The sequence below is a fragment of the Gossypium hirsutum genome, chromosome A12 (assembly GCF_007990345.1).
Source record: "Gossypium hirsutum isolate 1008001.06 chromosome A12, Gossypium_hirsutum_v2.1, whole genome shotgun sequence".
In the NCBI taxonomy this organism is placed as follows: Eukaryota; Viridiplantae; Streptophyta; class Magnoliopsida; order Malvales; family Malvaceae; genus Gossypium; species Gossypium hirsutum.
Genome location: NC_053435.1, coordinates 96,137,023 through 96,209,111, shown reverse-complemented (window position 1 = coordinate 96,209,111; position 72,089 = coordinate 96,137,023). Strand labels below are relative to the sequence as shown.

The following is a 72,089-nucleotide window of genomic DNA, read 5'->3' as shown; positions in this document are numbered from 1 at the left end:
TCAAAAGAAATCAAGACACATCTAATAAGGGATGTCCAAGTGTCACAAGGCTAAAACTTTAGTCTGACAAAGCACGCGGTCTTAAATAATTTCTTTACTTCAAATCCGCCTAAGTTAGTCTAACTCTTGAAAAATGAGAATTCACACAGAATCTCTTTAAGGCACTGAAATAAAGTGGAAGCAACTCAAAATGACAAAGAGACTTTGAATCGAACAGAAAGTCGCAATAAAATAATATCACACCAAATGTTTGAGTAAATGCTCTCAAATATATTCAATAACTATGAATGAAGTGATTACAAATGAATGGGGGAGGGCTCTATTTATAGTTGAACTCCCCCAAATCCAACAGTACAGATCGAATTACATCAACGACTGAGATTAGTGCCTATCTACAAGATGAAAGTTCTAAAGGATTTAAACTCTATATGTTTTTATCCTTTAGGATTTACAATAATTACCCTGGAAACTCTAATTTTATTGGAGTGTTTCACTGGGCCACCAATGCTTCAAATAGATGGGTTTTTTCGTGTGTTCCACGAATCAAACCAGTTCAAGTGGGTCAAATGAGCTCCATTTAATTAGTTGACCTTCATGGGACATTCTGTGTGCATTCGTCACAGGTTTTGATCCATGATTTGTGATATTCTCCTTGATCCATTATCGTGATGCCCTTGTCACGTCCTTGAAATGACATTGGTTTGACTCGTCTCAGAATTATCTCGATGCCTCAGCTGATTTTTAATTAGTCTCTTTGTTGGGTAGTTCTATCCCTCGGAACATTTGCCTCGACTTATGTCTTCGCCATCACCTAACTCAAACCATTTCTCTCTTTTGTACAACTCGTTCAAAAGAGCCCACCACTCTTACTTGCCTCTATTGTGACTTGCCTCGATCAAGATCTCCTTGACTCTAAAATCTGATGCACAACCCACTTCTCTCATAGGTGTAGCCTCACTAATAACTCAATAAGCTTCATATCGGCTTTCTACGCCTTTAGCATTTCCAAGGGAGTCTTCGTAGCACTCTGATTTACCAAGTCAATGTTCTTGCCACAATGAACATTCTCGGCAAACTAGATTGCCGATAATACTTTGGTTCCACCTTTCTTATCACGACTCACTGACACAACACATTGTCGTTAACGAGTATCCAAGATACATATACAATTGATGAAATGAACCAATAGAGCATTAATATTTTCAAGAAAATTTAAACCAATAACAAAGTTGTAATCATTTAAGTGAATTACTTCAAAGTCATCATTGTCTTTTCAATCCCCAATTTGTACCTTAACTCCTTGTGCTACTCCCACAGTTGAGACCTATTTTGTGACAGCCCTAATTTGACCCCAGTCGGGAAGTGGTTTCGGGACCACTAAACTGAGTCGTGAAAATAATTGAATGATAAATTTTGTGCTTAATTTGTGTGAAAATGCATAAGTGAATTTGTGGTGCTTTGATTTTTGCCAATTAAGGTGAATTTTATTGAAAGGGACTCGTGTGAAAAATTTAAGAAATGTGCTAGGTATTTATGTGATGGCTTATTACTATGGTTTAAAAAGCATAAGGATGTGCATGTCAAATTTTCATTTTTTTATAGTGGTCGGCCATGTGGTTGAGTAATTGAAAAAGTATAAATTTTATATGTATTTATATATATAAATGTATTATAATATGTAATAATAATTTTTATATTATAATGAAATAAGTAAGTGGGTGAAAAGAGCAAGGTTGATAACTTTTGTTCTTCATTGCCGAAAGGGGGGGATAGGAGAGACCAAACTTTCGGCTATGTTAGCATCAAAATTAAGGTATGTTTCATGTGCTATCTTCAAAGTCTTGTGAAAATCTAGTTAATCACATAGTTTCCTACATAGCCCATGTTAAAAACTTTAGTTTTGGTTGAGGATATAGCATTCGGCCATTTACCTAAGTTTTTGCTAAATTATTGATAGTTGAATATTAGTTTTAAAGAATGAATAATTGTGATTGTAATGGAGTTTCATGTTGCTTAGGTGGTGAATTAAGCATATATGTGCATTAGATGCTAAGTAGGAAATCGGCTAATGTGTTGGGTGTACTATGGCCGATTGTGACTTGGATAAAATTTAGTAATGTATGTGCTTTAAATGTGTTATGAACTATTATAAGTTAAATTAAGTTGAAGCTTGGTAAAATTGAATAATTGTGGTTTAATTTCTTATTCTGGTGAAATGCAAATGTTAATATTTAGTTACTAGTGTTTATCTGTGTGCTAGTCGGATTTGAACTTGAATGATGATTTGAGCACAATGTGTTGTATTGATATTATGCTTAAGTGAAATTATAGATATATATGATGAAATTTATTGGTGATATACATGTTTGAATAATATGTATGCAAAGAATGTGTGAAAGAGTGAATTGGTAATAATCTGTTTGGGACAGTAGCAGTAAAGTGATTTTGGAAAATCACCATAAATTGTGAGAGTTGAGTTAGAAGCTGAATAAATTATTTAATTAAAGCTTAATTAGTCTAGTTTCTTATAAAAGAAACCATGTAAGCAAAATAATTTCCGATAATAAGATATTTGAAGTGATGTGGGACAGGGTCAAAATGACTTCTAGATCATCTGTTCTGTTTTTATAAAATCATTATAAATTGTACAAAAATGGTTATAAGATGAAGTTTATATGCTTAGACTCCTTAATGAGTCTAGTTACAAATGAAATAAACGAGAACATATTTTTAATTCTGTACAATGAGAATTTTGATTCGTAGTGAAGAGTGGTCAGATTAGTCAAACAGTGAAACAAGGGAAACTTTAAGAAAAATCTGGTATTTATTTGCCAAACCAAAAATTCTAAAAATTTTATGGATAAAATCTATATGAGTCTATTTTCAGGGAAAATTAACGACACTTGATTTGGAGTTTCGTAGCTCTAGTTATAAATGATTTAGTGACTGCTGCTCAGGAAGACAGCTTGCAGTAAAATTATGATTATGTGGTAAACATTGACAAAAAATTCGTTAATGAGTTGCTTATTGATTTCTTATAAGCTTACTATGATCAGTAAGTGTGAAATTCGAATATATATATTATATTTATAAAGTGATGCTTGAATAGTCGAATAATGACTAGTTTAAAATCTTTGAATTTAAGCTCAAGAGCATAGAGGGACAAATTCGGATAAGGGAAAAGAGAAAATAATCGAATAGCCGTTGTAATCATTCGGTAACATTCGAGGTAAGTTCTTAAGTGTTTAAGCTTGATTCCTTTTTATATGCCTGAGAGTTAAATTAATATGGCAAAGAGAATGTAAATTTTATTTAGTTAATGTGCCGAATATGTAATGATTTAAGGCTATAACCCGATTATGGCTATTATGCTTAAGTTGAATTGGATTTGGAAATTTGATGCACTAAATGAGTGTTACAATGAGTAAACTATGTCGTATGTGTGTTGGTAGAGATATCACGATTTGTGATTATTAAATATCTAAAGGAAACCATTATGTGTATAAATTATTATTATTAGTCCTTTGTGGTAGCCAAATATGGCTTGGCACCAAAGTGATTAAATGTGAACTTCGATGAGGTAAACTATTAAAAGTGTGGTGCTTTAAGACTATGGGCTAATACGATATGTGGATTCGTTCCGTAAAGTAAATTATTCAGGTACGAATAACCTAATTAAGTATATATGAATTAAATGAATTTGATGATTGATGTGAATCGAACATATAAGAAATGGTTTCATGTTTATGTTCAACTATGAGACCTTGTGTTAAATCGACAATCGATTTCGTTCAATACATTAAGTTGGTCAGGTATACGATATGTACTTATGCATGTTAAATCGATTGGAATTGAATCATGAATGTGAATTGAGAAGCATAGGTAAAAATGCCTATGTCATATATGTGAGTAAGGGTAAAACCATCGTAAATTATCGATAAGGATGGGCTATGTGTGGAACCAACTTATAATTTCTAATTTGAAAGGTTGTGTGCGAATTGGTGAGCAATATGTATATATAGGTGAATTGTGACCTTTTGGTTCTACTTGAATTAAGTTGTGCGATAAATAATTTATGTATATGACTTATAGTCGAATGGTCACTATGGGTTAAGCTTGAATGGTGAAATGGATATGTGATATTTATGTATGACTTTTGAACCGAAATGTAAATGATGGTGTTCATATGGAGCTTATATCCGAATGTAGCAAATGACTACTAATGTGATATGTTGAATGAGATGTGTTAATATATGATTAAAGATGCATGATATTTGATGTGTATCCGGGCTTAAAGACCCGCAGGCTTCGTGCTGGTATTATATCCGGGTTAAATCCCGCAGGCTTCGTGCTGGTAATATATCCGGGTTAAATCCCGCAGGCTTCGTGCTGGTGTTATGTTTGGGTTTTATACCTCGCAGGCCAAGTGTTAGTGAATTTGATAAAGTATATGACTACGAGATCCTATGCTAAGATGATAAATTGAACTCGTATTACACATTAAGTGATTCAGGTATGTGATATATATATATTATATGTGAGATTGAACTGACGGGAATTAAGAATGTGTAATGAGAATCCTATGAAAAGATGTTGTAAATTCATATGTATAATTGTATATGTGTGCATTCAGTTATTATGCAAAGTTACAAGATAGTTTTTGATATGCTATTTAACTATGAATGTTGAAAGTAAGTGTGGGTAAGAAATGATACACTAGTGAAATTTGAAAGAATTAAAGTTAATCCGGAAGCTTGTAAATACTATGTTTATATGAGTTTGAGTATAAACGGAGTAAAATGATATGTGTTTGTGCATAATCAGCCAAATAGTATTGTACTCAGAAAGTGTTATGTGATTTCGAACAGTTGGTTTGTTTTTAAGTTCAACTGTTTAAATTGCTTAAGACTTACTAAGCTTATGAAAGCTTACTTTGAATGTTATGTTTCTCTGTTTATTTTTGTAGATCGTTGACTCTTACTATTAGCTCGGGGATCGTCAGCACTTCGTCACACTATCTACTATTGTAGTAATCATGTGATTTGGACTTAGCTTATGGCATGTATAGGATAGACTATAAATAGAATGATATTTTGACTATTGTATATAAGCCATGCAAATATGGCATCTTATGGAAGTTTACTTTTATAAGTTTTAAATTCGATCTTTGTTTGTGTCTATTAGTTAAATAAATAAATGATCTTTTATTTAAGAAAAGGTTTAAAGTTTTACTGTTCTGATCCGATTCCTAATTTCTAGTAATGTCTCGTCCTATTCCGGCGACGGTTACGGGATAGGGGTGTTACATGTTTGAAATTTTCAATATCGATCTTTTAGTCGATTTACTAACTGAGAGACCAAGTTTACCTACGACCTTTTCTATGAAAAAGTTTGATGCTCCATATCAACAAGATCACTATTTTTTTGGCCTGTGATGTTGATGTCTACAAACATCAACTCATTTTGCTTGTAATCCCTCTTCACTTTGACAAAATCGAATACCATTGACTCAAACTTTAAATCCTCACTCTCTGGCTCTACTTTATCTTCTCTATGGGCCGTAGATAGATTAGGTCGCTCTAGACGGTCCCGTATCCTATGCGGACCACAACATAATAAGCACTTCACTGGTTTCTTTTCATTCTTTTTGACCCTCTTTTTTGGAAAAAAATCGGTTCAAAAATAGTTTTATTACACAGCAAAAAAATAAAATTTTGAATATCAAGTCGGTTTGTGATATTTATAGTAATAAACTTTTCTTGAAATCGCATCTATGTTTTGGGCTAGATAGATCCTTTTCATTCCCAGCTTTCAATCGGACTACCTTTTTTGCTATCCTCGTACCACGAACTACTTCTAGTGTGGGCTCGAACAAATTCGAATCAAACACAGAACCATATATTAATTACTTTACTTTCATTGGGAAAGTAAAACTTTCTCTCAAATATAAACCGATAGAATTACTGTAACACCCCTAACCCGAATCCATCGTCGAAACAAGGTTACGGAGCATTACCAGAGATTTCAGAACAGATAACATACATTTCATATCATACAATGTTCATATAAAAAATCAATCATAAAGTCCCTTATAAGAGCCCTCAAGGCCCATAATGCACATTAGAAACAAGTCGGGTCTAAATCGGGTACTTAGAAATTTTTTTGCAAAATTTTAAAAAAATTTTAAGTGCAGGATACACACTGTGACAGCCCTAATGTGACCCTAGTCGGGAAGTGGTTTCGGGGCCACAAAACCGAGTTATAAAAATAATTAACCGTCATAGTTGATGCTCATTATATGTATATATGCATGTGTGAAAATTTCATGTTTGAATTTTGTTAATTGTAAGTGAATTTTATCAAATAGGACTTATGTGAGAAAATTTAGAAATGTGCTAGGCAAATGTAAAGAGGCCTAATAATGCATGTTGTGAAATGGTAGGTTTGCATGTCAAATTGCCCAATATTTGAGCTAGTGGCCGGCCATGCTATGGGGCATAGCATATTTTAAGCATGGTGTGCTAATGTGGTATGTAGGAAACAATAAAATAAAAAGCTAGTAATAAAGAAATGGAAAAAGGAGAATGATGAAAACAAAGAAAAAAAAATGTCCATCCTTTTTCATTCTTCTTGACCGAAATTCAAAAGGAAAGAAAGGAGGAAATGTTGAAGAGATTCGACCATGCTTGTAGCTAGGTTAAGGTAAGTTTGATGTTGTTCCATGAGATTCATGCATATTTTTGATGTTAGTTTGAGTTCTACCTAGCCCATGGTTTAAATCTTGCTATGTGATGAAGATGATACTCGGCCATGGGTGTTGTTTTCTTGGTTGGTGTTTGTTTCATGCTAAATCTAGATGAACAATGGGGGTTGTCATTTAGGTTAAGATCAAAGAAATTAATCTTGTTAAAACTTTGAACTAATAATGCCCATATGTGTGATAGCCGAACATGGACTTTGTTTAAAGTCTTGGTCAAAGGCCGGTTAAGTGTTTTGGAAATGATTAAGCTAGGTGTTTGATCTTTTTGGTTCGGCATAGTACATAAAATGTTGCTAGATGGAGAAAAATTCGGCCAGCAAGATGTATGCTAAGGCCGAATATAATTTTGTATATTAATGAGTAATGCATGTGTTGAATTGATGGAATGGAGAGGATGCTTTAATAGTGCATATTTGTGTATTAGCCAAGTTTTGAACTTGAAACAAAATGGTATTTGGTCAATACAAGTGACCATACTTGTAGAATGTATTAAGTATGCAATCGGCCTCAACATAGACATGCATGTTCGGCCACACGAATGAATGCATAGATTGATGTTGTACATTCGGCTATAGGTAAGCATAATGATGATCCTATCTTGACTTAGACAATCGGCTCAAGGAGAATTTGTTAAGTGCTTAGTTAATTGATATTAGGTTAATGATGTGTGTATTTGGTCATAAAGGTGCACATGAGGAAATGTTTGACTAATTGTACTAAATTGCTCAATGTGATTAAAAATGCCTATGACTATTTTGTATTTGAGTTAAAGGTGGCCATATGACCTATCAAACTCCTTGTCATATTTGGCCATAAGCAAGCATAATGAGACTTTAATAAGTTAAATTTGTTTGAATTAGCTCAAGAGCTTAGAGGACCACAGTTGGATAAGGGAAAGGAAAAAGTGATTGAATAGCCGCCGAAATTGTTCGACCGCCTTCGAGGTAAGTTTTCGAGTAATGGAACTTAGATTATGATTCGATTAGATTATGTCACAAGCAAATCAAAATCATGCTCTTTGTATGTGGCTATTAAGCCGAAATTTGTAAGTGTGATAAGTGTCTTGTGTTTGAGCTTTGGTAATGAAAATGAAATATGGATGTGTCATGATTTATTGATATATGTGCATGGTTATTCGAATGATATCCGGGCTAAGTCCCGAAGGCTTTTGTGCTAAGTGACTATATCCGGACTAAGATCCGAAGGCATTTATGCGAGTTACTATATCCGGGCCAAAACCCGAAGGCATTTGTGTTAGCGACTATATCCGGGATAAGTCCCGAAGGCATTTATGCTAGTGACCATATCCGGGCTAAGACCCGAAGGCCTTGTGCGAGTGGTTATATCCGGCTAAATCCCGAAGATACTTGGGTTGGGAATGAGCGATCTTGCTGTAATAATTTCAATTAATACGCTCGTAAAATCCCAACAATGAGGTATGTTTTGTACATGCATTGGATTAATTGATTCCTTTTAAGTAGTATTCGCTCAGGCGATTAATGAACTTCCGGCCTTTGGCTAAGTTGATCTTTTGTGTATGAATATAAGGGTTGGTAATGTGAAGTAAGTATGATATTGAGAATTTGTGCATGTGAAATTATCCGTTTAGCCATATGAATGCTACATTTTAGTTGTGTCTAATTTTATGGCTCAAAACTTACTAAGCATTAAATGCTTACTCCGCTTCTTTGAACCTCTGTTTTATAGATTTTGGTTCGTCAGCTATCGGACTCGGGATTATTGAAGTTGAAGTCGCCCACACTATCAAAGCCCCTTTTGGTACACTTTTGGTTGAACTTTGAAATGGCATGTATAGGACTACCCTTTTTGTTGTTGGTCATGTACCCTTGGGTTTTGTATAAATTTGGATAGCCATGCGAAAATGGCTTAAATATAGTTTGATCATAACAGTATAATCGTTTTGTATGTTGTTCGTTGAGAGGTATGGAAATGTTTCGTAACGATTAGCCATTGGAATGGTTAATCATGATCACTTTGGTGCTATGTATGACAACCTCTAGTTGATTCATGGAAAACCATGAAATAGGAAAAGTTTACCTTAAAAACAGATGCTGACAGCAGCAGTGGTGTGGATTTGAAAAATCACTAAAAATATTAGAAATGGAATTAAATAGTGAATAAATTAGGTAATCGAACCTTGATGAATCTATTTTCATATGGAAGAAACAAAATGATCATATGAGTCGTATGTTAAGAGATATTTAAGTTTTCGTGAAACAGGGCCAGAACGGTTTCTAGATTCCCTGTTCCGAATTTGGAAATTCATTATAAATTAACCAGAGATAATTAGAAGTCATGACATATATGTATAGATTCCTTTTCGAGTCTAGTTTCTATAGAAACAAACGGCATCAGTATTGAAGCCCTGTACAGGGAGATGTCCAAGTCGTAATGTGTGAAGGTCAGAGTAGTCAAACCCTGAAAAAGGGGAGAATTTAACTAATAAACTGTACTAATTGGCTTGACCAAAAATTCTAGAAAAAAATTTGTAGATTGATATATGAGTCTAGTTTCAGGAAAAATTTATGAAACTGGTTTTCGAGTTTTGAAACTCAAGATATGATTTTTAAGGCAACAGTGACGCAGTTAGCCAGCTCGTCTGGAAATTTAAAATGGACTGTGGAAATAAATGTATTATGTCTGTTAGCACCTCGTGTCCAACTCCGGCAACGGTCTCGGGTACGGGGTGTTACACACACACCCGTGTGGTCAGGCCATATGGCTGACATGGTTGAGAGACACGCTCGTGTCTCAGGCCATGTGGGCATTTGAAATAGGGGCATACGACCGTGTCCCAGCCTGTGCCTAAATTAGGGTGGTTACTGACTTGGGTCACACGGCTAAGCCGCACGCCCGTGTGCTATGCCGTGTGAACATTTTAATTTACATTAATTAGGTGCAGGGGCTATCACAACTGAAACAGACGCCCGTGTCTCTACCCTTGTAAAAATACCTGAGCATTCTGTTTTGCAATTTTAAGGATACAGGGGACACCAAAACACACGCCCATGTGCTAGGCCGTGTGTCATACACGGCTGAGACACATGCCCATGTCTCTACCCGTGTGGACAAAATAAGGTCATTTCTAAGCCTTATTTCTCACCCAATTTGTCTTCCACCTACATCAACACTTTAATACATTCACCAACCAATTCAAGATATTAAACCAAGCTAAAAGTAAGTCTTATACATGCCATATTATCACATATGTTTAAGTGTTCAAACTTACCAAATCCACATATGTGCATATAGGCATATTTTACCAATTATGCTATCTCGAACTAATCATCAATAGGTCTATGTACTTTCTACCATTTAACCATTTTAAACACACACATCAAACATGTTTAGGCCATATATCTACATATCAAAATATACCTAACATAAGCCATACCAATATCTAGTTTCAACCAAATATTTATATGCCATCATTTGGCCAATTTAACCTATACATGCCATTATACCCAAAAGAAAATTTTCTATTTATACCAAAATGAGATGAATGATAGTGTGATGTTGCTCCGACCCATTTCCAACCTTTACGAGCTTCTGAATACTATAAAACGGACGAAATAAACAGGATAAGCATTTAATATTTAGTAAGTTCGTATAACATGAAATTTAACTTACCATTTAATTACATTAAAGGTAAACAAATAAAACATATTCCAAACAATATGGCCAAAAGCCTAGCACATATCCTCAAAAATCATGTTAGTCAAGTAATCAACAAGAAATATATATGAGCTCATCAATATTCAATTTCCAAATACATGTATTTATCAATTCAAGTTTTCAAGAACATGTACATATAATATCTTTGTATTTCAAGTATTTATCATAATAATTCATTTTAAACTCTTATCATCTCACATCAGAACTTTACCCGTTGAATCATTAAAAATATCGATGGATATAAGGGTAGTACACATGAAGTGTACGAGTCTGAAATTTGTCAATTCATATTCAGGAATACTTATTGAGCATTTAAATAGGAAGTTCTTCCAAGCCAAATAACAGAAAGCCCATATGAGGTTGTAACGAGAAACTTATCTGGGTTTAATAACAAGATGCTCATAAGAGCCTAAATCAGAAAGCTCATGTGGGCTTAACGGGTAACTTCGAAGAGCTATTATCAAGAAGCTTATGAAAGAGCTTTTAATCGAGAAGTTCCAAATAGCCATATATCAGGACGCTCATAAGAGCTGCGGTGTGTCCGCAACACATGCAGGATTATTACCGATCAGAATGCTCATAGGAGCATATAAACGGGAAGCTTGGTAGGATAATGTATTAAAAAACTCAAGAGCGATTATATCGGGATGCTCATGCGAGCTATAACGAGATGTTTTTGTGAGCTATGGTGTGTTCGTAACATATGCAGAACCACAACCACTCTGGGAACCTTGTATCCATTTAATTTCATTTGTTTAAATGTGATTTATTTCTTGCTGGACCTTATTGGATATGTGATTTATTTTCATACTTAGCAATTATACAAATCATATACATATAAATCAAACATATCACATAAATATACAATTTAGTTATACGAACTTACTTGGACAATGTTCGTGTTTGTGTGGTACTAATTTGATACTTTTTTTTACCTCGATATAGCTCCGTATTTGATCTATCTAGATCTAATTTGGGCAAATTAGTTTTCTCTTTCTTCAATTCTCAATGACTAGGGTTTTCATATTTTATTTAGGAAAGATGATGAAAAATGATGATATTTTCTTATTTTATTAATTTATCATCTTTTCATCTTTTACTTTCCAATTTCATCCTTTTCTTTAATTAAAATTCCATGGATGAATCATCATACTTATCTACTAACTCCACTTAATGGTCTAATTACCATATAAGGACCTCAAAATTTGAATTTCATAGCTATTTGATACTTAAAGCTACTAAAACTCAACTTTTACATTTTATGCAATTTAGTATTTTATTAAATTATACATGTAATCGGTAAAATTTTCTTAATGAAATTTTCATACGTTATTCCTATCATAATGCAGACCATGCACTAATATTAAAATAATTTTCTTTTTAACTCAGATTTGTGGTCTGAAACCACTGTTCCTATAACACCCCAAACCCGGCCTGAACATTATGGCCGAATCTGGCGATATCACATGAGAGTGTTTTTTTAGAAACTGTTTCGAATAAGGAAAACCGTTCAAATTGTTATCTTTTTCGTAGCCTATCGTGTAATAGTCAAATTATTTGAAAACATTTCTTTATCGCGGAAGCTTTTGAAACCAATTTATTATTTATTTAGAAAACTCTTAGTTTGTTTTAGGAAAACCATACTTGGGCGTTGTAGCTTATAATCCATGTTCGCAGTTCAAAAACCCAAATTAAAAACCAAAAGAATAAGTATAAAATTACATCAAAATATTCACAAAATAATGAATAAAACAAAAGCAGTAAGTCTATAAACCAAATGTATGTGAGCGTGGTCACCATTGAGTCTTCCACTGTACCGATCCGCTTACTGCTGGGGATTACCTAAACAGATAAAACAAACAAGGGTGAGTTTTCACAAACTCAGTGTGTACATACCCACAGTTCAGCATGCATACAGACAGATATTAGAATATAGTCATAACTCGGGCCTAAACCTTTTTTACAGAATCGGTATGGCTTTGACCCACTCAGAAACAGAATCAGATACAAATTTAGGGCCTTAGCCCATCTCAAATATAGCATGCATAACAGATCAAAATAACTGAACATGACCACTAACCCTACACACCAACTCCGTCCAACCCAATACACCATGTGGGATAAAATCAACCTACCTATCCCTGCACACCAAATATGGGGATAAAATCAACCCATCCAACCCTACACACCATAAAGTACCATAATGCGGCACATATCATAAATATGCAGCTTAGCTGCCAGATAATAGGCTTATAAAGCCTTCAGATACTTCCTTCTCTTTATCAAACCCACCCCGATGCAATGCATCATAGAATATGGCATGTTATAATGCAGATAAATAGATCATACATTTATATTCAAAATAGTATAGATGTATATGCTAAGTATAACATGGTAACACATACATCATAATATCATATAACAGAGTAGAGGTCTAAGTATTACTTATTGACCCTTTGACAGGTCACAGTCGACTTGGGCAACCCGTGCAAGCTTACAGAACATTTCAAAAAAATGGGCTCACACGCCCATGTGGCCTACACGGCCTAAATTGGCCTTCCACACGGCCTGACCCAAATTCTCACACGCCCATGTGGTTCGTCTTTGTGGGCCCACACACCCATGTGGACCATACGACCCAATTGGCTGAGCCTGTGTCTTTCATACGGCCTCACCAGTCATCACACGACAGTGTTTGTCGCGCCCGTGTCACTTGTGCACGGCCTAGTTCGTCGACCACACGCCCGTGTACTTCTACATGGCCTACCACAAGGGCGACTACACGCTCGTGTGGCGTCGACAGAAAGTTTTTTGGCTTTCACCGATCCCGTTTTCTGTGTAATTGGAGTACACACCTGTATTATTTTGTAACGGCCCAAATTTCAGTGATATCGGAATAGTGATTCGAGATCACTAAATCTAACATGTGAGTTTAGATATTAGTAAGTAAATGCTAAGTGTGGTTTTAGAAATAATTTTTAATTAGTGAAATTATGAGTTAAAAGAAATTTGTAGATTAAATGAGATAAAAATAAGGTATCGAGACCTCAAATTCATAAACCGAGCTATAAATATTTTTAGAAATATTTATGGAGTGTTAATAAGTTAGAATTAAAGTTTCGTCAAGAAATTTTAAGGTTTTGGTAGTCAATTGGGTAAAAAGGACTAAATTGAATTAAGTACAAAATTATGAGATGTGATTAAATAGCTCTAGTAATAATTAAATGAGGACTAAATAGGCAATTAAACACCTATTATTAGGCTGGACGGCAGGTGTGTGCTGGAAAATAAAAATCAAGTGTGAACAAGGGGCAAAATTGGAATTGGGTAAATATTAAATTGTAAAATATGATATATTAGGTAAAAAAATCTAGAGTTTTCTTCAATTTTCTTCATCTTCTCCAGCAAAAACACCATTGAAGGGTTCTTTTAAGCTGGTGTCTCATATTTCTATTACATATCAAGAAAACGAAGTGAATCGAGGAAAGGAGAAAATTCAAGAATAGTCCCTAAATTTCTACGACTTTTTCAAATTAGCCCAGGTAAGTTCATATGGCAAACTTCAATGTTTGATATGAAAATCTTATGATTATTAAAGTATTTTATTGTAGATGAATATTATCAAATTGTATTAACTAATGAATAATGTGTAACTAAAAGAACAAATTAGTTGGAACAATGGTTTGAGTGCTTTTATTTTATGACCATAATGAATTGACGGAAGAGATGTGATATATGTTTCTGTATAAGACCATAGCCGGGCTATGGCATCGGTACAATGTGATTCGCGTTCTCGTATAAGACTATAGCTGGACTATGGCATCGGTGTGATGTAATAATATGATTCAGTATAAGATCATATCTGGGACATGGCATCGGTATGATATGTGATCCGTGTAAGACCATGGCAGGGCTATGGCTTCGGTGTGTGATGTGTGACAATGTGAAAGTCCATAGTTTACTATGGTAATGTGATAATGAAGCACTCAATTCCATTATTGTTCCCTAATTTGACAATGAAAATAAATAATAAATGGGCCCAAAAGAATTAAGTTCGTGAATTGCATCATGAAAATCATTCAAATGAGTTTATTAATGAAGTTGTGATTTGCAGGATGAAATAGTTTAAATAATACATGTATAATTATGTACAGTGTTCGGTAAGATTTGTGTTATTATGCCTATGAGCTTACTAAGCTTTTATAAGCTTACTTGTGTATGTGATTTGTGTTGTAGATTGACTTATATACATACGGAGGATCGGATCTACATCAAGGGTCACACTATCCAGATTTACTCCGGTAGATTTTGTTAAATAACTTTTTGGTTTATATAACATATATAGTAATGTAACTATATGAATAATTAAGTATGCAAACTATTTTGAATGTGATGTTTTGTGATTGGAAAATGAAATATACTTGTTTTGGCTTGAAATAATTGTTTTGTTGAAATTTTTTAGGTATAAATGTTATATAATATGGCTTGTGAAAATTACCTCTAAAAGGGGTGGCAAATTGGCTTAAATCAAGCCTACATGGTGCCACACGGTTAGGGGACACGGGCGTGCCTTATGGCCGTGTAAGAAACTCAGTAACCTCCTAAATATTACACGACCTTGACACACGGGCGTGTCATTTGGCCGTGGCTTAAGTCAGTAGCTAAATATGTATCACACGGCTGCAGCACACGGGCATGTTCCAGGCCACACGGGCGTGTCCTAAGCCACACGGGCATGTCCCCCTATCTTCAAGGAAAATTTTTCAAAGTTCCCGATTTAGTTTCAAATCACTTCTAAAACATATATAGGGCCCGTAGGCCCATATTAAGGACTTTAAGATGAAATTTGATAAGAATTGATCTGAAATGTAAAGTTTCTCTCAGTTTTGTATAAATATTAGTGTATAAGTCCGGTAATGCCTCGTAGCCCTATTCCGGTGACGGCTTGGGGTTAGGGGTGTTACATGTTTTCGATACGTAACCGCTCCCAAGCTTCCATAACCTAAAAATCAACCAAAATCCCACTCAATTAATCACTTATTTCGATTCTCCATCAACTAAAATCAGAAGGAACACTCCCTAAAGTCTAACGAAACCCTTACCTTCGAGTAAGAACAGCGATTCCGCACACCGGAGCACCGACTGGCTGACACAGCCCCTTAACTTCTACCTAAGTACCGAAAACAAGCCTCTATTAACAAAATATTCATTAACCAATAAAAAGCGCACTTAATCAAACTTACCTAGTTGCACGAAAACGATAGATTGAAACACCGTATTTAGAAAGGATGCAAAAAGAGTATTAAACAAAGAGGAATAAAAAAAACAGTTGAGAAGAGAAACAGAAAAAACAGAAGGGGACGTTAGAAACTTTAGAAGAATACCGAAATTTTGGGAAAAGATGAGGTAAAAATGAAAAAAAAATTAAAAGATGAGATAACCACCCCTTATTTTCCTTCCACAAATCCACTAAACTACAACCACTCCAGAGTCCCCACTCTGCCGAAATTTTTGCCCATTACCGAGCAAAAATTAAAACCCATACTCCTGCAGGGATTCGAACTCCAGACCTCTAACACACTAACATACAATTTAACAACTAGACCAGTAGGCCCATTCTGATAAACTTTTACAAATAAGTACTTATAAGCCTAATAACCAAATACCAGGCTTCATTCAGATAAAAACCAAAATTTACCAAAGCTAGGTCTAGAACTTGGGACCTCTTACACACACCCAAAACACTTAACTACTGAAGCAAATGCACATTTGTATCAAACTCTAACAGAATCAGAAATATAAATTTTGGGGCGTTACAGTTCTGATTTCACTAAAAACGATTGTTACAATTACAATTCTCAGAAAGTAAAATTTATTCTAGAAAATAAATTTTCACTACTTTTTGGCAAAATAACAATATTAAAAAAATTAAGAGACTTGTGTTTCTCTCTTTTTCGAGGTGTGATTTGAAGCCTACCAGTACTATCTATTTATAGTAAAAGTTGAGAGAATCTTGATTGAATCGATAGAATCCAAATAATATTAAATTAATAGAAAAAACCTAGCTCTCTATTATTTAGGGAGAGAGGTTGGCAACCCTAGGCAAAAATAATAGGGTTTTTAAGCACATTGAAGTGATTACAAATGAAGGGAGAGGGTTCTAATTATAGTTGAGCTCTCCCGGATCCAACAATACATATTAAATTACATCAACAGTTGAGATTAGTGACTATCTACAAGATGAGAATACTAAAGGATATAAGCTCTATATATTTTTATCCTTTAGGATTTATAATAATTACTCTGGTAACTCTAGTTTTACTAAAGTGTTCCACTAGGCCACCAAGATTTTAAGTAGATGGGCTTCTCCATGTGTTCTAAAAATCAGTTTAGTTCAAATGAGTTAAATAAGCCCTATTTAATCAATTGACCTCTGTGTGATGTTCTGTGTGCATTCATAATGGGCTTTGATCTGCGGCTGGTGACACAAAAACCTTCTTATGTACCTAATGATCTTCTATTTTTCTTTTCGATTTGAGATTAGTAGACTCCTCTGTCATGATTGGTCCATTTGACCTACCTAAATGTGGGATTAACAGGCTTATTTGTCATAATTGGTCTACTCGACCCACCCACTTGTTAGGGTACTTATATAACACTGATTTTTTCTTTTATTGACTTGTTGGCACACTTATATACACAAAGATATTCCCTTTTCTATAACATCCTCAAAACCTCATTAGTCACAAATAATATGATATAAAATCTTACCGAAATAAGATATATGATAAAATAAAATGAAAGTTGCAATATATCAAAAAAGAGTTAAATCAATAAGCATGACATGAAGTATTAAGGAAGGGACTAAATCGTAAGTATGTGAAATTTTTTGGTTCAAGTGTAAATATTCAAAATTTAGATGATCAAAAGAAATTTGAAGGACCAAAAGTGAAAATAATCCAATTTACTAAGATATGGAATCGGTATACGGTGACCAAATTGAATAGGTGGAGAATGTGAGGGACTAAATCACAATTTTAGCGAATAAAGTAATGATTCAATGATGAAATTTTGAAAGATTATGAACGGTAAAATGATCAATTAGAAAATGGTAGTATAAAAAGAAAGGAAGGATGAAGGAAATTTATCATCCTTCCAACATTAGTGAAAGGGTGAGAAAGAAAGTTTTCTTTTCTTTACAATTTAGTCTTTTACCATGAAAACCTACATTTTTACTTAAAATTTTTAAAAATTTCCTTAGATATTAAAGAGAGAAGATGAAGTAGAGATTTTAGAGAATATGTTCATCAATTTAGAAGCAAGAAAATAGTAGATGAAAGTGGAGAAAATGAGAAGAAAAAGGAAGGAAAGTGGTGAAGATGAGAAATGCATGGGAATAAAGAAGAAATGAAGAAATTCTTGACAATAGAGGTAAGTTTCATACTAAACCTACGTGTATTTTAATAGATTGAGTTAAAGATGTTTTGAGTGAGATGTATAAAACATGTATTTAATCTAACTACTAGAAATAGAAAGTATTTGATGAAGAATAGAGACTTAAAACACTAAATTGGTAAGAGAGAATGTGAGTTGTATGGTGAAAAGTACTAAAATTAAGAAATGAATATGTAATCTATATATAAACATAAGTGACTAAATTGTATAATAATCAAAAGTATGGCAATTATGTGTGATTGAATGAAAGAGAGTGCAAAGAACCTTGGAAAAGAAAATATTTTCATTAAACAGTTTGGACAACGGTAGTGACTTAACTTTGAAAATTCACCTAAAATTATAGAAATTTAGTTAGAGAATGATGATGATTATTTTATGAACCACTAAACTAGACTACGATCACGACTAAGGCAAGTGCACCTATCGAATGCTAATATAATTATGGTGAGTCCAGAATATCGTATCCACAAGGACTAAAAGTACTAGCATTAACTTTCTTTCTATTATTTAGCCTAAAATAAAAGGGGTTTGTTCTAATTTGAAATTAACTAACTAATTAACTACTGCACGCAACAAAGAGTGAAGAAAATAATCGAATAAACCAATAATAAAGGCAATACCCAAGGAAGAATCCACCTAGACTTCACTTATTATTCTGACTCTGAATCAAAAGATTTATTCACTTGTCTTGATCCTTAGAAATCCCTAATTTATGTTAATATCTTTTTCGACACAAAGAACAATTGACTTTAGGTTGATTAATCGAAATTTTTTTCTAATTAAAACCCCTATCATCGCATTAACTCGATCTATGGATTCCCTTATTAGATTTGACTCTAATCTGACAGATTAATGCCACCCTATTTCTAGGGTTGCATGCAACTCCGCTTAATTTTGTGAGATCTACTCTTAAACAGGGACTTTTTCTCCACTGAATAAGCACATCAAACTTGGAATAATATCTTGAAAATATTAAAGCAAGAATTAATAACACATAATTAAGAACAAGAACAAGTATTTATCATTAAATTCAGAATATTAAATAATAAGATCTATCTTAGATTTCATCTTTCCTAGGTATCTAGGGAATTTAGTTCATAATATAAAAGGAAGACATCTCAAATTTAGAAAAACAACAAGACATGCCCAAATAAACTTCGAGAGAAATTTGAATGGAGATCTTCAATCTTGATGTGGATCTGCTTCTGAGACGATTCCAATGGCTTCCTTCGAGTAATTTATGTTTTCTGCTCTGCGTCCCCCTTTAGGTCTGTTTCTAGTGTGTTTATATAAACTTTAAAATGCTCAGAAACCCTAAAATTTGGCTTTTTTCTGCATATTTGAGAAACAGGTAGCGATATCGACACGGGCTACCACATGGGCGTGTGGCCAGCCCGTGTGGCTCATACGGGCGTGTGCTCAGCCCGTGTGGAATTCGTCTTGGCCGTGTGGATCTTTCAATCAGCCTGTTTTGTCCATTTTTGGCCCGTTTTATGCTCCTTTTGTTCCCCTATGCTCTCCTAAGTATAAAACATGAAATTAAAGGATTAGGAGCATCTAATTCACTAAATTATATGATAAACCATCCAAAAACATGCTAAGTATGAGACTAAAATGTGTTACTTTTTTTGGTTTATCAATCGAATTAAATATGGAATTAAAGATTATTGAATCTAGTTTCATATGGAAGAAAATGTGAAGAAACAGGATTTTATAGTTTGAGATATATTAATTTTCATGAAACAAGGTCAGAGTAGATTCGGGTTCCCTTGTTCTGACTTTGGAAAATCATAAAAAATTTTAAAAAAATGATTATGAGTTTAAATTTATATTATTAAATTATTAATGAGTCTATTTTCAATAGAAACAAATGAAAGTAATCATCCAAACCCCATTCTAAGAGATAATTAATTTTTAGTTAAAAAAGGTCGAAGATGTCAAGCAATAGAACAATGAGAAATTTGAATAATTTACTGTACTGATTGGCTAAATTATAAATTTTGAAATTTTTATGTAAAAAGATATTTGAGTCTAGTTTCAAAAATATCAAGCAGATCTTAATTTCAAATTTTGTAGCTCAAGATATAAATAATTTAGTAACTATGACTCAAGTGGACAGCTTTGATATTAACATATAAGTAAATAGTGGAATTATAGACAATGTTACATTTAAGCATGTTATAAACTAAAAGCTAAAGATTCTAATAAATATATATAAAGGATGTGGAATGGAGAGGAGGAGGAGGAAAAAATATATGAAAATATATATATAGTAGATGAATTTGAAATGTTTCGAAATGATTGTAAGTGATGGAATGATTAATACATGTGAATATGTTTAAACGAATTGATAAAATAATAAGTGAATAATTGTTAATTGATGTGATATTGAGTTCTTGTTAAAATTTTATGAAGAATTAAATTGATTGACACAATTTAGAAATAAATATGAAATATACATCAAGTGGGTAAACTACTTTGAAAGTGCAAGTCCTCCAATGGTCTTATTTGTAAAACTTTAATATTTGTGTTAATTTTATAAATTTTGTTATCTTTAATTGAATATCATGTTTTTATGAGGACTTGAGATTAGAAATAAATGTAAGTGGATGATATGTAAAATGAAGTGGCGGTTATGATATCTGAATACAGTTCAGGTAATGATATATAAAAAAAATAAATAAAAATAAAGCGTGGAACATGTAGGAAAATTGAGACGACGTCACGATGACAAGTTTGCCATGTCACAACATGGAAACCTCAACATCGCGATGACAGTTCAAAATATGAACTATACAATTTGGCCCTTGATCAATTGTGAATGTTTTAATAAGCTCCTTTAACTCATAATTAGTTCTATCGTAAATTCAATTATTACTGAAATGAGTTAATGATCTATATTAATTAAATAATATGATACATTGATCTGAAATTCTCGGTAGTTATTTTGACAACGAATGTGATATCCTGATGCCTTGACTCGATGACCGGATCGAGTATGGAGGTATTACATTTTCTTTCCAAAGAGAGGTTAGGAGGCTCCTCCATCATCGTCATGATGGTCCACTCGACCTACCCTACTTATTAGGACGTTCTTTCATCACTATCACAATTGATCCACGCCGACTTACCCTACCTCTTAGGGTGCTCGACAATCAAAGGTGGCGAGGATATTACCCTTTTCCCAAAATACATGTTTGATAGAATGCGTATTACATTTGCTTATATGGAAAATACATGTTTGATAGAATGCGTAGTACATTTGTTTATATGCCCCAAATATGTTCCTTCTTCTTTTATCACGTAGGCTTAACATACCTACCTACTTTTATAAAGCATTTTATATGACACATCTACAAGATTCATCTTATCAAGCACTCAAAAGAGGCATTCTATCTTATAAAAGTTAACTAAAAATTTTAATTAATATAGGATAATATTGTTTTGGACTAATAATAATTATAATATAGGATAATATTATTCTTTCATTCAAAACTCTTTAATAAATAGTATTTTTCATCCTTAATGTTTAACCTTTTGATCACTTTGGTAATTATTTTTGTTATCACTTTTGTCCTTAATGGAAAAATTAGTTAAATTATTAAAAATTTTCATGGTATTGACATAACAGTTTAAATGACAATTTATATACTTTCTTACTAATATGAATAAATAATTTAATTTTTTTTGAAATTTTTGTGAATTATCATGCGATTGACTACATTAATTTTGTTGAATTTTTTACAGTTTAGTCAAGTTGAGGATGGAAGTGGGTAGAAAATAAAGGCAAACAATAAAAGCTGAATTTTTAATTATGGCTTAATTCTCCAACAATCCTATTAGGAGAATAAAAAAGGGGTAATAAATAAGAAAAATCTAAATGGATCAATGATCCACGTAAAGGAAAAAAACCCATAAAGAAGAAAATAAAGAAATATTAATTGTTAACAGGACTGGTAGTTTCCAGTAAGTAGTAAGTTTTGAAGGGTTAATCCATGGATCGACTAATTATTTTTTGGGAGGAAAAAAAAATGAAGGAAAACCCTCGCGGTGGCACTGACAGACAAAATGAAAGAGGAACAAGGTACTCAAGGGTTGAGACAAGTGGTGCGCGGCAGCAGCTGAGCCCGAGAGCAAAACGTAGACCCCAAAGCTCACGTCCTATCTTCCAATTCCAATTCAGTCCAATGCTTGCTGTTCTTTGCTTCATCGTCTCTGGTTTCGTTTTAGTACCCCAATTTTCCTCCACGCCGTAGCAGCTGCTTCTCCTCCTTCACGTCTCCAACTTCATTTGTCTCTTATCGCAGATCCTCCAACTCCCGAATTCTGCATATCTCTGCTTCTCTTCTGCACTCAAACGTTGACGTTTCCTGGTTCCCTCCTGACCCCAATTCTCTACCTAACAACTATGGGGGTTGGGCCGTTGTTCAAGCTCCTCCGACTCCGAAAACAAATAAAAGAGGTTTCTTTTTCTTTTTCTTTTTCATTTACTGAAGAATTATTATTTTTATATAAAATTTGGGTCCAATCAGAAATGCGTTTTTGCTGTTCTGCAGGATTGTCTTCTATTTTTGTTGGGAGTCTTATTGGATCTTCACTTGCTATTGCAATTTCCATTTCATACTTGCTATTCTACAAAAAAGGTGGGTTCTTTCTTTATTTGAATAATTTATCTGCTTTTATCGAGACTTGCATTCATATGCAATCTCTCGACTTAACAACGCCTTTTGGTTTTCTCCAATGAACACAATGCGTATGTTTGAACTCATGTTTAGTGCATTTTTGTTGATATTTACAGGGTTTAAGTTTCAGTTCAGGGGTCCATTAAATACTTTTCACGAGTTCTTTAGCTGGAGAGAAACAAAAGATGATCAAACCGAAGCTAGACACTATCTTGAATCTGATGAACAGGCTGCTGAGACAACACCCGACCATGTATCTGTTGCAGTTACCGAAGCTGTTCCTTCAGGTGCAGCAGTCACTTATAGATCCTTCTAATTTCCTGTTTAGTTTATGTTTCAGCATTTTAGATTGCCATTTGTTGGACCTAACAAAAGCTAAACTAAACTTTAATATGTTGGTGAGGCCGGTGTTTCAAACTATATTCTAATGTTTAACCCATTTGATTTAACCCAATTCTTTAGAAAATTTGATTTCTGTTCCTTGGAATTTTCAGCACCTACATATAAGCATGAACGCATTGTGGTACCTGTTGCTGTGGATTCTACTCAACAGGAAGCATTATCGATTCTAAAGAAGCTGAAGGTTTTTTATTTTTGAAACTTCTTTTATGTAAAATCATCTCACTGTTTTTTCAAATGAACTGCTTATGATCGTATCGAGTAACTAAGGCTTGCAGATCATTGAAGATGAAGAAAGAGCTGATGAATTATGCACGAGAAGGGAATATGCTAGATGGCTTGTTCGTACAAGTTCATTATTAGAAAGGTAGTAATTGTCATGTATTCACTCTTTTGGAAATAGGTTGAAATTGAACGTAGGAAGTTCTAAGCATTTTCTTTTGCATGATCTGATCTGACATGGAAGCTTACTTTCTTGTAGGAACCCTAGGCACAGGATTGTTCCATGCATTGCACTTTCTGGGTCAGAAACTTTAGCATTTGACGATATTGGTGCTAATGACCCAGATTTTGAGTCCATTCAAGGTAAAGTCCGCTTTGACATTTTCATGTAAATTCAGGCTTGAGTATGTTTTTTCTTTTGTTAATTTTCTAAAGATGACAATTAAGAGTTTTTCTCCTTGGAACTTTGATTAGCTTTGGCAGAGGCAGGCATCATTCCCAGCAAGCTTTCTGGTAGGAACACTGCTTCTGATGGTTCAAAAGGAGAAATCAACTTCTATCCTGACCAGTAAAGATGCAAAGTCATTACGTATTTCATCAATTCTTGAAAAGTACCTTTTGACTGAGTGAAACATATGTGGTTTTCTAGATTCATTTCTCGAGAGGATCTTATAAATTGGAAAGCCTTGGTAGAGTATGACTTTGAGCCAGGAGTAATAGAGCAGGTAGAGTAATTCTCCCTAATCATCTGCTCGAATTTCTTGTATCCACTTTGGAACTATTAGACTGATGCTTCACCAGTGTTTTCATAGCTCTTAAAACCTAACTTGTTTACAGTCCAGATATCAAGGACAGAGGCAGATTTTATGGATTTGAAGGAGATCAGTCCAGATTCATCACCTGGACTTTTTATAGACATGTTGGCTGGGGAAAAAAGCATACTCAGAAAAGTTTTTGGTACAATTCTTATCTTGGTTTGTTATTTGCATACATATGCAGTATTGCCTTCCTCATTTCTTCTTCTTGCTTCATTTCCCTTCCTTTCAGATAAGCATTTAACATGTAAATGGTAGGAATATTCGTGACTGGTGCCACTTCTAGATAGAAACACTACTGACATCCATGTCATATATTAGAAGATAAATTTTAGGAATTCAAGAGTGGCTTTGGCCAAGAAAGTGCAAAGAGCTAGTGCTAAGCTAACGTAAAGATAAGAATGGGTAGAATGTGCAGAGTTATTCTTGTGATGCTGTTATTAATGTAAATAAGATACGGTGCTAAGTGGATCCCTTTTTTTTTATTGATTAAAAGAAAGAAACACTTGTGCTTTCCAAAGGGAGAAGTTGTTGCTGCCACTAAGTTTGATTGGTAGTTGAGTAACTGGATTAAACCGAACTATAGAAGTTGTTGCATCAGAATTTTTAACAGATGTGTCTATGACTTCTGGGTGGGTAACAGGAGTTTAAAGCTCGGTGAAGTGATAAGAGGCTCTTATACCATGAAAAGGTTTAAGAATGCAGGAAATGGCACATACTTTGTTAATGACCAATGATGCTCAATTTATAGAGCTGATACATAACAAACAACTAGATCATAGGAACTACCAGATAAATTGAATTCAAAATAATAAATTGACATAAAAGAGATAAGGATGCAGCAGTAACAAATTGAAATAAATCAAACTAACAACTAAAACCTAGAATGGAGGAGATATGATTATGATTCTATTTCTAAATTTTGTAGGACAAATCAAGCGATTTCAATCAAATAAACCTTCAACAAAAGCACAAGTAGCAGTGGCTTTGACAAGTGGCAGGATGGCAGAAGCAATCTCCAATGAGTTGTTGAAGCTAGAAATGGAGAGTTGTTCAAAGAGAGCTCAAATGAAAGAAATCAAGTCCGAATTGCTTGAAAAGGGAGAAATACAGAGGTTTTGGAATGAAAGGCTGGATGAAGAAAGAACTCGAGGCTTTGAGGTGGAGAAGCTTTACTTTTCTGCAGTTCAAGATGTGGAAGAGGAGAAGATTGTTCAGGAGAAATGTGGTGCTGAGTTTTTGAAGGAAAAGGCAGCAATGGACTGCCAGAGGCAACTGGTTTTGAGTCTGAAAGAAGAGGTTGCTGAGATGTCAGAAAGGCTTGCATCTGAGAGGACTATGTATGTTACTGAGCATAGTAGGTTGCAAGATACGCTTACTGGTTTACGGTCCAAACAAGAAGAAATAATTGATGCAAAATCTATACTGGAAGCTGAGATCGAAGCTATCAAGATTCTCAGGTAACTGCTGAATTTGCATACCCTCTCCACTCTTAGCTGTACCATATTATAGTTACTGCTTGTAGAAAGTAGTGTGATACATGGTTGTAATTAAGAAAATCATCAAATGCGATTGCAGATCTTGGGTAGAGGATGAAGCGAGAAAAAGCCAAGCCCGAGCTAAGGTCCTTGAGGAGGTGGGACGAAGATGGAAATGGGATGACCAAGCTTGATTGTCAGTCAGCCGAAAATGTTTAACATAGGAAAACCAAATAAGACATTCCCATGGACATGAAGCGCAGAATGAGAAAATCTTTATTATTTTTGTTGAGCATTGGTCGGAGTGTTGATATTTGTTTTGTATCATCTTCGCATTCATGTTCTTACCTTTTTATATTGGTTCACTGTTGATGAAACTAAATGGGATGAAAGAATTGGGGAACCAGCTCTTTGATGTGTGCAATCATATTATATTCACACCTAAAAGCCAATCCAACTATGCTATAAGGCCGCGGAGGTTATATGTCAAGTTTGGTTTAGTTAATGTATTATTGTGTGATATTTGAGTAAAAAAAATAAAAAATATTTAAATGGAGAATATGGATTAAATTCATGTCTTATATGTTATTAATTATAACATAATTAAAATTTTTGAATAAATATCTTGCATGATTATTACATAAGCCATTTCAATGATTAGAATGTGAAATCTAATTGACAATAATGAAATGAGGGTTATGTTATCTTTTTCTTTTGTTGTTAAAGAGGGTTAAGATTTAATTGGATTTAAGCGGGAGAGAGCTCAAAAAGTTAATCCCGCCCAGCCGTCGGGCAACTTATGAACTTTCCTTTCTTCTATGGACGCTCAGCTGTCTGTTCCGTGCATTGTTTACTAATAGTAACAGCGTATAGCCAGGTATGTTATGTTTGCTCTCTATTTTAGTTGCTGTTTTCATTATTTCTGTTCTGTTCAATATTCTTCAACTACCAAGTCGCTGTAAAATGTTGGGGTTTATTTATATCCAAATCAAAATTCTCACTTTACTAAACCATGGCCAAGGCCTTGGTATATTTCAATCCACAAAGAATCACAAGAGAGCTGTGAACCACCGGCTGTTTTAGATAATAAATTGTCTGCTATTGCCCACTTGATCCCACTATAATTTCACCATGAAAATGACTTTCTTCTGCGTTTTTTTTCCTCCCATTTTTTCCTTTTATTTCTTTCCCCCGGGATGAATTTGGCGTTGATTAGTTAACACCAAAAATTTCCACGGCCAGGAAAAAAAAAAGAATCTTCTGGGTTTATTTATCCATTACCATCTATAAAGTTGTCTGCTCCTGAACTCCTCATTATTACCATATAAATAGAACTCAATTACTAACTCCCATCTTTTTTCTTTACCAACAAAGCTAACTGCACAATGCTTACTTTAATTTTCAACTCTTCAAAATTCGCCAAAACCCCACCACTTGGCTGCGAAAAATTTGGATAAATATATGTAGTCTGGTATAACTGAGACATGTTTTGATGTATATTATCTTATAGTTTATCAGAGCTACAGATAATATTGTTTTTGTGGCCCAGAAAGAGAAACAGAGATTTCTTTCATCATATAAAACCTAGCAAAACTAAAAGAAAAGCCAAAAAGTCCAACCATTTCAATCACCAGAAAGAAAAGTAGGGTTTATTGGCTTTTGCTTGGATGCACCTCTGCATTCGCTTCGGTCCATTAAGCAAACAGCTGGGAATTAAGTTTCAGCCTTACTATGGTCAATGAATGAGGGGTCCAAGGCTGGTTAGTGAATGATTGATCAGACGGTTGCAATTCTGTCATGCGTCCTTTAATCTTAAAAGCTTCGTATTAGAAATTTAATTGGACAAACACCTACCAATTAGTTGGGACCGAAACATTTAATTAAATGCATTAGAGACAAGAGGTTTCTCTTGCCCACATCTTATCTTTCTAATAGAATAGATACGTAGTCCTTAAATAAAACAGGCAAGATATTCGGGCAGGCTTGCTTTTTGTTTAAATTTACAGTTTCTGGTGTCTTTTTCAGCTTTAGTTTCGGCAATGTTTTCACAGTACAACATTTTCCTCAGGAAAATCTTAAGGTTTTAGTGTCCTACCCTTAAGTAAATTTCATTCCTTTTCGGAGCAAAACTGGCCACTAGTTTATTGGTGGTTTCTGTAGCTCTTAGCATGACAGTTGTTCTGTATTCTACTTACGTGTGTGCACTATAAAGTTTTTCATTGAAAGGTCTACAAAACTGATAACATGATAATGTTAATGGATTAGGAATGTTTTGTATCTGGATATGGCTATTATGGTTCAACCATATATTCAACTCTCTAACTAGGGTTCTGCTTGAATTTACAACAGGATTGTATTTACATTTGTTGCTGGCGAACTCTTGCGTTCTTGGTAGCTGTATTTACATTTAAATGGTCATAATGGTTTAAGATGATAATGATGGGGGATGAGGAGACGTGGAGTAGGGATGTCAGTGGAGTATTTCTTTCCTGTTGATGAGAGGAGGAAAAGGGTTTTTATATCAACAAATCCTACATGATAGTTAGGGTCCTTCTTGCCGCTTCAATTGCTGCTTTAGCAGTTAAGCGGCTCAATCTCAAAAACTCAAAGCCATCACCTTCAGGTACCCAACTTTTTAATCTCTTAGTTCATCAATTTTAGATCCCAAGTCATATTTCAATAAAAGAAAAAAAAATTGAAAGAATGCTTGTTTTCATTGTCTGATATTTTTCCCATTAGAGATATCTACTTTTACTCATCTCCTATTTGGGCTTCATTTTGTTATGTTAACTTATTCTCTGATAACACTGAAATTCAGAAAATGACAAAGCAGGCTTTGAGCAACATCCAAATAAGGACAATAAGAAGCAGTTTAGATATCCTAATGATAGCCTCAAAGAAAAGGATGTAAGTATATCTCTAATTCTTTAATCAAAATTTAAATATCCTATTGCTAACTTCTGATACTATTTGCTTTTATTAACTTACCGTCTAAGAAAATATTAGCTGGTTTCGTAGTAATTATTTTCTACCAATGATTGAGATGTGATAACATATTACAGGGTGAGGAAGAAGAAGAGGAAGAAGAGGTTAAATTGATTAGCAGCATATTTGATCGAGCTAATGATAGCCGACCAGAAATTGGTGATGAAGATTTTCTACCTGAATTTGAAGACCTTCTTTCTGGGGAAATCGAATATCCGTTACCACCTGATAAATTTGACAGGGCAGAGAAAGAAAAAATATATGAAACTGAGATGGCAAACAATGCAAGTGAATTGGAAAGGTTGCGCAATTTAGTAAAGGAACTGGAGGAGAGGGAAGTGAAGCTCGAGGGCGAATTGCTTGAGTACTATGGTTTAAAAGAGCAGGAATCAGATATTGCTGAATTACAAAAGCAGCTTAAGATCAAGACAGTTGAAATTGACATGCTGAATATTACCATAAACTCTTTGCAAACCGAGAGGAAGAAGCTTCAAGAAGAGATTGCACATGGAGCTTCTATAAAGAAGGAGCTGGAGGTGGCTAGGAACAAAATCAAGGAGCTACAAAGGCAAATTCAACTTGATGCTAACCAAACAAAAGCTCAGTTATTGTTTCTCAAGCAACAAGTTTCTGGTCTTCAAGCAAAAGAGCAAGAAGCCATCAAAAGTGATGCTGAGCTTGAGAAGAAATTGAAAGCTTTAAAGGAGTTAGAAATTGAAGTTGTGGAGCTTAGGAGACAGAATAAAGAGCTTCAACACGAAAAGAGGGAGTTAACTGTTAAACTGGATGCTGCTGAAGCAAAAATAGCCTCCCTTTCCAACATGACAGAGGTAAGTCCCACAGACATCTCTTATTTATCATATTCTGAACTATTGTAATTAGTCCTAGGCTGTATCACCGGTAATAGCATAAATGTTCTGGTTTTTGGCTTGTTCTTATACGTGATTCTTTATAAATGTTCTGGTTTTTAGCTTCTTCTTATACGTGATTCTTTCTTTCAGAATGAAATTGCAGCCATGGCAAGAGAAGAGGTCAATAATTTAAAACATGCAAATGAAGATCTGCTAAAGCAAGTGGAAGGACTTCAGATGAACAGATTTAGTGAAGTTGAAGAGCTAGTGTACCTTCGTTGGGTCAATGCGTGCTTGAGATATGAACTCCGTAATTACCAGACACCTGGAGGAAAAATATCTGCTCGTGATCTCAATAAAAGTCTGAGCCCTAAGTCCCAAGAGAAGGCTAAAAGGTTACTATTAGAATATGCAGGGTCTGAACGTGGGCAAGGGGACACAGATCTTGAAAGCAACTACTCTCATCCATCCTCTCCTGGAAGTGAGGATTTTGATAATGCTTCTATTGACAGTTCCATGAGTAGATACAGCAGTCTCAGTAAGAAACCTGGCTTAATCCAAAAGCTGAAGAAATGGGGCAAGAGCAAAGATGATTCAAGTGCTCTTTCGTCACCAGCCAGATCCTTCTCTGGTGGCTCTCCAAGCAGGACTAGCATGAGCCTCCGTCAGCGGGGTCCATTAGAATCACTTATGCTGAGGAATGCAGGTGATGGTGTTGCAATCACAACTTTTGGTAAAATGGAGCAGGAACTCACTGGTTCCCCTGAAACTTCCACTCTTCCCAACATTAGAACACAGCCTTCTTCTGGTGACTCTTTGAATAATGTTGCATCATCATTCCAATTAATGTCTAAATCAGTAGAAGGAACTCTAGAGGAAAAATATCCTGCTTTTAAGGACCGCCATAAGTTGGCCATGGAGAGGGAGAAACAAATTAAGAAAAAAGCAGAACAAGCAAGGGCAGAGAGGTTTGGCGAAAAGACTGAAAGAGAGAAACCTGTAAATCTACCCCCAAAACTTGCTCAAATAAAGGAGAAGTCAGTTGTTTCTGGTCACTCAAATGAGCAATCCAATGACGATAAGGCTGTAGACTCTCAAACTATCAGCAAGATGAAACTTGCCCACATTGAAAAGAGACCACCTAGGGTGGCCAGACCACCACCAAAGCCATCCAGTGGCATTTCTGCTGATGCAAATACCACTGCAGCAGGACAACCTCCACCACCTGGTGCACCACCACCACCACCGCCACCTCCTGGTGGACGACCACCTCCGCCTCCTCCTCCAGGCAGCCTACCTAGAGGGGCAGGCAGTGGTGATAAAGTTCACCGAGCTCCTGAACTTGTTGAATTCTATCAGACATTGATGAAACGAGAGGCAAAGAAAGACACATCAAGTTTGCTTTCTACAACTTCTAATACATCAGATGCTAGGAGCAACATGATTGGAGAGATTGAGAATAGATCGACATTCCTCTTAGCTGTGTGTTAAACTTTTTCTTTCCTTTCATTTATCTGCTTATCATCAGATCTAGGTAGGCGTTCTTTAATCAGACTTAACAATATGAGATTATATGAATTGATCCAGGTAAAAGCTGATGTGGAAACTCAAGGTGACTTTGTTCAGTCCTTGGCAGCTGAAATTCGGGCAGCTTCCTTCACCAACGTAGAAGACCTGGTGGCTTTTGTAAATTGGCTAGATGAGGAGCTTTCCTTCTTGGTATGCAATAAAATATTCACGATATAATATGTGTTTATTTGTAAAAGGTGGTTATAGTTTGAATTTGAAAGAGATCTTATTGCACGAAAGAAGCATATATTTTTGAGGTAATATGGCAGAAGATGCATCTTGGAACTAAACCATAGGTCTAAGACATGCACGATGTTGCTCTCCATTGTCTGCTCTATTATATTACCAGTTATAAAGAAAGACCTACTGTCATTGCTTTAACTCATAGTGGCAAGATATACTATATATGAACCCCATTGTTCATTTGCTAACAGATTCACTAGAAATTGTCTGTCTATTGTCTACTATATTTGCTGAATTATCTTTCTGCACCCATCTAGGTTGATGAACGAGCAGTTCTCAAGCACTTTGATTGGCCTGAAGGAAAGGCTGATGCATTAAGAGAGGCAGCTTTTGAATACCAGGACCTAATGAAGTTGGAGAAGCTGGTCTCTTCCTTTGTTGATGATCCAAACCTTCCATGTGAAGCTGCTCTGAAGAAGATGTACAAGTTGCTTGAGAAGTAAGTCAGTTTTGATTCATTTAGTTTAATTTCTGAACCTGTGGGTAATAAAACCTGAGTAGGATTCTTCTAGTTTTCTTTCCGGAGCATTTCAGTATTAATTAACAATCTTAGGATGGTAGAGATGCACTTCCTCTTGCCATATTCTGATTTCCCATTTCATTTTTTGTTTCTCAGAGTGGAACAAAGTGTATATGCCCTCTTGCGTACAAGAGATATGGCTATTTCACGATACAGGGAGTTTGGAATTCCAGTGAATTGGTTATTAGATTCTGGGATTGTTGGCAAGGTATGAACCAAAACAATTAATTAAAAGGTTTGGTTTGGTATGGTAATTTTATGCAGTGGTAGTTTTAATACATGGAACTTCCACTTTGGTAAATAGTATGATGCATGGAACATAGTTCATCAAGTGGCACGCCATTATGATGAACCGATGATGTAGTTGTAAGTTGATCAACACTACTGTGTTATGCTGATTGTTTAGCCAGTTATTGCTTAGATAACGACTTGGATTATTAGAAGGGTCATACCAGAAATTTTAGATTCTTGTTAGTTCTGCAAACTTTTCCAGATGAAGCTACTGTGTTCTAAGTTGCATAATTTGCTATATGTGATTAAGTACCAATGAAACTACCTCCACGAATATAAAAGTAGTATGTAAAATTGTTTTCCTACTACACAATGCAATTATAGATTTATGTTTCCTTTTGCATATTGCAGATCAAGCTTTCATCTGTACAATTGGCAAGGAAATATATGAAACGTGTAGCATCAGAACTTGATGCACTGAGTGGACCGGAGAAAGAACCAAATCGAGAGTTTATACTCCTGCAAGGGGTCCGTTTTGCTTTCCGTGTTCATCAGGTATTTAGCGTTGCACTTGTATCCCTTGGTCTTAACCACTAGGGTAAAGGTTATAAAAAATCTACTTGTACTGCGTAATGCTGTTTGAAATGTTGAAATAAATCACAAATTTATTTCCTTTTCTGCCAGTTCGCGGGTGGTTTTGATGCAGAAAGCATGAAGGCTTTCGAAGAGCTTAGGAGCCGCATGCATACACAAACTGGAGAAGACAATAAGCCGGAAGCATGAGAAATTTATACTACTTTTGGCCTTATCTTTTCCTTGTTTCTCCACTGCTCTGTTGTATATTGATTTTATACTACTTGACAATATTCCACTAGAACTTACTCCATATAGATTGGATATTGTACAATGAAGTTGTCCAGACACAGAAAAGGGAAATATTAATATGACTACATGAGTATTAATTGTGAGGCTGTGGTTCAAGTTCTAAGAACATATGATTAGTATGTTGATACAAGATGAAACCTTTTTTTTTCAACAATGAAATATCATTTGAACACTTCAGACTCTTGGTTGAAGCTAGACTGGCCATATGGGATGAAAATATTGTCAATATATAGAATAATGTATGACATCAAAGATTTAAATCTCTTATGATATAATTTTTTATATAGCCATCCTCCAAATAGAAAACTTCTATGTGATTTACAGTTAAAAGACATTAAAATTTTAGAAAATTATACTTTCTAGTGATTCTCAATATTGCTATCAATGGTCCAATATTATTTAAATTTTAATAATTAGCGAAGAACAAGCATGGAGCTCAAAATTTTTACCCCAAAATAAAGAATTTAGTTCACAAAGTATCAGGCTATGATAGCCAAAATCAACCCAACATATCATCGCATCGATTTTCATTTGCCGATGCTAGGGCAATGCTAAGCCCAAGCGGCCTTTGCCTTCTAAAACTATTTTGCCCATCCACACTTAACAATAAAAACATTAATTCCACTATATATCTCAAATTATGAGAATAATGTTGCAGTATCATTCTAATTAAATATATGTTTAATAAACTGAAAAAATTAAGTGTTGAATTTAAGTAATAAATTGGTCCATATTTTTTTTTATTTTTTTCCCATTTTATCTATTTATAAATAAATAAATAAAACTAGGTAACATTTTATAATAGTTAGTATAAATTTTATTTAAATTGATTTAGATATAAAATAAATAAATTTTATATTTCATAAATAATTTATTTTCATAAAATTATTTATAGAAAAATAAATAAGAAAATTAATGTAATTGAATATATTTAATAAATCATTTATTAAAACATTTAAATTAGTCTATAAATTGATTTATTGTATTGATTTATAAAATGAAAAGAGGAAAAAATAATATTTATATACAACTAATTGATTTTTTTGATAGATATACAATTAATTGATAGTTTGAGAGTTAATTAGAATTTCTTGAAGTTTGACGATTAATTTAAAAACTATCTTATAAGTTGAGGACTTGTATGCAATTAGTCTAAAACAAAATTAAGAAAATTCGAAGCAATATATATCAAAATTCATAGGGGGCCATAATAAAGTAGGGCAAAATCTCAATTTCCAGTATCCAAATCAGAAGAAGAGAAGAAGAAGAAGAAGCCAGAACGAGAAGAAATTATGGTAAGCAAATTATACCCTCTAACTTTCGATTAGATTAAATAGAAAAATTTCTTTTAGTTTTCCCCGATAATTAGGGTTTTGTGTTATCCAACGCTTCGTTGTTGATCTTACAATCCCTAGAAAGTGAGACGGGTTTAGTTATATCATTATGATTAGTTTTATATTTAATTGTATTGGTTTCATTCATTACCCCTCCAATTTTCCATTTTTTATCGCAGAATTCACGCGGTTATGTTGATTTCGCGATATTTATGTGTGGCTTAATTTCATATGGCTGAATAGATTTTATACGATTCGTTAAAAAAATTAATCTTTTAGAGCAATGTTTCAAGAGGAATATATTTTAAGCTGTTTGCTAATATAAGTTGTCGCATTAACTAGTTATTTTATGGTGGCTGTCGATTAATGTCCTTAAGTTTTTCTGCTGTTCAACATTTGTCTAAAGCTTGTATATCCCTTCCCCCTCCCTACATTGAAAAGTTATTAGAGGACTTAACTCACTTTGTTTGTGCTTTTGCAGTCTTCGCTTGCAGCTGCTAGAGCAGATAACTTTTACTATCCTCCAGAATGGGATCCAAGTCAGGTATGCATAATTTAGACTTATTTGCTTTATGCATTATTTTGGGGGTTTCAAGGAAACCTTTGCTGAAGCTGGTTATGATTTATGACATTTCTATCTTTAAATTTTGCCACTGCTCTTCTTTTCAGGGCTCCTTGAACAAGTTTCATGGACAACATGCTTTGAGAGAGAGGGCGAGGAAAATAGATCAAGGCATTTTGATTATAAGGTAAGATCACATACTTTTTGGATTTTTTATACCATCTCTTTTTTGAGAGTGTCTCAGATATGTTCTTTTGTCATCTTCAAAATATTATGTGATGGGCTTCAATGTGGCTAGTGTTGAAAAGAGCATGACAGCTTTTTAAGGTTTAGTTCATTAAGGATTTCTTCAACATATTCTGACAAGATTGGCTGGCAACTGGGCTCTGGCTTGCCATTTTCTTGACCCAAAGTTCTTTATTATTTGGTTTAAATATCCTCGCTAATTTTACTTTTGGTGTGGGAAGTTTCTCTGTAAATGGTAATTGTAGGTCTAATTTTCGTTCTTGTTTTGCTTTAAGGTTTGAAATGCCTTTCAATATATGGTGTGGGGGGTGCAATTCTATGATAGCAAAAGGTGTACGGTTCAATGCTGAGAAAAAGCAAGTGGGAAATTATTATTCTACAAAGGTATCTTCTTTTTACTAATTGTGTAATCTATTCAGTACGGTTCATTTTAATATGTCTTGTGCAAGTGTTCTCCTATGATTTTGTTTTTGTTAAAGTAGACATATTCTGTTAATTAATTTTAGCTCATCATTTATTTGGTATTCCTAACAATTAGTTGTTTCTTTTAGATATGGAGCTTTACCATGAAGTCTGCATGCTGCAAACATGAGATAGTCATTCAAACGGACCCCAAAAATTGTGAGTATGTGATCATTAGTGGGGCTCAGCGGAAAACTGAAGTGTTTGATGTTGAGGACGCAGAGACATTAGAACTCCCTGCTGATGAAGGTATGTAGTAAGTTCCATAGAATTTTTTATTCTTAAATGACAATTGCTTTTAACTATAGGGCTGTCTTTGCTTGAATATCAAGTATTCTGGAGAACTTTGCACCAATGTCATGGACTAATTTCTTGACAAAATGTGAATCTCTGTATAACTTCCAGTCAAAAGCATGGGATGACTCCCAAGTCTCAATAAGGGTTAAACCCATAGGCCCATGCATCTTGCTTAATGAGAATGAGAATTAACTTTTTGCTAACTTTTTTTTTTTCTTTTTTTGTGTGTGTGTTGGTTTTGACGGGTATATTTGTTCTGCAGAAAGAGGCAAGCTTGCTGATCCATTTTATCGTCTTGAACACCAGGAGGAGGATTTGCAGAAGAAGAAAGAAGCTGAGCCAGTACTTGTTCGCCTTCAGCGTGTATCTGATGCCAGGCATTCAGATGACTATGCCCTCAACAAAGCTCTGCGTGCCAAACTTAGAGTATGTTACTAAGCATAGTTTGGCTTGTTAGTTACATATCGTTATGGGCTTGCTTCCTAGTTTTACTCCTTTTTTTATCTGTTGTCAGAGTCAAAAGAAGAGGGTTTTTGAAGAAGAATCTGCTTCAAGGAAAATGGGCCTAAGCATTCGACTACTTCCGGCAAGTGAAGAAGATGGTGCTACTGCTGCAGGAGTCAAATTTTCTTCCAAGTTTGAGAGAAACAGGAAAGATAAGAGAGCATTGATTAAAACTGCTTCAATCTTCCCTGGATCATCTGGGTCGTCCTCGTCCAATAAGAAGAGGTTGGAGCTCGAGTCCAAGAGAAGAAAAATCTGTGCAGCTGCGGCTTCTAACTTGCTGACACAGGGGTTCAAACCATCATCATGGTCTCGAGATGCTGTGAAGAAGAGTGCTTCCTTGAATGCACGGAAATTTTAGCTCGAGTTTTCTTACTGCTGTTTCTATTCACATATAAGATAGCTGGAATGGATGGATTCCAATCTCTGATGATTCTTGTGAAAGATTGTGGTGGTGGATCATGTATATAGTTACACATTTACTGCTAGATAACTGTTCTCTTTGGTCATAACAAATCTATTATATGTCTCATAGGTGTTGCATGTGACTTGATTCTGCTGAGAATTTGGAATGAACTAGATATTTTTGCCCCCAATTTAGCATGTATTGTTCGAGTTTTCATCGGCACCTGGCACCCTACATCGATTCTCCTTTCAAGACTTCTTGATCATGTTGATTCTTAACTTTGTCCGGTTTTTTCGTGCTACGAAATTCTCTTTTGAGGTGGTATATTTGGGGTTAAATTATTTATTGCTTGAATTTTTTTAATTTATTCTCGTACAATTATTTTTGGGCTTGAATTTTTTGTCCAAGTTGGTCACTAAATTTAGCAATCGATACCATATTAAGGAAATATTAAGGACTTGGAAAAATAAAAGTTTATGTCTCAATGTCAGAATAATTGTTAAGTTTAAGTCTTAACTTAAAAAAAATAAAAAAACAGGTTATGCCCCTAATATGAAAATGGTTTTCAAATTCAGATTCCAAGTAATTTAATCCTTTTATTTTGAATTTTATATATTTAATTTCATTTGATCAAAAATGGTATTAAATTATTGTTCATTACACGGTTTAATACTTTTGACTAACAACACGTTGGCCAATTGATAGTCAATTATGATGTAGTTCAATAAAGGAATTCACATGTCATACAAAAGTGATGTCGGAGGTGTGGCAGGGTGTAATGATCCAAAATTCACAAACATCGGAAAAGTGTATTTTCAAGTCTTCGTCTTAGCAAACTGAATTAGTAAATATTTATTAAAAATAATTATGAGCCTAGTTGTGTGTCTAATTAGGTTTTTATTAAGTGAATTTAGCTTAATTAAGAGTAATTAGAAAAAAAAGGGACTAAAGTGAATAAAGGGTAAAAGTTAAATTGTAGATTAAAAGAAAATAAAAAGGACTAAAAGGGAAATTAGGCCAATCCTCATAAATGAAGAGGCAAACCATGCTAAAAATCTTAGATACTTTAGATTTTAATTATATAATTATATATGATTTAATTATAAAATATATTATTAAATTAAGTTATTATAAATATTATATTATGAAAATAATCTAAATTATGCCAAATGTATGGTGATGATAAAATACATATGTAATGTTTGTATTTATACACTTGTAAAATATTTATATATTTTCTTAAATAATAAGTAAAAGATATTTGTATATTAATTATATTATAAGATTTTTATATGATAAATAAATTAAAATAAAGAAAAATTTATGGTGATTAAATTATACATGTGTAATGCATATATTATACACTTGTAAAATAAATAAATAATTACTTATAATTTAAGTGTAAAGATATTTATTAATTAAATAATTATTATATTATTATAAAATTAATAAAGTAAATAAAACATAAAAGGAATAAAAGAAACAAAGCATAAAAAGAAGCAGAGAGTGAAACCAAACAGGGAAAGGAAGGGAAAAAAAAGAAAACCTAGGGTTTTAAAGCTTGGAGCTTATTTTGGTAAGTTAATTAAGTCATTTTCTTTTAATTTTGATGTTTTTGAAGCCTTAGAACAAAGTTTTGTTGAAATTGAGTTGAAATTGTGAAAGTTCTTAGATTTTTGAACATGATTCATGTTGGACAAATGGTTGAATTAGGGGTTTGATTGATAGAATTTCTAGTTAGAACTGATAAAAGGATTAAATTGTAAAGTAAGTTATAAGTTTTGTGTTAGAGGAACTAAATTGAAAAAAAATTGAAATTAGGGTTTGTTCATGAATATTAGATAGTTAAGTTGAATTTGGTAAGAAATTGACTAGAAATAAAATATGAATTGAGATAGAAAAGTAAGTGAATTTAGTTAGGATCAAATTGAAATTAAAGTTGAAGTTGAATAGAAAATTCAATTATTTAATATAAATCAGTACTGTATTAATAGTGTAAATTAGTTTAATTTTCATAGCTAGCAAAGAACCAGAGGCATCGGCTCAAAAAGGAAAGGAAAAAGTTATCGAGGAGTAGATACGAGAAAATCACGGTTTATATTATTATAATTTGAACTACTATTTATTAATGTTATATTTAAATTTATATGTATGGTAAGCAAATTATAAGGTAAGTGTCAATATTGAAATGATTGAAATTGAGATGAAGTATGAATATGTATGAATATTTGATGATATATTGATTGGAAAGTGGAAAATTGTATTGAATTGAACTGTGATTAAATTGAGAATGATTTGAATTGAAAATATGAGAAAGTGATGGAATTGAAATATGAAAATTGAATACCCTATTAACTAGTCGGGTTGAGTCGGATATAGTTGGCATTGTATAGGATTGGAAGAATTTAGGGATTTTTCGGCTTGGCCGAGGAGACACTGATGTTACTATATTTCTTCGGACTATCCAAAGAGGTACTTACTGCCATTTTGGTGTATTTGGGTGGATTATTCTGGTGTGTTTGGGAGGATTATTTTCGTGTGTTTGGCCTCTAACCACTTCGGGATTCTTTAGATCTTTTTGGCTGAGGATTAGAACTAGTGGTTCTTGCTCGTTTCCCAGTTAATCTAGCGATTTTCGACTTTTTATCCAATCCCAGAACTTGCTCCACCATTTTTGCCCGTTCAACCAAATCTAAAAATTCTGTGATTCGATGGGATACCAACTGTACTCTAATTTCATCTCTTAAACCTCATAGGAACCGCTTACAACTGTCAGTCTTTGTCGGTATAAACTCTGAAGCATATCGGCTGAGTCTAGAAAATTCCTGTTCATAGTCTACCACTGATAAATCATTTTGTTTCAACATCAAGAACTCTTGCTTTTTGTCTTCAATATATAATTCCCCGACATATTTCTTTTGGAACTCTTTCTGAAATAAATCCTATGTTACCTGTTCTGTTGGTAGATGTCGAATTACAAATTCCCACCATAAATAAGCCTCACATTGTAGTAGAGAAACAACACAGATAAGACATTCTCGGGGGGTACATTCCAATTGTTGCAAAACTCTTTTAGTTGATTCCATCCAATTCTCTGCTGTGGATGGATCGACTCTTTTCAAACCCAAAAATTCAGTGGCACTGTATTTTCTTAATTCTTTTATTGTTGCCCCTCTCTAAGTAGATGCGGATGTCGTAGTAGGAGCAGTTCTCGCTACCCTTTGTAATGCATCAGCAATAACTCTTAATAAATCAGAATCATCCCTATCTTTGACATTTCCCCTATCTACTCTCGGGGGTTGATTTCTCATCGAGTTTACAGTAGGTGTTACTGATTCAGTTTCATCTAATATGTATGTTAATTTATTTATGAATTATTCGTAAATTTTTTATATGTCCGGTAATGCTCTGTAACCCTATTCCGGTGACAGTTTAAGGTTAGAGGGTGTTACAGCTATTGGTATCAGAGCTATTCAGGTTTAGCTAATTCTTGGGCTAAATCGAGCTCAGAAGTAGTCTAAAAGTACATGCCACTGTTGAGTCAAAATTGAGTCGAGATTTGGATGCTGACCTATTTGTTATTTCTGTTTTATAGATTAAAGATGTCAGATAAACGAATTAATGATATTGACTAAGAAATGCACACTGGAGACGAAGAATCATACGGATTAGATGAAACTGAATCAGTAACACCTAGTGTAAACCTTATGAGAAATCAACCCCCTAGAGTAGATAAGGGAAATGTCAGAGATAGGGATGATTCTGATTTATTAAGAGTTATTGTTGATGCCTTATAAAGGGTAGCGGGAACTGCTCCTGCTACGACATCCGCACCTACTCAAAGACGGGCTCCAATAAAAGAATTAAAAATACAGTGCCACTGAATTCTTGGGTCTGAAAGGAGTTGATCCATCCACATTAGAAAATTGAATAGAATCAACTAAAAGAGTTTTGCAACAATTGGAATGTACCCCTCGAGAATGGCTTATCTATGTTGTTTTTCTACTACAAGGTGAAGCTTATTTATGGTAGGAATCTATAATTCAACATTTACCAACAGAATAAGTAACATAGGATTTATTTTAGAAAGAATTCTAAAAGAAATATGTAGGGGGATTATATATTGAAGACAAAAAGCAAGAATTCCTTATGTTGAAACAAGATGATCTATCAGTGGTAGACTATGAACGGGAATTTTCTAGACTCAACCGATATGCTTCAGAGTTTATATCGACAAAGGCCGACATTTGTAAATGGTTCCTACGAGGTTTAAGAGATGAAATCAGAGTATAGTTGGTATCCCATCGAATCACAGAATTTGTAGATTTGGTTGAACGGGTAAAATTGGTGGAGCAAGTTCTGGGATTTGATAAAAAGTCAGAAATTACTAGATCGACTGGGAAACGAGCGGGAACCATTAGTTATAATCCTCAGCCAAAAAGTTCTAGAGAATCCCGAGGTGGTTGGAGGCTGAGTTTTAGATTGGACCAAGGTGACAGAAGTCGAGAAAAACAGACTACAGTTTCTACTAGTAGTGTAATAGCCCTTCTCGAAACATTGATATGTCGAATTGCGAACATTGTGGGAAAAAGCATAAAGGTGAATGTTGGAGAATAACTAGGCGATGCTTCCGATGTGGGTCTATAGATCATTTTATCAGAGACTGCCCGAAAGTGAAAGCACCGCACCTGCAGCATCACAGAGATTAGTGTCTATTGCTCGAGACAGAGGCTCGGGTACAGGCGATTCTATTTCTAGAGGTAGTGGTGTAAGAAAAGGTAGTGACATAGTTACTCAGCAGTCAGAGGCTAGAGCATCGACCAGAGCATACGTGGTTCGGACTTAGGAAGAAGGTGATGCACATGACATCGTGATAGGTATATTTTTATTGTATTCTGAATCTGTTTATGCATTAGTTGATCTGGGTTCTTCTCATTCATACATTAATTTAAAACTGGTCGAGTCGAGAAAGTTAAAATATAAGACGTCTAGAATATTAATAGAAGTGTCTAGCCCTTTGGGACAAACCGTGTCTGTGGACCGAGTGTGCCAAAGATGCTCGTTGATAATACAGGGTAAGATTTTTTCTGTTGATTTGTTGATTATGCCCTTTGGCGATTTTGATGTAATCTTGGGTATGGATTGGTTATCTGAACATGGGGTGGTTTTGGATTGTTATAAAAAAGGTTCAGTATTCAGATAGAAGATGGAAACAAAATTAAGGCAAATGGTATTCGTACTAGTGGTTCGACACGTATTATTTTAGAAATTAAAGCCAATAAATTGCTTCAGCAGGGTTGTGCAGCATACTTAACTTATGTTATTAATTCTGTTTCAGTCAAAAGTCAGTGCAGCAAAATTAGAACTGTATGTGAGTTTCCAGACGTCTTTCCTGAAGATTTACCGGGTTTGCCACCAGACAGAGAGGTTGATTTGCAATTGAAGTCTATCTTGGTATAGCTTCAATATCTATACCTCCATACTGAATGTCGCCTACCAAATTGAAAGGATTGAAGGTACAGTTGCATGATTTGTTAGATCATAGATTTATTAGACTGAGCATTTCACCTTGGGGAGCTCCGGTATTGTTTTTTAAAAAGAAAGATAGTTTAATGCGGCTTTTAATTGATTACCGACAATTGAATAAAGTAACGATCAAGAATCGATATCTGTTGCCTCGTATAGATGATTCGTTTGATCAGTTAAAGGGAGCTTCAGTATTTTCGAAGATTGACTTGAGATTCGGGTACTATCAGTTGAAAGTAAAAGAAAGTGATGTGCCGAAAATTTATTTTTATACTCGATATGGTCATTATGAGTTCTTAGTGATGCCGTTTGGGTTAACCAATGCCCCAGCTGCTTTCATGGATCTGATGAACCGTATTTTCTAGCTGTACTTGGATCAGTTTGTGGTGGTCTTCATTGATGATATATTGGTCTATTCGAAGAGAGAGTTAGATCATGATCAGCATATTAGAATAGTGCTACAAATTCTGTGAGAAAAACAATTGTATGAGAAGTTGAGAAATATGAATTATGGTTATCTGAGGTAGTGTTTTTGGGACATGTGATAATTGCTGAAGGGACTAGAGTTGATTCGAAGAAGATTAAGGTGATTGTTCAATGGAAGGCACTAAGGAATGTATCTAAGATACGTAGCTTCCTGAAATTAGCTGGATACTATAGTAGATTTGTTAATGGATTTTCGAAAATAGCATTGCCGATACAAAGCTGCTATAAAAGAATGTTCCTTTCAATTGGGATGATCAGTGCTAGAGGAGTTTTGAGACATTGAAGTAAATGTTAACCGAGGCACCAGTTCTGACCTTACCAGAGTCAGGAAAGGACTTTGTTGTATACAGTGATGTTTTGCTGAGTGGTTTGGGCTGTGTATTGATGTAAAACAGAAAAGTAACAGCCTATATATCTCTACAATTGAAGCCACATGAGCACAACTACTCGACACACGATTTGGAGTTAGCTGTAGTAATCTTTGCATTGAAGATTTGAAGGCATTACTTGTATGATGAGAAATGTTACATTTATATTGATCATAAGAGCCTTAAGTATCTTCTTTCGCAAAAAGAGTTGAATTTGAAGCAAAGACGATGGATTGAACTTCTGAAAGATTACGATTGTGTTATAGATTACCATCCGGGAAAGGCAAATGTAGTAGCAGATGCATTGAGCAGAAAAGTTGCTGTTGAATTAAGGATAATGTTTGCTTAGCTTAGTATTAATGATGACGAAAGCTTGTTAGCTGAACTAAGGGTTAAGTCGATAATGTTTGACCAGATTAGAGCAACCCAGCTAAAAGACGAAAAGTTGGTGAAGAGAAAAGAGATGGTACGGAATGGTATGGTAGAAAATTTTAGTATTGATGAACATGATTGTTTAAGGTTCCAAAATCGGCTTTGTATTCCAACTGCTTCTGAGTTAAAAGAGTTGATTCTCTAAGAAGCACACGATAGTACTTTTGCTTTACACCCTGGTGGAACGAAGATGTATCGAAATTTACGGGAGTTATGCTAGTGGCCAGGAATGAAGAAAGATATAATTGAGTATGTTGGTAAATGATTGACTTGTCAGCAGGTAAAAACAGAACATCAGGTACCCACGGGTTTGTTACAGCTTATTATTATTCCCGAGTGGAAATGGAATTGCATTACTATGGATTTTGTTACGAGATTGCCACTACTAGTGAGTAAAAAGAATGCTATCTGGGTAACTGTGGATAGACTCACGAAATCAGCTTATTTCATAGCAGTTAGAACCGATTGGTTTTTGCAGAAGCTTGCTGAGATTTAGATCTGGAAAATTCTAAGATTACATGGTATTCTTACATCGATAATTTCAGACCGGAATCCACGGTTTACATCAAGATTTTGGAGCCAATTGCATAATTCTCTGGGTACTCGACTTAATTTTAGTATTGCATGTCATTCGCAAACTGATGGACAGTCTAAATGGGTGATTCATATATTAGAAGACATGTTACGGGCTTGTATCATTGACTTTGAATCAGGTTGGAACGTTATTTACCATTGGCTGAATTTGTTTATAATAATATTTTTCAATCTAGTATTCAGATGTCCCCGTATGAAGCTCTATATGGTTGAATGTGTAGATTGCCGGTATGTTGGATAGAATTAAATGAAATAAAAGTAATTGGACTGGAGTTAATTCAACAAATAGAGGAAACGGTTAAAAAGATTAAAGATAGACTGAAAATAGCCTTCGATAGACAGAAATCTTATGCAGACTTGAAACAGCGAGACATAGAGTATTTCATTGGTGATAAAGTGTTCCTTAAGGTATTGCCTTAGAAGAAGGTCTTGAGGTTTGGCCGAAAAGGAAAATTGAGTCCTCGTTATATTGGGCTGTATAAGATTATAGAAAAGATTGGACCGGTTGCTTATCAACTAGCTTTGCCTCTAGAGTTATAGAAGATTCACGATGTTTTTCATGTTTCTATGCTTCGAAGATATAGATCGGATCCTTCTCATGTTATTCCCACTGAAGACATCGAAATTCGATCTGATTTGTTTTATGAAGAAGAGTCAGTGCAAATATTAGCTAGAAAAGTAAATGAGTTGAGAAACAAATGGGTTCCTTTAATGAAAGTGTTATGGAGAAGTCACAGTATTGAGAAAGCAACTTGGGAACCGAAAGAAACAATGAGAGCGCAATATCCTCATCTCTTCTTAGGTAAATTTCGAGGATGAAATTTATTAATGGGGGAGAAATGTAATGACCCAAAATTCACGGGCATCAGAAAGGTGCAATTTCGGGCCTTCGTCTGAGCAAACCGAATTAGTAAATATTTATTAGAAATAATTATGAGCCTAGTTGTGTGTTTAATTAGGTTTTTATTAAGTGAATTTAGCTTAATTAAGAGTAATTATGAAAAAAAGGGACTAAGGTGAATAAAGGGTAAAAGTTGAATTGTAGATTAAAAGAAAATAAAAAGGACTAAAAAGGCAATTAGGCCAATCCTCATAAATGAGTCGGCAAACCATGCTAAAAATCTTAGATACTTTAGATTTTAATTATATAATTATATATGATTTAATTATAAAATATATTATTAAATTAAGTTATTATAAATATTAAATTATGAAAATAAACTAAATTATGCCAAATGTATGGTGATGATAAAATACATATGTAATGTTTGTATTTATACACTTGTAAAATATTTATATATTTTCTTAAATAATAAGTAAAATATATTTGCATATTAATTATATTATAAGATTTTTATATGATAAATAAATTAAAATAAAGAAAAATGTATGGTGATTAATTTATACATGTGTAATGCATATATTTATACATTTGTAAAAAAAATAATTACTTATAATTTAAGGATAAAGATATTAATTAATTAAATAATTATTATTATATTATTATAAAACTAATAAAGTAAATAAAACATAAAAGGAATAAAAGAAAACGAAACAGAGAAAGGAAGGGAGAAAAAGAAAAAAAAAAGGAAAAATTAGGGTTTTAAAGCTTGGAGCTTATTTTGGTAAGTCAATTAAGTCATTTTCTTTTAATTTTGATGTTTTTGAAGCCTTAGAACAAATTTTTGTTGAAATTGAGTTGAAATTTTGAAAGTTCTTAGATTTTTGAACATGATTCATGTTGGACAAATTGTTGAATTAGGGGTTTGATTGATAGAATTTCTAGTTAGAATTGATAAAAGGATTAAATTGTAAAGTAAGCTATAAGTTTTGTGCTAGAGGAACTAAATTGAAAGAAATTTGAAATTAGGGTTTATTCATGAATATTAGATAGTTAAGTTGAATTTGGTAGGAAATTGAGTAGAAATAAATTATGAATTGAGATAGAAAAGTAAGTGAATTTAGTTAGGACCAAATTGAAATTAAAGTTGAAGTTGAATAGAAAATCCAATTATTTAATATAAATTAGTATTGTATTAATAGTGTAAATTACTTTAATTTTCGTAGAAGGAAAAAGTTATCAAAGAGTAGACACGAGAAAATCACGGTTTGTATTACTATAATTCGAACTACTATTTATTAATGTTATATTTAAATTTATACGTATGGTAAGTAAATTATAAGGTAAGTATCAATATTGAAATGATTGAAATTGAGATGAAGTATGATTATGTATGAATATTTGATGATATATTGATTGGAAAGTGAAAAATTGTATTGAGTTGAACTGTGATTAAATTAAGAATGATTTGAATTGAAAATATGAGAAAGTGATGGAATTGAAATATGAAAATTGAATACCCTATTAACTAGTCGGGCTGAGTCGGATATAGTTGGCATTGCATAGGATTGGAAGAATTTGGGGATTTTTCAGCTTGGCCAAGGAGACACTGATGTTACTATATTTATTCGGACTATCCGAAGAGGCACTTAGTGCCATTCTGGTGTGTTTGGGTGGATTATTTTGGTGTGTTTGGGAGGATTGTTTTGGTATGTTTGGATGGATCATTCTGGTGTGTTTGGTAGAATCATTCTAGTGTGTTTGGTTAGAATTCGTGTATTCGTCAAGATCCAAGTTTTGTTAATAGAGTGAATAAATGAAATGTTCGTCAAGATCCAAGTTTTGTTAATAGGGTGAATAAATGAAATGAGAAAATCGAACGAATTTGATTAATCGTACATTGAAAGTATGAAAAAGAAATTGTGAATCGAATTGTGAATTGAAATGGGATGTGAGATTTGAAAACCTAAACCAAAGGTTCATGAATTTGATGAAAGACCAAATTGTTGATATATGATATTAGTTGATGAAATGTTATAGATGATATATGAATTTAAATGTGAATTAGTTCTTATGATTTAAAATATTATATGATTGATATTTATAATTCATTAATATTATATAGTTTGAATTTTTGTAATACCACTAAGTATAGATATACTCAGCGTACGGTTGTTTCCGTGCGTAGGTCAGCAGAAGTCAAAGGTCCCGATTCAGCATCCAGATCAATCCCGACTTCAGCACAACTTTGGTGATGTAATTTTTTCCTTTTGGTAAATGTGGCATGTACCTAGGTCTTATTTAAGAGTCTTGTGAGTTTTGGTTGTAAAGAATTGGTCTCTAATATTTGAATAATAAATGAAATGTTAAGTTATAAAATGGTACGTTTGGTACTAAAGTTGAAATGAGATAAATGAAGTTTATTAGTTAACTTTTATATAGTATCACGAATGTTGTTGATTAATTTGATAAGTCAATGTTTTAGGCATGATTTAAGTATGTTTGAATGTGAAAATGTGTTGGTTTCCATATTAACTGTAAATTGGTTGCGGTTTGAAATTGTAGGAAATGTTAGATATTTATAAAGGGGTTATATTGAGTTAAAAAAATATTTACGAAAAATTTTCGGAGTACTCAAACAAGTCCCGTTCCACTTCTAATACGTGTTTTTGGCCTTGAGGGCCCATTATAGGGATTTAATGATAAAATTATACTATGTATGTTAATTTATTTATGAATTATTCGTAAATTGTCTGATATGTCCGGTAATGCTCTGTAACTCTGTTCAGGCAACATTTTAGGGTCAGAGGGTGTTACACAGGGACTTGACCTCCTAAAATGAAAAATTTTACTTTTTGGCCTTTTATAAATTATAAAAATTTTAAGTTAGTATTTATAAAATCGTATTTTGACACCTAAAAAACCAAAAGTTTAATTTAATTCTTTAAAAAATATAAACATATAAATTATTTAAATAAAAAACTGTATTTTAATTTTTAACTCTCATAAAAAGATATATAATTTAATTTTGATCCTCCTCCCTCTAAAATTTTTTTTGGCTCACCTTTGATGTCATAATTGTCATATAAATATATAATCTATAAAGACTAAGAAAATGTATTTTTAGAAAAAAAAATAAAGTAAAAACAATTTATTAGGTTTGATAAATGTTAAAGTCTCTAGGAGTTCCTGTATTATAAGGATTGGAATAAATTAATCCCTTTATTATTAAATAAATTAATTTATTTCATATATTATTAAAAATAATCAAATAAGTCTGAATTATAATAGAGTTTACATTTATTGTATAAAAATATTTTGAAAAATATTTTTTTTAATTGCAGTTAAATTCTAAACTAAAAATTTTATTTAAAAACCATAAAAAATTAAAAATATTAATTCTGTTAAATTGTAAATAATATTTTTTAAACACTAAATGTTAATTTTATTCTAGTTTGACATTAATTAATTTTTTTAATAGTACAAACACTAAATAAAAGACTATTTTAATAAATTTGTATAATAAAGATACTTCTCAAATACATTTACCGTTTGATAAATATTCACTGGCATTAAAAACGACGACCGTCATTTATTGGTGACAATCTTCGGCATTGATCAATGTTGATTAATGTCGGCTAATGCCAATCAACATTGGTTAAACCTATAGATATTTTTGTAATTTTCAAAAGTTTGACTAATTTTTTTAAAATTTTTAGAAATTATATTTTTTATTATTTTGTAGAATCTTATTTCGTTTGTATTTATTTATTTGTTTGTTTGTTTCTATATAATTTATATAATTTTGTATAATTTATAATAAAAATATTTTTTGTTGATTGAGTTTTAATTTAGTTGAAATTAGTTTTATTGTAAATATAGGAGGACATGAATTTGAACGCGCTGAAACGTGTTTATCCTTTTCTTTAAAGGTTGTAAATGAGTTATAAATAATTTTAGATATTATATTAAAAAAGTATTTTTTAATTTTTTTTAAAATACTTTTAAAACTATTATTAAATTAAATAAATTGATATAATTAATGACATGACCGAGTTTATGGACATTTTGTGTCACATGCCATTATTTAATCATATCAATTGTGTACCAAATAATAATTTAGCCGTTATTTAAAAAAATTAAATATCTATAAAAAGAAGTCGGGAAAAAAAAAGGGGAAAACGAAATTTCAGAAAATATCTTTTTGATGCAAAATCAAAATTTAATTTTGAGGGATGGAATTACATCAATAAGATTGAAGTTGATAGTATGAAATTGAAACATTTGTGATCTGTGAATGATGGTTTTTTAAGGTGTTCCAGCGAGAATGGACTCCATTTCCCCTTCCCATCATATCTTGCGGTGGACGTTGGGCCTGGCTACGTCCATAATTAGGCCGAGACCCATCCAGCCTGCATCCTCATTTGAAGAAAATGTTTGACCAAGCCTTCTCAGCATTTAATATATTGTTTTGCATATACATATTTATTGCAGCAAGGATGGTGAGGCAGATGCAACAGGGGAGTCATAAGATGGCAATAATTTGGGTTGCACATGGCTCTGTATCTATAGAATATAGAAATAGATTTATATGCACACTTCCTTTTTCGTTTTCATATATAAATAATGGGGATAGGTGGTGAAAGTGAATGGATTATATGGTAATCCGAAAGAGGAAAAAGATGAAAATTGCAGTCGCAGAAGTTGCGCTGCTGATGATCATCAATGGTACAGGCAGAAGCAGGGACTGATCATCAAAAGGCTTAAATTCCGGCTCAGACACACCTTCATTATTATATATAAAAATAAATAAATAAATATGCCAATCTAACTGTACTTTAAAGAGTATATGTAACACTATAAGTTGTAAGATCTTCATGTCTCTGCTTTGTTTTTATAGCCTTCCACTTTTTCTTTCTGGGGTGTCAAGGGGATTCATTCATTTGATGATGACCATTGAGCTTTGAGAAACTAATATCCATATATATTATTTTTAGCAGTTCCGTACTTGCCTTTAATTGGTAGGGCCATAAATGTTCATCTTTCTTGCAGTCTATAACACCTAACACTGCTATAAAAAGATCACGCAAAACTGACCCCAAAACAACCAAATCCAAGGTAACTAATCCCCTTATAAAGTAATACTACTAATACATGCATGCAGATGCATTAAGCATAAAAGTTTTCACTGCCTTGCCTGCAGCATGTTTCATCTCTTTCATCAATTTTCTTTTATTAGTATTAATAAGATTTCAGTGTCAGAACAAAAGCCATCCATCGGATCCATATATATGGCTCTGGGATTTCTTTAATTTCTTTTGCATTCTTTCCACCCTCCTCCTCCTCTCTCTCTCTCTCTCTCTATATATATATATATGTATATATATTTTGTGGTGTATAAGTATACTCTTTCTTTCACAAAAAATGAGAAAAAGAAGCAACTAGTGTTTCTCGTTGCAGGAGACTCTTTTCCGGGTTTGTCGCTAAAATAGTCGAGCCTCTTCATTATGAGTATTTGTTTCCTCTGTGTAGTCCCTTTCTTTGGCTTTCTTTTTTTTTTTTTTTGATTTGCCCTCTTCTTTGTTTTGGCATTTTAAGTATAGTTTTCGTTGGCTGTTTGCGGGTGTCGGTTAGTGAGCATACTATTAAATCTGAAATGATTGTTTTGGCAATATGCATTGCTCCCATATAATTAATAAGCTTTATTCAGTTGCCGGTAGGATTCTAGTCTACAGCTGTGGTTTTTGGCAGTGCCACAATTTGCACTTTGCTTGATGCTTCGTGTACTTTGAAATTGGAGCAATCAAGAAATTAACCAGGGGGTGTAGATAGAGGTACATCATTGCAACCAACCAAGCATTTCAGGTCAGTTATTTTCTCTCTTTGTTAGTCTTTACTTTTGTAATATTGTAATGGAGCACGCATTTACATGTTAAGAGTTGGAGACCCAACATCAACACTGAGAAAATTATGGTGTAAGAAAGTGAGTGTTGTTGATTCAAGTAAACATCTGGCAACTGGCCACTGGCAACCCATGTTTGCTTTGCATTTTCATTATCGGGAATCTTTGTTTCGCGCACAATTGCAATTTTGCATGAAAATGTTTGCTTCAGATTTAGACAATTGTTTGATGCTGCTGCTGCTGCATGTTAAGCATGCATGGATAGGGAAACATCGACTGTCGTACCCACTCGCCCACCCACTACATCATCTCCTCCACATTCCTTCGGGGTCCCACAGTAGATGATCTCTCTCTCTCTCTTTGATCCATTGGATCCACCTTCAAAACAATGGATGCAATCATGCAATCCAAGACATATGAGTTCATTAAGATGTTCATTTTCTCTTTCTTTCTTAGAAAACCCAAAATCATCATTCTTTTCTTTCTGTGGGTTACTCTAGCTAGGTTAGCTACTTCATCTTGTTTAAAGATAAGAGGTATCAGTAATCCCGTTAGGAGTAGAAAAGGGAAAAAAGGATAGAATAATAATGGTCCGCTTTACGTACAGTATGTGGGAATACAAATACTCAGAGACAAACCATTAAAACAAGCAAAAACTAAAGTTCTTGACTTTTGGTACTATTCTACTTTTAACGATTAACTGCATGCTGAGACTCTGTGAACTGCAGTTGCTTTCATTAATCCCTGCCGCCCGCTACCGATACTTCTACTCTTAACTCTTAGCTTTTTCTCTTGAGTTTCTTTCTTTCCCTTAAATCTTTGTTTTATCTTAAATATATATTTAATTAGTACCTCCAGCTGATCAATTGCATTAGTGGCCTTGGCTGTGCTGTGAATATAAAGAGAAATAAACACACAAAATTAAATCAGTCTAGAGATCAACAATGATATAGCATTGATATACCTTTTCATAAGCAAAATTATTGGTTGATCAGTAGCTAGACATTTGTAGTGGTTGGGGTTCACTTCAGTTATAGTCGACTCTCTGAATTCTGCACAAAAGTAATGATTAGGGTTTGGACCCCATGTCTATCTGTCCGGGTGCTATTTGACTGTTGACATTTCCTATAATTTGTGATGGTAGTAATTCCAAAAATTAGGAAAAAGGTGCGAAATCTATTACTGTTAAGACTAAAAGACAAAGTGGAATGAGATAGCCCAACATATCCTTTTACAGTCTGAAAGCATGTCGAAAATGGGCCCCGTCAGCCCATTTCTCATAAATATGCATTGTCATCGCAACTCTCCTTTGTCTCATGATTGGAGGAGGTTGATTGCTTTACTGTAATAGTTTGAAACCAATGTTTTAAAAGTAGTACGGGAGATTGAATTGGTTCGTTTAACAATAATTAAATGGATAATTAAAAATTATTAATTGGTTCAATCGGTAGAATTGAAGATTTACTCGGAACCTATTTTAATTTTCTTATTTAAACTGTTATATCAAATAGATTTCTAATCCAATCAATTTTACTGATTAATCTAGTTCTAACAATATTATTTAAAATAGTTGCTTACAAAAATTGGAGTATTAGATAACAGTAGAACCAATGTATAGATACTTATTTTTTTTTATTACTAATGGTTTTGGAAACAATATTAAATTCTTAGTTGGAGAACTTGTTCTTATGCAACATTTGTCAACAACAATGCTCCTTACCAACATCATTCCATATTGGAAGGCTATGGAGCTAATTTTGGGGAGAACATTCCATCTTAGAATGGTTGTAAAGCTAATATTGAGAACGACACTACAAGTTGGGAAGGTTTTAAAGCTAAACTTAAAGACTATTGGCAGGACTTTTAGATTTACTCTCGTAGTAAAATGTTTTAGAGAGCATAACTTTAAGTTTAAATACGAGTTGGATATTTTTTTTACATTTCTTTAGAACACAAGGAAGTCTCTTCTTGTTAAACAAGCAACGCATTTACACTTAAGTTTGTTAGTACTTTCCAGCATCACTTGTAACATGTTCTTATTAACTAGCTTACCTCTCTCTCGCCTTCTATAAAACATGTCAATTCTTTTGTAACTCTCTTAGAAAGGCTATAAATAGTGGTTCAAAGGCTGGGAGTATTTTGGGCGATTTGGTAAATTTAAGCATTTTATATTCTCTTTTCATTTTTCTCTTTTGCAATCATTATAATCACTAAAAACACTACAACTTTTACCATCCTTAGCCACTTATTGCCTTCACCACTACTACTTGCCACAACTCTTGTATTTTTAGAGTCTATTCCAATCTTCATTTCTATTATCTCTTCAAGACATCACGTTTTACAAGTTTGTAACATTTATTCATTTTAATAAAAGAATTCTTTATAAATACATTTTAGTATTGAGTTTATCACGGCTATTGTTTATTCTAAGACTTGAAAGTCACAATTTAATTTAGACGTTGTAATGATATAACATTTTTTTTTGATATATTGTGTGTTTATCAATCCAAGTAACCAAAACTTTGCTACAAAATTTCAATGAAACACTTTTATATGTTCATATCTTCATCCTATACATGTGTGATATGTTCTGCTATACAATAAATTTCTTTCTTGAACAAAAAAATATTTTTCAATCTCGTACATAATACAATGATAAGCTTCACTTAAAGAGACATTTAATAGCTTGTTAAAGTACAATAAATGTGACTTGTTATCTCCTCAAAAATACCTTTCAACTAAGTCTTCAATATGAATAAAATGTTGAAGATCTTCTCAATATTATCTTCCTTAGAGATCAAATCTCTTCAACTATGGAAACTTCGATCCCATGGAAAATATTCATAGTGCCATTTCTTAACTTGATTTACCCACATTATGTTTTTAGTAAAGGGTCACTAAAGATCCTTAAAGATATGCTATTAAAAGGTCCAACAATTTTGATCAAAGGATGCCAACTAAATATGGCAAATTACATTGGTTTACTAGATGCACATTAAGTTACATCTAGAGTTGTATCACATAAAGAACACCTTATTTGAAAGGTGCTTTTTAATCCATCCTTTAAAGAGCCAAAATCAATTAAAATATAATTTTTAAATAAAATTACATACTTGTTTTCAGAATAAAAAGAATACCTTATTTAATCGAAAGCAAGGAACATAAATTAAATTTCAAGAGAATGTGATTAGATAAATGTAACCCATAGCATGTGTCAAGAATAATTCTATAGGTTCCAAAAGATTAAACTTTAGAAATGGATTTATTTCCCATGAAATTAGTCTTTTCTCTGTTAATGGAACCCTTTCGTAAAGAATTTCTTTATGGAATTAGAGGAGGAGCATCTATAAATTATATTTTATTCATGAAGAATGTAGATTTACTCTCTTTCCAAACTATTCCTCTTGTTATCTTTTTTGGTATGCCACTTCTTTTCATAGAAGTAGAAAATTCTCCACTTACATTTGTGCTACTTAATGTGCTTTTTCCATTTTGTGTTTTGTTCGTGCTTATAATTTTTTCCCTTTATTACCCTATAATATCAAGAGGACATGTTATAATAATGATTTCTTTACTTTCTTCCTTTTGTAAGTTTGCTTAGCCTTAAATATGTTATAACTTACTTTAAATGCACCTAATTAAGGAGAAAGAGAGGTGAGGATGAATTACACTATAAATTGACCCCAAAATGATTAAAGGATTTGAGTTGATTTACCAGGTTGTTCATTTTCATTATGTGCTCATGGACACCTCTTGACCCTTGACCACTAACTTAATTTTATACCTTAATAGTTGAAGTTGTTATGAGCATACTCGCTAGTGCTTTATCATAAGTTTTTATAATCATGATTACGATTGAAAAGCTCCTAGATTACACAGAGATTTTCTCTTATCATCCTTAGGCTTCTATGGTGTATCTATCCTTAAGCATAATCCAAGCCTTAAGTATTCCAATATAATGAGTACTCTTTCAATCCAATAAAATAAATTGGAATCAATCGAGTCAAGAATGCTAGGCATATAGTTTTATGGAGAAGCTAACAAATAGCTGTAACATACCGTGAACTATAAAAATAATTCAGTGATCATTAGTGTCATATATTGAGTAATATAACACATTATTAAGACTAACCTTTGGGTTAAGGTAATGAAATGCTCTTGATTCACTCTCAAATGTGACCATAATATCTCATAATGAGTAATCTATTACATCATCATAACCAATCTTTGGTATGCTATTGATTCACTTTCAAAGATTTGATTAAATTCTTTAATTTAAGATATTAATACTTTTAGTTATCACAATTCGATTTCATAATATTAACATAGAAATAATAAATCTTTTTTATTCTAATTTCATAGTCATTTACTTATAAAACTTGTTTCATCTACCAATAATAATGTCATTATGAATGAGTCACTTTGAAGACAACCAATTTGACCAAATTAAAAATTTTAGTTTATGGTCAAACTTTAATTTTTATAAGTTTATAAAAAAAGTCTCAAGATAAAACATATTAAAAAATAATGATTTTTTATTAAATTCATGAACCATAAAATATAATAACTTTTATAAAATAAAAATTACACATTATACTTTTACGAATTAAATAATATATACCTCTTAGGTTTGGAAACTTGAACTATGATTTATACGGTAGAAATTCAATTATACAATAGATAGAAACTTAATTGGTTTTTAATTTTTAAGAAAAGAGGCATGCTTGATATTTTTTTCTCTTTACTCTCTTTGATGTTCGATTTTAAATGATGAGAAAATTACTAACTTTTTTTTTAATGGAGAGGAACTAAGGGCTTTTATTTCCTATTTTCATAATTACTCAAATTATCACAGAATATGTATGATTACTCCTTTAGTGTATGAATTGTACAAATACATGACTCGTGTTAATTTTAAACATTAACATTGTAAGATTAAGCTTAATAACATTAAATATGTATGAATTTGGTGAATGTATCATTCATTGAATATAAAAGATATTTGACTTTATTAAATATAGTTTAGATAATTATTTATGATCATAAATATCATAAATTCCAGCAACGCAGTTAAAAACATAACGGAAGATATTAAAAACTGACAAAAATGTTTCAATTGGGAGCTTAAATGTGTGGCTTATTACTCTTGGTAGACAATACTTTCGATAATAGGTTGAGATGTGGTACTAATGAAATTTTAGTAATTTCGATGTTTATGAAATTTGTTAGCAAAGCTTCATGATTTTTTGTTTTTTATTTGCAAGCTGGTTTAGGTTAAAAGTGGAATAATAAAAGAATCAAGTTGTTTTGGTGGAGATAATTTGTTTTCGCTTGTGGAATTCATATAAATGGTTTAGCATTTAACCCATGAGGTGGCGGCCAGGCTGGGGTACAATAGTTGGGTAGAGGATGATCATTGATGAGCTAGTACTTTGGTGTGTGTATCTACTGTACTGGGTTTATGAATATTAATTTGTTTTCTTGCAGGGTTTTAGTTTAGAAAACATAAAGTTCGAGTTTGTAGATAAGTAGTTATCAGCATTAGTCGGCAGATAACATTGTCCCAGAGCAGGTCACAGGTGTTTCCCCCTCCACCCATCAAACATAATCTTCTTGGGTGTGCTATCCTTTTCAATTTCTCGGCCCAACTTTTCCACTTTTCCCATATTGTAACTTTGATATATTCTTCATCCATCATTTAGCCTACACAAGTTTCAATTTGCTATGTCCACATATATCTGTCACCCTCATCACAGTTTAGTTACGTCTTACTTACACTTGTTGAGCAATAAAGTATTAAAGGTAAATGCTGCCTTGGCTAGTTTTCCCAATATTCTCACATCAATCGTTGTTAGGATCGTCCCGAATAAGCAACGAACAAGTAAAAATAGTAGAAGAAATTGAGAAGATGAACACACAAATTTAACGTGGAAAAACCCCTCAAAAGAGGATAAAAAACCACGGGCAAAGATAATTTTACTATAATGGCAAAAGAATGAAGAGTACAAAAGATGGAGATAAAAACTAAACCCCAAAAACCCGAAAAACAAAGAACCCTCAAACGTAAACACAAAATTCTCTGAATATGTTATGAGTTCTAATCTAATGGGTGTCTCTCAATTCTAAGATTGTAAAGGAGCCTATTTATAGGCTAAATTAGTAAGTCAAATAAACTATACTAATAAATGCTAAATATATTATACTAATAAATACTAAATCTTCTAGAAAGAAAATATATTTTTGTTTAACTTGACTTGCAAGCAATCTCTTAGAATTTGGGTCACACAATTCTAACAATCTCCACCTTGACACGAATTCTTTCAATGCCATCTTTGCCAAAACCCGCCACGGGCCTATCTTGAACTATGCAGGGAATTAACTGAGTCGAATCTATACTTAGAAGCTGGAAGACTTCTAGCCTTCGACTTGTGCACTGCCAAATCAAAACTAACCCGGGTCTGATTTTCACGAATACAGTGCCCTAACTTTTCAAAACCTACATCCAAAAGAGAACCTCTCTTCAACGAAACGGTCATACCTTTTTCCCTCCTATGACCAAGTTGCCTCCGCTTCAAATGAGTTGACTTTGACTCCGTAACAGACGAGGGACGTCCGATTTCACCGGTCACTGTAGAACCTTCCAGAATATAAAGACTGTCGGTTCTTTTACCTTTTAACAAAACGAGAGCTCCACGAGATACTTTAATGTCGCTCGACTCGATGTTGATTCTGCATCCTTTCAAGTCTAAAATACTCAAGGAGATGAGATTCTTTCGTAAATCAGGTACATACCTGACATCTGAGAGTGTCCTAATCGTCCCATCGTGTATCCTAATTTTAACAGTACCAATACCGATTATTTTACTAGATGAATCGTTTCCCATATGCACAACTCCACCTTCAACTGAACTGTATGTGGAGAACCATTCTCTATTGGGACACATGTGGAAAGAACATCCTGAATCTAGGATCCACTCAGACGTAAGCTTGGAGTTATCGCTCGTTGACACTAACAAGAAATCATCACCGCCTTCATCGACCAAATTAGCACCAGCTACATCTTCCTCGTTACTCTCAGCAGCTCTTTTATTTCGCAGTTTATAACAATCTGCTTTGACGTGACCTAACTTTTTGCAATAGCGGCACCTTTTGTCTCGTTTCTTTGATGCTACCAAAACGGAAGCTTGTCTATCTGCTTTGCTATTCAAATCAAACTCATTGTCGAGTTTGTCTCTACTCAACAAATGACCCTTCACATCTTCGAACGAGAGTTTGTCTCTGCCATAAATCAAGGTCTCCCTGAAAGACTTGTATGAAGAGGGTAAAGAGCACAATAATAGCATAGCTTGATCTTCATCGTCAATATAAACCTCAACGTTCTTTAAATCATTTAAAAGAGTAATGAATTGACTGATGTGATCTTTAAGAAGCTCACCTTCGTTCATGCAAAACGTAAATAGACGTTGTTTCAACACTAAACGGTTAGCCAGAGACTTAGTCGCATAAAGAGTTTCTAACCTTTTCCACAAGGCGAATGAGGTCTTCTCCATCAATACCTCCTGTAATACTGTATTCGCGAGGCACAACTGGATTGCAGACAAGGCCTTTTCATCAAGCTCTTCCCATTCTGTTTGATTTAGATTCTCAGGCTTTTTCCCTGTAACAACCTTTTTCAAGCCATTTTGAACTAGAATTGCCATCATCCGAACTTGCCACAGATTGAAATTTGTCTCACCATCGAACTTCTCAATTTCAAACCTTATTGCTGCCATCTCTGACCGGGCTGATCTATGAAAGTTAAACTAGCTCTGATACCACTTGTTAGGATCGTCCCGAATAAGCAACGAACAAGTAAAAATAGTAGAAGAAATTGAGAAGATGAACACAAATTTAACGTGGAAAAACCCCTCAAAAGAGGATAAAAAACCACGGGCAAAGATAATTTTACTATAATGGCAAAAGAATGAAGAGTACAAAAGATGGAGATAAGAACTAAACCCCAAAAACCCGAAAAACAAAGAACCCTCAAACGTAAACACAAAATTCTCTGAATGTGTTATGAGTTCTAATCTAATGGGTGTCTCTCAATTCTAAGATTGTAAAGGAGCCTATTTATAGGCTAAATTAGTAAGTCAAATAAACTATACTAATAAATGCTAAATATATTATACTAATAAATACTAAATCTTCTAGAAAGAAAATATATTTTTGTTTAACTTGACTTGCAAGCAATCTCTTAGAATTTGGGTCACACAATTCTAACAATCGTCAGAAAGATTTTCTGATCCTTCCTTCATTTAGACACCAAACTCCAATACCTGGTAGAGACTAGAATTAATGGTTGTTTTTTTAGTCTTCGACCACTATCTCTTCGACCACTATCAGATAAGGAGCTTGATATTGAAAAACAGAAGCATAATGCTTGGTGATATGAATGCATTAGAATTCATCTTTTGATCGTTCGTGTCCACAACTTCAACCTCTAGGAATTCATTATATAGTACTTCTGATTGTTCCATAAATGGAAGGCAGAAATTTTATTAGGAAATTACATTCTGGTTTCAATGAGACTTGAGGATTGAAGATTGAGATAACATTCAAAAATATGATGTGATAGCCAAGAAAAGTTTATGAAAACAGGCTGGAAAGCAATCTAACTTGACATTTAGATCAATCACGAAAGCTGGCTGTTCTTCCTTGTGGCCTGTACGTACATATACAGAAAGGGTGCATATGTTGCAACTTATGCATTAGTTCTAAATATCTCACCTATATAAAATATGACTGTTAGGTATTAAGGAAGGGATTGGTATATGGATTAATTTGCAGTAAACTGTCATAGAAAGAGTTTAGATTCTGTTCAGATCGATTGAGTTGGGAGAAATCAATTGAAAAGTATACTGTTTTATACAACCTGTTGTTTGATTAAATTTTCAGCATGATGTGCTTTATTTCTTATTATACATGTTTTACATAGGCAAAGCAGCTAGGAAATACTACGACCTAAATTTCAAGTTTTTTCCTGGTTAATCTGTATGTGCTTTCTTGAGTAAATAATCAAGAAGTAACCTTACAGTTCAAAAGAAAAAAATCAGGAAGTAAAGGGTATGAAGAGACAGAGAGAAGACGAGGTAGCTTTAACTCCTTTTGCAAAAGTTTATTGGTAGGAATGAATTCTTGGGTAATTAGCAAAATAAATGCATACCTGCCTTTCAGTCTTCAATGGTATTGATGCAAATGCTCCCCAACCAGCCAAGCTTCTTCGAATGATTTTACAATGTCGTCATTTGCTTTCTTGCTATGCCTATTTATGCATGGTTTCTGTTTTTCCTTTTTTAGAAGAACACAATATATGATTGGACATTTAGACCCTGATGATGATTTGGCTTACTAGCTTAATATAGATATTAAGCATCCGGAAAGCATGAGCGACTAATACAAATGGTAAAATCAATTAAGATACTATAGGTTTGTCCTATGTTCCATAGGGCTTATGCGATCTTATAGGTTTTAAGTGCAATACGTTTACAGCTAAAAATCAGCAAAATAAGGCTACAAACAGTTCGTTGACAGACCAAAGAAATAAAGTTGGAGCAGATGGACCATTAAGATTGTCAGACATTAAGGTGAGGAAATAAACTCTACTAATTAACTGTATTCATAATATTTGAAAAAAAAAGGAATCTGCAATGCTACAGCATGCAATAGTAAGTAGAGTGTCTGCTAAAATACAGACCAATAATAGAAATCACCTTCGGGTAATCTAACTTACTAAAATCTGAAGTTCAACAAAAGCATGTCATGACAAGATAACAAACAAATTTCCTATACATAATTTTTTTTTCTTGATTTATTTAAGTGTTCTTGTTACTGTAAAATTACACTCTTCACTTGCACTAAAAAGGCACGACTTGTTACTTTTCAATAACTCCTTTGTGATCAATAATCATGCTGGATTTTTCAGTTATCTAAGGCATGTTTTTGACAGAAAAGTGTTGAAATTTAGAACCATACATGTACTATTGAAGGTTAGCCCTTTAATGACCTCTGTTGTATTCTATATCTAATGAATAGATATGGTCAGAATTTCATCATTGATTTGTAATATTATGATGTATATATTATATACGCTATATATTGTTGAGAAAAAAATTCATCAGGATAAAAGAAGATAGTTTTGAAAAATATAACTATTTCTATATGAGATTACTAACAGCACGTACGCCCTTGTATAGGAATTCTTGTTGCAACCTGTAACTGAGATGGCGAAAGCTACATATAAATAACCATGCCTGCAGTGCATTGAATCTCAAATTATGTTTGGTGATAATAATGTCTTGTCCATAGCTATTATAAGGTGCTTTTGAACAAATTAACTCTACAAGGAAAGAAAGTGAAGAGTCCCACGGCTCAAATTAAGCCTAGCTAGTTATGACACAGATTAAGTGAGTCCTTGCTAGGCTCCTAGCTAGCTAATGCATTAATACATGCAAAAGGCACTAAAAAACTTGAGCACTCCTTTTCATCAATGATTATTAATTTATATTCCTTTTTCTTCTTCTTTTCACCCTAAATCATATACCTACATATATATATATATATTTGTAATGTGAACATCCATCTTCCTCACCAGTGGAATGATAAACATGATATTAATTTCATTGTCTTGATTAGTTCAATAATGTACAATTTGTCTCTGATTTAGGGGGCTACTTTATATCATAGTGACAAGAAAAAACACATTCAGACATACGAGAATGGCAAACCACAAAGTCAAATTCTGATAAATTTGATAGAAGAAATACAACAATATTTAATCCATTCCACCATTACTTAGCGGAGAGGATTCAACACACAGAAATCAAATTGAAGATAGCCGAACAATTTTTGTTTAACATAATCAGGAAACAAGAAAGGGTTATGAAAACAATCTTCATAAGTAAAAATGGTGGAATTTGCTGGCAACAGCGGGATTTTCGTGGTAATCTGAATGCAAGCCAATGTGCGAGGAGGACATGAGAATTGAAGTAGGGTTTCTTCCTTCATGGGCATTTGAGGGGTTCGTCAAGTCTGAATTATGGTTCATCATTTTTGCATATGAGTTGGCAATGAGATTGGTGGTGGAATTTTCCGCTTGGGTATTTGAGTTGGACATAAAACTTGAACTAAACTTTTGCTCTTGCTCATTAGGGTCCGTCATGAAAATTATACTAGGGTTTTGTTCTTGGGTAATACCTGTTGAATCCTTGATGTTTGTCATCGCACAGTAACTGTAATGGATCCTCTCATTGTTCATGCCCCAATTTCCTGAAAAAACTGGACAGTTTTCCGCTGAGTTTTCTTCCCTTGAGTCTGCAATGTTGTTTGAGTAATTAAACATGGCTGACGATCTTGTGATGCCCAGGAATTTCTCAATGGTGCTTACAAAATCCATTTGATGTTCTATCGAGTTCGAGTCCGCAGTATTACGGTGGGGTTTTTCTGTCACAACCTTGAGACTATAGTTTGTTTCAGTAGAGGGGCCCGAATTTTCGCCAATTTCAAGAGGACTCGAGGACTGCAATTCTTCCAATTCATTAGGGTTGGACTCATCTGAACATTTATTTGTTTTTTCAAGATCTCTCATCCTCATTTTCTCTCTTGTTCTCTCCCTTGCTCTTGCTCTTGCCTTGTCCCTGGATTCTCTTGCAACAATATGATTGATTGAAACTTTACGTGATTTTCTTTCCTTTGTCACTCTACCTGTAGTCGTACTTCTCATGGCTTCTCCACTTGCTATAACACCTTGCCGGTCTCCCATATTGTCTTGACACTCTTTGGCTGCCGACACTACTTCGCTTTCAGAGGTAGATGACACGCTCTTTCCTCCCTCACTGCATCTGTGCTTTAGTGCTGGGAGGTTTTCCGTGAGTTCCTTGATAGCAGCCTTGGATTTAGAGAAGAGCCATTCAATAGTTTTGCTTGCTTTGTCGAAGCCTAGCATGTCCTGAAGATCAAAAAACTTACGGGCAATTTGAAGTGACAATCTCATTCGCCGATCTCTTGGACCATGAGCTGTATAGATCTTGCTGTGCCTGTCTTTCTTTCCGGTTCTCTTTCGAGGAATCCCCTGCTTTGCACCGTTGTTACTACTTCTCTTCCGGTTGGGCGGCACCTTTTTGGTTTCCTTTATTGGAGGAGCTGCATTAATCTCGGAATCCGGTGGTGCCGTGTTGCTACTGGACCCCAAGATTTGTTGCTGTGCTTGGGATAAAAGGTGACTCATAAGCAACCCATCATCATCGTCATCGTCAAAAAAAGGTGCAGGAAAGTTAAAAAAAGCAGGGGGTGATCCTCCAGTGAAGAGTCTGCTGGGTGTTGATCAGCTGAAATAGAGTTTCCAGGCATGGCATGGATGGTCGAGGGACAAGGGTTGTAACTGTTGCTGGAAGGAAACATGGGTCTGCATACAGATCGTGTTCTTGAATCTAGGGGAAGCTGAAATATCACGCTAGTAGATGGTATTTATTGGAGACAAAAGTAGTTGTCCATCTTTTTTTTAAAAGGGGGAGGAGGAACTGAACTGGGGCAGCTTGAAAAAGAAAAGAAAGAGGGAACTACGGAAGTGAGTGGATACGAAGCACAGCACAGGTGGTGGGAGGCAGAGAAGCTATGAAAGCGAGGGGATATATTGATTAATTGAATGTGAAGCATAGCAATTAGCAAGCCCCAAGTTCTGGTGTTGTGACACTTCACGTGGGTGCTGGTAGTTGCTTGATGGCAACCCTTCCTATTTCTTTCTTATTCTCTTTCTTCTTTTTCAGATTAGATGAGAGAAAGAGTATCAGCAGAACTAACACCAGAGAGAGAGGCCACGTCTATTAAACCTAGCTAACTAGGGCTAAGGGTGAGAAGAAAAAAGCAAGCAAAGAAACACAAGGACAATAATTCATTATAGCGCAGCTGAAGAAAGAGAAGCATATGTAGAGAGGGGGTAGAGTCTGCTTTTACAGCCCATGGATGAGTATTGCAAAGGCCTTTCTTTGACTGGGTGACCAAATGTCGCTTTCCCGGTTTCATTTCCCTCTGAATACTGTCTATGCCTTCATTGTTCATTGGGATCCTTCCTTCATTTTCTTCCTCCTTAATCTTCCTAACTCCTAATTAATTATTTCCATATCAACTAACTCTATTCTATGACCTCATTTGTTCATTCCCTTTCTTTCCTTCCTTCTTCCTTGGAACTCCTCTCACCTAATTCCTCCCGTTTTCTCCCCCATTCCTGTCTACGGTCACCAAATATTCTCAAATGTTAGATTAAAATTAGTTACTTGATAAAATAAAAAAAAAGGGTTCTCAACTCAAAAATTGGTATTAATGCATGGTAGAAATATTCATACGCAATACTACAAGTTAATCCAATGTGTGTATGTATCTCTCAGGGGCTTTTTCTTTATTGTTCTTAGTAATTAGTCCGTCACTGATGACAAACATTAATGAAAATTAAGTTTAACTAATTTCAAATATATATATCATCTAAAGATGTATGAATCATGAGTAACATATCCAGTCAATAGTCATAGTGGCAATTAAGTTCCTGCGCTCATTTTCTTGCAAACTATTTGCAGTTGCAGCCTTGGCTTTGCACATATGCAGCCTGTAGGTACGAGTGAGAAAAAGGAAAACTTGGTTATTTAATTTCCACCGAATAGTTATATAATATAAATGTCTGCATGGCTAGTTAGTAGTAGTAGAAGTAGTACAACCCTATATCCATATCCATAAAGAGAGTTTCTGAAAACCCTAGTGCACGTGAGCTGATAAATTTAAGCATATATTGTAGTTGAATGATTAATATTTGGAGAAATAAAACAAAGAAAATGATAAAGAATATAATGGAGAAGAGAAATAAATTTTGTATGAAAAAATTCTTTCAAATAATCTTTTATTTCAAGCACACAAAATTAATAATTCTTCATCACATACAACTCTTTATATAGGAGTTGTAAGTGACTATTCATCTATATCACTATATGCTAGGAGTTGTGACTATTCATGCATGTGTGTATCTTTTCATATTCAAGCCTCTTAACTTTTCATCTTCAAGTCTCTTCACTATTCATATTCAAGTTTTTTCACTTTTCATATTCAAGTCTCTTCACTCTTCTAACTTTTCATAATTTATTTGTGCAAGGTTAATTTAATTATGTGCCAACAATGCCTCCCTTAAATTAAACTTGCTTTGAACTCCCAACCTTTCAACATTTTTCTTGAAGACTTGTCCACTTAGAGGCTTTGTGAAGATATCAGCCATCTGATCTTCCGTCTTGCAATATTCAACTTGAACATCACCATTATTCACTAGTTCCCTCAAGAAGTGATATCGAATGCGAATGTGTTTTGTCCTTCTATGAAGAACTGGATCTTTTGTGACCGAAATAGTAGAACTATTGTCACAAAACAAAATTGTTGACTTGCTTTGCTTCTGCTTAAGACTTTCCAAAATTCCACGTAACCAAATCAATTGACATCCTGCATAAGATGCAGCGATATATTCAGCTTCTGTAGTCGAAAGCGCCACAATTGATTGTTTCTTTGAACTCCATGAAACTGCACCACTACCAAGGTGAAAAACATAACCAGAAGTGCTTCTGCTATCATCAATGCTTCCTGCTAAATCACTATCCGTATAACCAATGAGATCAACTAATGTATTAGCTTTATAGAAAATTCCATAATCAATGGTTCCCTTCACATATCTCAATATTCTCTTGGCAGCCTCCCAGTGATTGGAGTAAGGTTTCTCCATGAATCTACTTACCAAGCTAACAGCATACACGATATCAGGCCTTGTCGAAGTCAGATACATCAACTTCCCAACCAAACTTCTGAATATGGTGGAATTGACAAGCTTTCCTTCACCCTCTTTAGATAACTTCAGACCTGTAATGCATGGAGTAGAGACTGGATTCGCATTTTCCATCATGAATTTTTTTAGAACTTCCTTTGCGTAGCTCTCTTGTGAAATAAAAATTCCTTTCTCGGATTGATGAACTTCAATGCCAAGAAAATGATGAAGTTCTCCCAAATCTGTCATCTTAAATTTTGCCATCATTGAGTGCTGAAATTCTTTCAACATCTTCACATCATTTCCTGTGAAAATAAGATCATCAATGTAGAGACTTACAACCATGAATCTTCCTTGATAATTGCCTTTGATGTAGAGAGTATGCTCATATGGAGATTTCTGGAATCCACACTTCTGAAAATAAGAATCGATGCGGCTGTACCATGCTCTGGGTGATTGCTTCAACCCGTACAAAGCTTTCTTCAACTTGTAAACTTTTTCTTCTTCTCCTTTTTGACAAACCCTGGTGGTTGATCAACATAGACTTCTTCTTTGAGAACACCATTCAAAAACGCAGATTTTACGTCCATTTGGAACATTTTCCAATTGTTTTGGGCAGCAAGAGAAATAAGTAACCGAACTGTCTCAAGTCTTGAAACTGGAGCAAATACCTCTGTAAAATCTTCTCCTTCCTTTTGCTTGTATCCTTTTGCAACCAGTCTTACCTTGTACTTGTTAATAGAGCCATTCGGATTCATCTTTGTCTTGTACACCCATTTGACTCCAATTGAATTCTTGTGCGGCGGTAAATCTGTGAGTTCCCATGTGTCATTGTTTTCAATTGAGCAAATCTCTTCTTTCATGGCTTTCCTCCATATTTCTTCTTGATATGCATCATCAAAAGAAATTGGATCTTTGAATCTCTGAAAAGCCTCTGATTTTTCTTTGACACAATACACCCATAACTTTCTTGAGTAATCATCAATGAAAGAGATAAAGTAACGATTACCTCCTAAAGATGAAACTGTCATTGGACCACAAAGATCTGAGTGAATAAGTTGCAATGGTCTTCTTGCTTTCCACGAGGATTGAGAAGGAAAAGCAATTTTGTGTTGCTTTCCAAGTTGACATGCTTCACAAACATCATCAAGCCGATCAATTTTTGGTAAACCTCTAACCATCGCTTTCCTTGAAAGCATCTCCAAATTTTCATAGTTTAAATGTCCATATCTATCATGCCATAACTTTGAAATTCCTTTATGAGCACCAATAAAACAAGACATATTCTGATTTTGAAGGGTAAGAGAGAAAAGATTATTTGATGCCACTCCAACTCTAGCAACAACCTGATTTTTCTTTGATAAATAGCAAGCCATGTCTCGGAAATGAATATCATACCCCTTCTTCAAGAGATGCCCAACGCTAAGCAGATTATTTTTAAGACCAGGAACAAAATAAACTTCAGACATTTTCTCTACCCTTCCTTGCTTTGTTTTGAACTCCAACTCACCAACACCGCTAACTTTGTAAGCTTTGCCATCTCCTACTTTTACTTCTCCACAATCAGATTCAAAGAACTTCGAAAATAAATTTTTGTTACCTGTCATATGCTTGCTAGCACCACTGTCTATGTACCAGACATCATCAATCTCTCCACCATGAGATACGAGCAACAAAGTTTCTTGCTTTTGCTCTTGATTATTTTGTACTATATTAGCTTCATTTTTCTCTTCTTTTTTGTACCAGCATTCACTTGCCAAATGACCAAGATTGCGACAATTATAACATTTAAAATAGCCACGACCTCTTCCTCTTTGATTTCCACGTCCACGTCCTCTTTGTGATCCTCTAAAATTTTGACTTTGGTTGGCTTCTTTCCATCCATTCTCCATGCTTACATCTTCACCTCTTTCACGAGCATTTGAGCCTCTTCCTCTAAAATTTCTTCCTCGTCCAGGACCACGATCTCTCCCTCTTTGATTTTTAAAATCTCCCTTATTCTCATTTAGAGACAACTTTGACTGGAGTGCTTGATCTAGATCTACTTCCTTTTTCTTCTTGTTTAATCTTTCTTCATGGGCTTGCAACGAACCTGTGAGTTCATCAATAGTCATGGTACTCAAGTCCTTTGATTCTTCAATGGCAACCACAATGTAGTCAAATCTGGAATCTAAAGAACGGAGGATTTTCTCAACACCACGAATATCATCCATAGTTTCACCATTTTTTTTAATTGATTGACTATGGACAAAACCCGTGAACAGTAATCAGAAACTGATTCTGACTCTGTTTTTTGCAATCTTTCAAACTCTCCTCGAAGAGTTTGCAACCGAACTCTTTTCACCTTTTCATCTCCTTTGAATGAATTTTGTAAAAATTCCCATGCTTGTTTTGCCGTGGTGGCACAAGCTATTTTTTCCCAAGCCGCTTCATATGATTGAACTCCTTGATATATCCAAAATAAGGCTTGCTGATTTTTCTTCCTTGATTTTCTTAGACTCTCTTTTTGAACTTGTGTTAATCCTTCCTCCTCTTCAGCATCAACTTCATTATAACCTTTTTGAACAATCTCTCAAACTTCTAGAGATCCAAGAAGAGCCTTCATTTGGATACTCCATTTGCCATAATTTTCTTTGGTTAATTGGGGAACGGAAGAAAGAGGAATAGAATTGTTCATTTCGATCGAACAAGGCTCTGATACCAATTTGTAGTTGAATGATTAATATTTGGAGAAATAAAACAAAGAAAATGATAAAGAATATAATGGAGAAGAGAAATAAATTTTGTATGAAAAATTCTTTCAAATAATCTTTTATTTCAAGCACACAAAGTTAATAATTCTTCATCACATACAACTCTTTATATAGGAGTTGTAAGTGACTATTCATCTATATCACTATATGCTAGGAGTTGTGACTATTCATGCATGTGTGTATCTCTTCATATTCAAGCCTCTTAACTTTTCATCTTCAAGTCTCTTCACTATTCATATTCAAGTTTTTTCACTTTTCATATTCAAGTCTCTTCACTCTTCTAACTTTTCATAATTTATTTGTGCAAGGTTAATTTAATTATGTGCCAACATATATTTCCATCGGAACAACATCATGATCTGCTAGTTGAAAGCCAAGTTTCCAGTGCACTTTCTCATATATGCTAAATAACTTATACCATTACTACATGAAGTTGTTTGCAAAGTTAACAAAAAAAAAAGAAAAACAAATAGCTAGCTTCAACTCTCCCACTTTGCATCACATTCTAATTTCTTTGTTTTTCCTTTTTTTTTTTTTTGAGTCATTTTCATTTGAAGCAGAAGATTTCAGTAAAAAAACAATTATCGAGGTTAGTGCCATTTATTACGTAAAGTTTTGCAGTGGGGTGAACGTTGCCACTTGTCTGGGTTGCGGGTGCTCTCAAATAATGGGACAGAGGTTGGTTACTCATAACAAGAGATAGGAAGGTAATTATCATTAAGTGTCAGGGAATAAAACTACTTTGTCTTGAAAAGTTCAAAAAAGAAAAAAAAATCTCCAGTTTTGGAATTTGGATACTCCGTTTATTCATTTATGGTATAGAAACAACATTGTTTTATAAAAGAAATGTTTTATTTACCAAAAAAATTGTTTTATAAGTACCTCATCACGCTTGCTTTATATTATACCATATTTGGCAACCACACAATGTGTGAATATTTATTTTTTGGAAATTATATTTTAAAATTCTGACTTTTTAATTGCGTTTCCAAAAATCATTTCTTACTCACTCATTTCCTTTCTTGATGAATATTATATGCATGAGGTATCCACTTGAATTCCAACAATACATACAATACTACTAAATTTTATAAGAATAAATAATTGTGCATATATAAAAATATTTTTTTCATTTTAATTTTAATTTACATTTTTAATATATATATATATTTACTTTTCAGAATATATAATCCATGTAAAATGAAAAAGTTTATATGAGATTTTGAAAAAAAAATAGTAAAATTTTAAAAATTATTATAAAATAAATTATGCATTATGAATATAGTAATTGAGACACATATTATGTAAATTATTATAAAATAAATTATGCTTTTTAAATTATTACATGTACATGTGTTAGAGGAACTATAATTATCAAATTAACTATTACAATATAAATTGTCTGTAGTATCACAAAGTAAAAATAAACCATTATAGCACAATCAAAATAAGAATTAGTACAATTCGATTAAAGCCAACACAGACTGGATTAACTAAACTCAAACCCACACATAACCGTACATGATGAAATTGAGAACCGACACTTATAATTAAAATAAGTTATATGTTGGATTCATTAGTTATTTAACAGATTTAAATTAACTTTGCCATAAAATTTTCAAACCTTTTCAACAATTTAATTTAATGTTGTTTCTAGTAAAATATTTTTGTTAACAACTATTTATGAAATCAGTATTAAATTTAAGAAACCATTCAAATTAAATATTTTTACCTCCTCAATCACATCAAAGCAAGTTTGTTAACTATTAAATTACAATTAAAAGTTTATTAATTATTTAATTAAATAAAATCATAGCAAAAAATTTAGATTGAAAATGCAAGTTAATTCTAACTACTTAATTTCATCAATTAGAAAAAAAGTTACACACATTGTTACGATCGTAAAACTCTTATGTGAGCTTAAAACTGTAAATTAAGATCTGGCATATCAAATCATTAAAAACAAAATTAAATGTGGAAGCGTAACTAAATCCATTATTAAATATTGCCTACAAGGTTTTGATCTTCTAAGAAAATAGTTTTTCTTTTTGTATAACTCTCTTATGGGATGAAATGAAATATGCATAACCTTATTTATTAGGTACCACTACTTATATAAATAATTGATTATTAAATCAATTTTGAGTATTTATAATTTAGCCTCTCATCAAATTATAAATATAACTTATGGTATCTACATATTATTTCCATAACATTTTAATACCTATGATAGCATACTTTATAATAGCATTATACATATGTGTCCATGATTGAGAATTTTAATCCAACATTTATTTCCTTTTAAAATTGGATGAATTATTTATATATTTAAATTAGTTTACACACAATTCTAACTACTTAATTTCCTCGTTTAGAAAAAGTTAAACAATTGTATTAGAGAATGTGATTGTTTATTAGAATTTTTTTTTTGTAAGTTATTGTAAATTGTAATGTAAAGATGTTTATTAATTATTAGAACTTTTTATCACGCGTGTATGAGTGTGTGTAAATTACAAATATAAAATATAAATATGTGTTTAAAAAGAATATATAATAAATAATAAAGTGTATGACTTGAAACTAATTAATAATAACACATGAAATATGTACCATATTAAACCTTTAAAAAATATATTAATTTTTTTATGAGTTGATGTTAAGTTAACCCGTGACATCAACTCAATTAAAAGTTTTATTAATAATATAGATAAAAGGTTTAACTACGAAGAAAACAAATTTCCAGTGTAGATTAACACTAAAATTGCATTTAGATTAAAACATTTAAAAGTAATCATCAAAATTAAATAAGGATTACAAAAGGAAAAAGAAAAAGTAAATGGGTATATAAGCTCTTAAAATCTGATAAAAAATTCAATTAAATCCCTCTGCGAAAAATATATTTTAAAAATTTTTATTTTTTAGTTGAATTAACCTATGGTTGTCATGTTTATTTCAGACTTTTTTTTTTAACAAATTATTTTTTTAATTGATACACATTTTTAATTAGATAAATTCACTTTTTTTATATAAAAAAACTTTACACGTATGAATAATAAAATTAGAATTTATATACATTATTTTTAAAATATTTTTTTATACATCCTAAAATGTACAATAAAATTAAAAATAAATAAATATGCAAAATATTTTTAAAGAAATATATTTTTAATATTTATATGATTAAGAAAATTATATTAAATGAACCTGGACATATCGTTGCATAGATTCATTTTTTAACTTTTAAATGGATTTATTAATTTTTAATTTATTAATTTTATTTAATATTTTTTTATAAATTTTAATAATATTTTACAAATTTATAAATTTTTTTGAAATATATCTTTTATAAATTTAAAAAATTTTAAGTTTGAAATAATCTTGGACAACCATTTTGTCCATGTTTATTCCAGTAAAAAATATGAATATTTTTTAAAAATATTTATTTTTATTTTTTTAAATATTTATTTTTAATTTTTGTTGGCGTGATAGTAACATGTCCACAACTATCACTAACGTGGAGCCACCTCAATGTCGCTAATGGCCACATTAATTCTGTAATGATCAAAGACAGAAAACATTGATCAAAGAGTTTAATTAATGTAATTTTAAAATTTGAAAGCTTGATTGAGTATAATCTAAAAAAGAAAAAACCTTAATTATTTTTTCATCAATGCTCAGCGGGCTTATATACCCTTTAGCCCTAAAAAAAAAGTAAAAGATTGTAATATTAATAATAATGTGAGGAATTTAAAAACAAT

At 33.3% G+C, this 72,089-nt stretch overlaps 4 protein-coding genes across 10 annotated transcripts; 3 read left to right on the top strand and 1 right to left on the bottom strand.

The window, feature by feature from the left end:
- The first annotated feature begins 21,942 nt into the window (after positions 1-21,942).
- On the top strand, positions 21,943-25,910 carry LOC107934788 (uncharacterized). Its single transcript, XM_016867293.2, has 12 exons — positions 21,943-22,044; positions 22,142-22,373; positions 22,468-22,554; positions 22,710-22,880; positions 23,088-23,176; positions 23,271-23,359; positions 23,474-23,577; positions 23,689-23,782; positions 23,864-23,939; positions 24,057-24,171; positions 24,958-25,489; positions 25,608-25,910. The coding sequence occupies exons 1-12, from the start codon at positions 21,943-21,945 to the stop codon at positions 25,699-25,701; spliced, it is 1,785 nt and encodes a 594-aa protein (XP_016722782.1). The 3' UTR covers positions 25,702-25,910.
- A 318-nt stretch (positions 25,911-26,228) lies between these two features.
- LOC107934797 (protein CHUP1, chloroplastic) lies at positions 26,229-32,874 on the top strand. Of its 7 annotated transcripts, none has more exons than XM_016867305.2 (10): positions 26,229-26,384; positions 27,857-28,130; positions 28,326-28,414; positions 28,570-29,322; positions 29,494-30,825; positions 30,931-31,062; positions 31,413-31,594; positions 31,772-31,883; positions 32,318-32,461; positions 32,591-32,874. In XM_016867305.2, exons 2-10 carry the CDS (start codon positions 28,043-28,045, stop codon positions 32,687-32,689), a joined length of 2,931 nt encoding a protein of 976 aa, XP_016722794.1. In that variant the 5' UTR covers positions 26,229-26,384; positions 27,857-28,042; the 3' UTR covers positions 32,690-32,874. The 7 variants fall into 7 exon arrangements, with proteins under 7 accessions (XP_016722794.1, XP_040939110.1, XP_040939112.1 ...); XM_041083176.1 differs by lacking the exon at positions 26,229-26,384 and adding an exon at positions 26,997-27,267; XM_041083178.1 differs by lacking the exon at positions 26,229-26,384 and adding an exon at positions 27,128-27,267 and having other exon boundaries at positions 28,341-28,414.
- Positions 32,875-33,951: 1,077 nt separating this feature from the next.
- On the top strand, positions 33,952-36,792 carry LOC107934798 (coiled-coil domain-containing protein 130). The gene is made up of 7 exons (XM_016867309.2): positions 33,952-34,086; positions 34,607-34,669; positions 34,795-34,874; positions 35,209-35,317; positions 35,485-35,644; positions 35,955-36,118; positions 36,207-36,792. The coding sequence occupies exons 1-7, from the start codon at positions 34,084-34,086 to the stop codon at positions 36,555-36,557; spliced, it is 930 nt and encodes a 309-aa protein (XP_016722798.1). The 5' UTR covers positions 33,952-34,083; the 3' UTR covers positions 36,558-36,792.
- Positions 36,793-61,493: 24,701 nt separating this feature from the next.
- Positions 61,494-63,929, bottom strand: LOC107934787 (transcription factor TCP12). The gene has a single exon (XM_016867292.2). It carries the CDS (start codon positions 63,014-63,016, stop codon positions 61,685-61,687), a length of 1,332 nt encoding a protein of 443 aa, XP_016722781.2. The 5' UTR covers positions 63,017-63,929; the 3' UTR covers positions 61,494-61,684.
- Between the last annotated feature and the right edge of the window lie 8,160 nt (positions 63,930-72,089).

Coding starts and splice junctions, on each gene's coding strand:
- LOC107934788 (XM_016867293.2), top strand. CDS start 21,943: ATGAAGGAAAACCCTCGCGGTGGCACTGACAGACAAAATGAAAGAGGA. Junction 22,881..23,087: donor TACCGAAGCTGTTCCTTCAG/GTGCAGCAGTCA, acceptor TGGAATTTTCAG/CACCTACATATAAGCATGAA. Junction 23,783..23,863: donor ATCAACTTCTATCCTGACCA/GTAAAGATGCAA, acceptor GTGGTTTTCTAG/ATTCATTTCTCGAGAGGATC.
- LOC107934797 (XM_016867305.2), top strand. CDS start 28,043: ATGATAGTTAGGGTCCTTCTTGCCGCTTCAATTGCTGCTTTAGCAGTT. Junction 29,323..29,493: donor CCCTTTCCAACATGACAGAG/GTAAGTCCCACA, acceptor TCTTTCTTTCAG/AATGAAATTGCAGCCATGGC. Junction 31,884..32,317: donor ATTCTGGGATTGTTGGCAAG/GTATGAACCAAA, acceptor TGCATATTGCAG/ATCAAGCTTTCATCTGTACA.
- LOC107934798 (XM_016867309.2), top strand. Junction 34,875..35,208: donor CAAGGCATTTTGATTATAAG/GTAAGATCACAT, acceptor TTTTGCTTTAAG/GTTTGAAATGCCTTTCAATA. Junction 35,318..35,484: donor GAAATTATTATTCTACAAAG/GTATCTTCTTTT, acceptor TGTTTCTTTTAG/ATATGGAGCTTTACCATGAA.
- LOC107934787 (XM_016867292.2), bottom strand. CDS start 63,016: ATGAGTCACCTTTTATCCCAAGCACAGCAACAAATCTTGGGGTCCAGT.